Consider the following 72,089-nt stretch of genomic DNA (forward strand, 5'->3'; position numbering starts at 1 on the left):
CGCAGGGGGGCAATCAATTCATGACGCCACATAGGCGTGATGGGTCGTATTGGCTCGACTTTTCATGACGCCTATGTGGCGTCAAAGGTCGGAAGGGGTTCAAAGGGAAACTTTGAGGATAGTATAATGTAGGGTGAATCCTACTGATTCCAACTATGCCTCACTTGTTTAGTTGCAGTCTGATTCTCTGCTCAGCTTCAAAGTAGAAGTCCTGCCTTTAAGATACAGTGGTCTGCCATGTTCATAAGCAGAGTGGCAACCTTGTCCACCAACCATGATTTGCAGGTATCCAGCATTGTCAATCACAGCCAGAGGACAAGGTTGTCGCATCAGACCAGCACCAATAGATGTCAATTTTAGTGTAGAATTTTCTGGTATAAATTAGCTGCAGATCATCTGCTGCAACTACTTAGTGCATGTGAATGGACCTTAAGGATTCATTAACATGTCTCCTAACCTCTGTGGATTGTCCACGACTGTAGATCTACAGCTATTCTGGTGGAGATAATTCTACACCAAAATCTCTGTTTAGCTCTATGGATTTAGGTGCAGGTTTTAGTGCAGGATTTTAGCCCCTTGTCTGAATGGCTGAAATCTTCTTTGCATATTGGCAGCATACATTCACATGCAGGGACATAAGTAGCTTGGCCCTGGCCCCATAACAAAGTTTTGAAGGGGCCTGGGCCCCCCTTCCTCCACGATGCACTGCCCCTTTAGCCACACCCCCTGCCAACAGCCTGAAATTAAGTTCCAATGCTGAATTAGTGCTGGGAAGAAGGTACCCCGTGCTCCGGTAGGTGCCGGTCACCTACCGGAGCATGGCAGGTGGTTGATTAATATTCACCACCTGCTGCTACACGCTGCGTTCCTCTGCTTTGATACAGGACCTGGAATAATGTATGCAATCATGTGATCGCTCACATCTCAGGATCTGCATCTAACCCTAACCCTGCAGCAGCAGGCAGTAATAATTTATCCTTGCCATGCTCCAGTAGGTGACAGGCACCTACCAGAGCATGATAGATCCAGGGGGCCCGCTGTTCATGGGCATATTACACCCCTTCGCGGCAGGCCCCTGACGGCCCGAGGGCAGTGGCGTCCCCTGCCTACATGGTAGGTACGCCACTGCTGCACTGCATGTCATTTTTTTTTAACTGTGCATTTTTTCATCAGCATGTGGATGGGATTTAGACCTTTACGCTGCATATGACCCCGACCTAATGAACCGTTGAGTTAGTATGCTTATTTTTCACAAATACTTCTTACATGTTTGCTCGTTTTTCCTGATGCAAACCTTTTATTATCATGGAATTCTGCATTTTGTTAGTTTCTGCTGCCGTTATTCCTTTCACGACTTTGAAAATGTGACATTTTTGAAGCTTGGAAGCATTTTTGAACAGGAATATATCATTTTCCACTGGGACAATACATGTCGTAGAAAAAGCTATTGTTTAGCTCCTTCACACCAGATTTTACTTCAATTTAACGTTTGTTATAAAATCAGAAAATCTGAAGCAAAATGTGAGTTTTTACTGTGAGATATGAACGGATGCTTCTGATTAGGAAAATTTATTGTGAATTCATCCCGAAATTCTCTGCCTGCTACGTGTTACTTTTTGTTTTGTCTCTCATTATTTCCTGTACTAATACTTTCACTTTTAATTAGGAAGTGGACTCAGCCGTATCTTGATATTTGGAACAAGAGACAATCTCCATCTACTGGCCCAAAGTAAAGAGTGGTTTGCTGAGGGCATGTTTTCCACTACACCATCCCTGTTCAAGCAACTTTACACAATCCATGTGCCAAATAATAAAATTGCAATATTTTTTTGAATACATATGAAAGAATAACGCTATAAAACATGTACAAAATAGGGACAACAATGTGCAAAAAATGAGCGAACCGTATATTTGTGTGATTCACCGCGCTATGCTGAGCAGATGTATACAAAAAAAAAAAGGGGGGAATAAATACTTAACAGCAGTTATACGTACTTACTTAAAAATGAAGTTGATGTAGAATATTCTGTGTAAGTTGAGATGTCTACGTGGTAAGTAGTTTGCAGGTTATCTGATGGTACTACACACACTTTACAAATTTTAAATTCGCTAGAGTGGAATAGCAACTCCATTCTGGGAACATTAGATATTAAGTCTCTTTATACAGTCATAGACCCATTGAAAGGCTGCCAGGCAGCCCAATTTTTTCTTGACACTCTGGGAACATATCATAATTCCCAAATAGCGTTCATTGTTGAGTGTATTGAATTTATACTCAAGCACAACTATTTTTCATACGACAACCAATATTATTTACAGACACACGGCACTGCTATGGGCACGCGATTCGCGCCCAGTTTTGCAAATTTATACGTAGGCATGTGGGAAAATGATTTGATCTTTCAAAACAACAGCCTTCATAAAGGCCTGAGATTATGGAAGTGTTTTATCGATGACATACTTTTTGTCTGGGATGGCGCACTCTTAGGCTGGTTTCACATTAGCGCATTTTCAGCGCGCGCACGGCCGGGGGTAGCTCCGCCCCCGAGCCGGCTCTCTGCCCGGCGTGCCCGCCCCTTGCTTGTAGCGCCGCCTACTAGCGGACAGCGGCGCCTGCGATCGGCGCACCCTATCTTTAGCATAGGGTGCGCAGATCGTGCGCAGGCCGTGCGCTAGTTGCGCTTTGACCTGCGCTGCGCACTTTTGACGGTGCGCCGTGCGCGCCAAAATCCGAAAAGTTTGATTTTGGCGCGCACGGCGCACCGTCAAAAGTGCGCAGCGCAGGTCAAAGCGCAACTAGCGCACGGCCTGCGCACGATCTGCGCACCCTATGCTAAAGATAGGGTGCGCCGATCGCAGGCGCCGCTGTCCGCTAGTAGGCGGCGCTACAAGCAAGGGGCGGGCACGCCGGGCAGAGAGCCGGCTCGGGGGCGGAGCTACCCCCGGCCGTGCGCGCGCTGAAAATGCGCTAATGTGAAACCAGCCTTAGACTTACAAACATTCATTGCTAGTCTAAATACAAATTCATACGGCCTGGAATTTACACCTACATATAGCAAGACTAGTGTGAACTTCCTTGACTTAACGATCTGTGTAGAACACAATAAATTAATCACCAAGGGATACCACAAGGAAGTGGATTCAAACAGCTATATTCACATTAATAGCTGTCACCTACCGGTGTGGTTAACAAATATACCCAAAAGCCAATACGTGAGGGTAAAAATAAATTGTACAAATACCCAGGATTTCCATAAGGAAACAGAATGTCTGACAGACCAGTTCATGGAAAAAGGCTATGATCCTCAACAATTGAACCAAACCAAGAAAGAGGTGGAAAACATGTCTAGAACATCTCTAATATACAAATCTCGGAATAGTGACACTCCACTTAGTATTCAAGATCAAATTAAAAAATGACCTATTATTACACAATTTCATGTGGGCTATAAACGATTCAATAACATTATTCGGAAATATTGGCCAATATTACAGGGGGATAAACACATAGGGGAATTGCTACCGCAACGTCCTAGATTTGTTTACACTAGATCCCAGAATTTAGGGCTTCTAGTGGCACCCACCACAAAAATGATCAAACCCATAACAAGGCCATCCTTACGCCAAACTCTCCTTACTAATTCAAATACACAACCATCTGGGTTTTTGGCATGTGGGAGATGCTTTTGTTGCAATAGAACGCTGACACAAAGGAAGTTACAAACGACATTCACAGATATGACAAATAATAAATTTAGTATTAGAGATGAAATAACATGCCAAACTAAGGGGGTGATATATATACTCAGGTGCCCTTGCAATAAAATCTATGTAGGCAGAACCAAGAGACGTTTAATGGATAGGATTAAGGAGCACCTGGATAACATTAAAAAAGGATTCAAAGGTCACCCCTTATCGCGTCATTTTTTGGACAAACATAATCAGTCTTACAAGGGGGTATCCTATTGTGGAATCCAGGTGGTCCCCCAAAATCCAAGGAAGGGCAACTATCTGAAAGTTATGTCAAGAGTGGAGTCAAAGTGGATTTACACTCTTGACAGCCTGGCCCCAAAAGGCCTCAACCATGAGATTGAGCTATATGCTTTTTAGATAAAATTATTAAAACATTAATCTTATTTTTATAATTTTTTTATTTATTTATTTTTTATTCATTTTTAATACACTTATTGTTATTTCTATCTACATTTTATGAAACATGCAATTAAGGATGTACATACTACATCCGTGCGTCAGTTTTCATCTTTATCCATATTTTCTTTATATAGAGATTCACGATGAGTACCATATGGTCAAATTAGTCCTTCCCCCCCCCCTTCCGTTTCTATCCTTTTTTTCGGTATTATTTTTTTTTTTTTTTTTTGCTAAAGTGCTGGTAGCACACATATACTTTTTAGAAAATGTAGGTATCTATTTTATTACCGTGCGGAGGGTCAATCTGCTCGTGTAACCCTCCATACTCATGTTTTATTTATTTAGTTCCAGTAAAATTATTTGAAATTATCTTAAAATTGGTATAAATAAAAGTTATGTTTTAGTTTAGTATATTATGCACACAAGTTAGGTATACTTTTATTATTTAGGAGACAAAGCGGACTATCCATTTTCTTAAATCAACAATATAATATTGCAATTATAGCAGCAAGGCATATCTTGAGGCAACAATACACACAGAGAAAGGAAAAAAAAACCAAAAAAAAAAAAACCCATACATTTCTGCCCAAGACTAATGATTGGTATGGGTTGCAGCTGGGTGAGCTATTATATAAGGACGGGCTGACAGGCATTCAGCATAGCCCTGACGAAGAGGGAAGCCACCCTCGAAACGCGTAGGTTGGTTTGTGCCTCTCGTGCACCCGTCCTCCTCCCTGCCTGTGACGTCACAGTAGCTCCACCCCCCCACTCTCGCCGCGTCCTCGTCAATACTTCCGGCCGGAGTACACGAGGTGCTGGCGTCTACCCGCTCCCCTACTACACGCTGCATAGCTTATCGCTCCATCAGCAGCTGCTGCCTCAGCCAGAGCCGCTGCCTCAGCCGCTGCCTCAGCCAGATTGCGCCAGAGCAATCACCAGAAGTAAGTGCATAGAAGTCCTATTAGGACTAACTGATTACTGGAACGCTAGCATAATTAGGGTGTCTAGTGGATCCCTCCTTACACTGCATCGCTTATCACTCTATCAGCAGCCGCTGCCTCAGCCAGACTGTGACAGAGCAATCACCAGAAGTAAGTGCATAGAAGTCCTATTAGGACTAACTGGCTACTGGAACGCTAGCATAATTAGGGTGTCTAGTGGATCCCTCCTTACACTGCATCGCTTATCACTCTATCAGCAGCCGCTGCCTCAGCCAGACTGTGACAGAGCAATCACCAGAAGTAAGTGCATAGAAGTCCTACCAGGACTAACTGATTATTGGAACGCTAGCATAATTAGGGTGTCTAGTGGATCCCTCCTTACACTGCATCGCTTATCACTCTATCAGCAGCCGCTGCCTCAGCCAGACTGCGACAGAGCAATCACCAGAAGTAAGTGCATAGAAGTCCTATTAGGACTAACTGGCTACTGGAACGCTAGCATAATTAGGGTGTCTAGTGGATCCCTCCTTACACTGCATCGCTTATCACTCTATCAGCAGCCGCTGCCTCAGCCAGATTGCGCCAGAGCAATCACCAGAAGTAAGTGCATAGAAGTCCTATTAGGACTAACTGATTATTGGAACGCTAGCATAATTAGGGTGTCTAGTGGATCCCTCCTTACACTGCATCGCTTATCACTCTATCAGCAGCCGCTGCCTCAGCCAGACTGCGACAGAGCAATCACCAGAAGTAAGTGCATAGAAGTCCTATTAGGACTAACTGATTATTGGAACGCTAGCATAATTAGGGTGTCTAGTGGATCCCTCCTTACACTGCATCGCTTATCACTCTATCAGCAGCCGCTGCCTCAGCCAGATTGCGCCAAAGCAATCACCAGAAGTAAGTGCATAGAAGTCCTATTAGGACTAACTGATTATTGGAACGCTAGCATAATTAGGGTGTCTAGTGGATCCCTCCTTACACTGCATCGCTTATCACTCTATCAGCAGCCGCTGCCTCAGCCAGACTGTGACAGAGCAATCACCAGAAGTAAGTGCATAGAAGTCCTATTAGGACTAACTGGCTACTGGAACGCTAGCATAATTAGGGTGTCTAGTGGATCCCTCCTTACACTGCATCGCTTATCACTCTATCAGCAGCCGCTGCCTCAGCCAGACTGCGACAGAGCAATCACCAGAATTAAGTGCATAGAAGTCCTATTAGGACTAACTGGCTACTGGAACGCTAGCATAATTAGGGTGTCTAGTGGATCCCTCCTTACACTGCATCGCTTATCACTCTATCAGCAGCCGCTGCCTCAGCCAGACTGTGACAGAGCAATCACCAGAAGTAAGTGCATAGAAGTCCTATTAGGACTAACTGGCTACTGGAACGCTAGCATAATTAGGGTGTCTAGTGGATCCCTCCTTACACTGCATCGCTTATCACTCTAACAGCAGCCGCTGTCTCAGCCAGACTGCGACAGAGCAATCACCAGAAGTAAGTGCATAGAAGTCCTATTAGGACTAACTGGCTACTGGAACGCTAGCATAATTAGGGTGTCTAGTGGATCCCTCCTTACACTGCATCGCTTATCACTCTATCAGCAGCTGCTGCCTCAGCCAGACAGTGACAGAGCAATCACCAGAAGTAAGTGCATAGAAGTCCTATTAGGACTAACTGATTATTGGAACGCTAGCATAATTAGGGTGTCTAGTGGATCCCTCCTTACACTGCATCGCTTATCACTCTATCAGCAGCCGCTGCCTCAGCCAGACTGCGACAGAGCAATCACCAGAAGTAAGTGCATAGAAGTCCTATTAGGACTAACTGGCTACTGGAACGCTAGCATAATTAGGGTGTCTAGTGGATCCCTCCTTACACTGCATCGCTTATCACTCTATCAGCAGCAGCTGCCTCAGCCAGACTGTGACAGAGCAATCACCAGAAGTAAGTGCATAGAAGTCCTATTAGGACTAACTGATTATTGGAACGCTAGCATAATTAGGGTGTCTAGTGGATCCCTCCTTACACTGCATCGCTTATCACTCTATCAGCAGCCGCTGCCTCAGCCAGATTGCGCCAGAGCAATCACCAGAAGTAAGTGCATAGAAGTCCTATTAGGACTAACTGATTATTGGAACGCTAGCATAATTAGGGTGTCTAGTGGATCCCTCCTTACACTGCATCGCTTATCACTCTATCAGCAGCCGCTGCCTCAGCCAGACTGTGACAGAGCAATCACCAGAAGTAAGTGCATAGAAGTCCTATTAGGACTAACTGATTATTGGAACGCTAGCATAATTAGGGTGTCTAGTGGATCCCTCCTTACACTGCATCGCTTATCACTCTATCAGCAGCCGCTGCCTCAGCCAGATTGCGCCAGAGCAATCACCAGAAGTAAGTGCATAGAAGTCCTATTAGGACTAACTGATTATTGGAACGCTAGCATAATTAGGGTGTCTAGTGGATCCCTCCTTACACTGCATCGCTTATCACTCTATCAGCAGCCGCTGCCTCAGCCAGATTGCGCCAGAGCAATCACCAGAAGTAAGTGCATAGAAGTCCTATTAGGACTAACTGATTATTGGAACGCTAGCATAATTAGGGTGTCTAGTGGATCCCTCCTTACACTGCATCGCTTATCACTCTATCAGCAGCCGCTGCCTCAGCCAGACTGTGACAGAGCAATCACCAGAAGTAAGTGCATAGAAGTCCTATTAGGACTAACTGATTATTGGAACGCTAGCATAATTAGGGTGTCTAGTGGATCCCTCCTTACACTGCATCGCTTATCACTCTATCAGCAGCCGCTGCCTCAGCCAGACTGCGACAGAGCAATCACCAGAAGTAAGTGCATAGAAGTCCTATTAGGACTAACTGGCTACTGGAACGCTAGCATAATTAGGGTGTCTAGTGGATCCCTCCTTACACTGCATCGCTTATCACTCTATCAGCAGCAGCTGCCTCAGCCAGACTGTGACAGAGCAATCACCAGAAGTAAGTGCATAGAAGTCCTATTAGGACTAACTGATTATTGGAACGCTAGCATAATTAGGGTGTCTAGTGGATCCCTCCTTACACTGCATCGCTTATCACTCTATCAGCAGCCGCTGCCTCAGCCAGATTGCGCCAGAGCAATCACCAGAAGTAAGTGCATAGAAGTCCTATTAGGACTAACTGATTATTGGAACGCTAGCATAATTAGGGTGTCTAGTGGATCCCTCCTTACACTGCATCACTTATCACTCTATCAGCAGCCGCTGCCTCAGCCAGACTGTGACAGAGCAATCACCAGAAGTAAGTGCATAGAAGTCCTACCAGGACTAACTGGCTACTGGAACACTAGCACTATTTGTGGGTTTAGTGGATCCCTCCTTACCCAGCACTTTGTCATTTTTTAACAGTGGATATCGTCCCTGCACCGGCTGTAAATAAAGCCAACAAAGACCATTATAGAGAGTCTATCAGGATTTACACCTGGGTAGCATAACAAATCTAGCACAAGTAAGTGCATATGTAACCCAGGAACTGGGACTGAATATCAAGGTTGTGGTCACTGTTAGTAATTGAAATTCTCTTCATATTTAGTATTGTATCAATTGATCCACCATAAAGGGAACACCCCGAAGAGAATATAAACGTTAAGATACAACCAGTGAGTATGGTGGACATGCAGGGAGTGGTGTGACCTTTTGTATGTTTTATTGGTACCTTAATATATCATTGTTCCAATAGCATCAGCAGCTATAAAAACGAGATCTCTACCATCAGATAACCTGCAAACTACTTACCACGTAGACATCTCAACTTACACAGAATATTCTACATCAACCTCATTTTTAAGTAAGTATGTATAACTGCTGTTAAGTACTATTTCCCTTTTTTTTTTTTTAATACACATCTGCTCAGCATAGCGCGGTGAATCACACAAATATACGTTTCGCTCAGACTTTATAACAGGAGCCGACACAGTCCTGTCTCTTCACCAGCTGCATCTGACTTTTCTGGATAGGTAGCGTCCGTGTTACTTTACCGTAATTATTTTAGACTTAACAAGTGTCCCTCATTCAGTATTTACATAAAGGGTAAGAATGGAGATGAGATTATTATAGCATTACTTGATTATTTAAACTATTTGCATAGTTTTTCCCTCTCTGCTTTAGAAGTCAACAAACTGGCTCCATAACACAATGCATAATTAGCATATCAGCAATCATCACTAGTGATAAAGGATAAGCGCACAATAAAAGTCAATATTACCGGCTTACACAAACAAAAGTCTGTTTTCTTGACCAACCAGAAATCAACACTTACATTTAAAGCCAACATACAGATAACTTTCTATTATTCTTCGTTTGCTAAAAATAGTCATCTGGTTCATTAAGATACAATGCTGTATGTCTTCACAATGACAAAAGTAAAAACAAAAAGTTTTTAAAAATATAAAAAAATATAAAAGTTCAAATCACCCCCCTTTCGCCCCTTTCAAAATAAAACAATAAAAAATCAAACATACACATATTTGTTATAGCCGCGTTCAGAATCGCCCGATCTATCAATATAAAAAAGAATTAACCCGATCGCTAAATGGCGTAACGAGAAAAAAGGTCAAAACGCCAGAATTACTTTTTTTGGCCGCAACATTGCATTGAAATACAATAAAGGAAAGACCAAAAGATCGTATCTGCACCAAAATGGTCTCCATTAATAACGTCAGCTCGGCACACAAAAAATAAGCCTTCACCCAACCCGAGATCATGAAAAATGGAGACACAACGGGTATCGGAAAATGGCGCAATTCTTTTATACTTTACCTAATAAAGAGGAGTTATTTTTACTGATACAGTGAGTATGGAAAGTATTCAGACCCCTTTAAATTTTTCACTCTTTGTTTCATTGCAGCCATTTGGTAAATTCAAATTCATACTATCTATTCCTGACACTGGAGGGGCTTATAAACTTCCGAAGTATATAGATTGAGGTCTGGGATCTGACAATATGGGGCTAGTTTTCTGACTGTTCTGAATAACATGATACATGATTTTAGTTTTTTTTTTTTTGTTTAGTCTCGCTTGAATAAAGGTCAATATTAAATAGTCTCCTGATGAGTCGCCTTTGGTGAGGACGATGAAACCCGTAGAAATGAAAGGCTTGGAGAGTGTGTAAATGTCACCTCACCCTATATACTGAGATGTGGGGTACATGTTTTTTCTATTAGTCACCTACTGACTAACCTTCAGGGGGTGAATTATGGGTATAGTTTTATATTTGCAATTAATAAGGTTTAGTTTTTTCCTTTCGTCAGCAAACATGAGGAATGACAAGAGACAACCAATTTAAGAAAATTCCATTTTGGTTAAAACTATTCCAACATTATGAACATATAAAAGTCTTCTCCCCTATGTGACATCTCTGATGTTTATTAACAGTTGATTTCCAAGTAAAATATTTCCCACATTAAGAAAATGAAAAAGGCTTCTCCTCTATGTGACTGCTCTGATGTCTAACAAGAAGTGCTTTCTGGTTAAAATATTTCCCACATTCTGAACTGGAAGAAGACTTCTCCCCTGTGTGAGTTCTCTGGTGGGTAAGAAAACGTGATTTCTGTGCAAAATATTTCCCACATTTTAAACATGAAAAAGGCTTCTCTCCTGTGTGGATTCTGTGGTGCTTAACACAATCTGATTTCTGTATAAAACATTTCCCACATTCTGAACAGGGAAAAGGCTTCTCCCCTGTGTGAATTCTCTGGTGATTAACACAAGCTGATTTATTGTTAAAACATTTCCCACATTCTGAACAGGAAAAAGGCTTCTCCCCTGTGTGAATTCTCTGGTGGGCAACAAAATGTGCTTTCTGTGCAAAATATTTCCCACATTCTGTACAAGAAAAGGGTTTCTCCCCTGTGTGAGTTCTCTGGTGCTTAACACAATTTGATTTCATGTTAAAACATTTCCCACATTCTGAACATGAAAAAAGTTTCTCCCCTGTGTGAGTTCTCTGGTGCTTAACACAATTTGATTTATTGTTAAAACATTTTCCACATTCTGAACAGGAAAAAGGCTTCTCCCCTGTGTGAGTTCTATGGTGATTAACCAAATCTGATTTCTTGTTAAAACATTTCCCACATTCTGAACATGAAAAAGGCTTCTCCCCTTTGTGAGTTCTCTGGTGCTTAACACAATTTGATTTCTTGTTAAAACATTTCCCACATTCGGAACATGAAAAAGGCTTCTCCCCTGTGTGATCTCTCTGGTGCGTAACACAATCTGATTTTTTGTTAAAACATTTCCCACATTCTGAACAGGGAAAAGGCTTCTCCCCTGTGTGAGTTCTCTTGTGGGTAAGAAAATGTGATTTCTGTCCAAAACATTTCCCACATTCTGAACATGAAAAAGGTTTCTCCCCTGTGTGAGTTCTCTGGTGAATAACACATTGTGATTTCTGGTTAAAACATTTCCCACATTCTGAACATGAAAAAGGCTTCTCCCCTGTGTGAGTTCTCTGGTGGTTAACAAAATGTGATTTCCGTGCAAAATATTTCCCACATTCTGAACAGGAAAAAGGCTTCTCTCCTGTGTGAATTCTCTGATGTGTAACAAAATGTGATTTATGTGCAAAACATTTCCCACATTCTGAACAGGAAAAAGGCTTCTCTCCTGTGTGGATTCTCTGGTGGGCAACAAAATGAGATTTCTTGTTAAAACATTTCCCACATTCTGAACATGAAAATGACTTCTTTGCTTTAGGAGCAGTTTGTTTTTTATTGCCTCTTTTGTGACTTTGATTTTCCTTAGTAGTCAGTAATGAATCAGAAGATGGGACCTGTTTCATAGGATCAGATGGCAGATCTTTGCTGTGAATGGATGATGATATATCTGGAGTAATAGCAATCACTTCAGTTGTATCTTGTAGGATCTCAAGATCATCAGATTTCAAAATTAAAGATGTCAGCTGTCCCTCTGATCTCCTGGTATAGTCATCTGCTAAGATAAAAACAATTATTTTTTAATAAAATATCCTTGAGTTTTATATTTTTGAACATTTCTACTTAAACTGTCCATAAAAATGGCAAGCTATGTATAAAACTTTAATTATTTACCAAGACAATGACAGTTCACAGTCTAATAGAAAACCTTGTTGGATGAACCAGTAGTGTGCGGTGTTCAACTGTTTGTTCATTCTGCCTCCCAAATATCGAATAGAAAGAAACCAATCAATGTTATGTAGGCGAAAATAATACCAATTCTCATCTCACAAAAAACAAGTCCCCACTCAGGTCCATCATCTGTCAATGGAAAAACAGAGGTTCCCGCACTATTAGTGGCTCAAAGGCTGCTGAAAAGCAACAAGGTTTCTATAAACCAATCCAGCAAAATCCGCTCTCACTTCGGTGTCTTGCAGTGTGCGCAAACAACATTTAGGATCCCTGTATTGAGCAATATTATAGTGAGAAGAATCCACTTAATTTTTGGTGTGTGTCTCCTGGAGCACAATCTGGGCACTATGTGCTGGGTAATAAAATGGCAGATGTGTAATTTTCACTCTCCAACATCCACTGCGTGTTAATTTCTGGAACGTGACTGTGGAGTCAAAATATTCACTCCTCCTAAGGATTATAACCCTCAGTGAATTAATTTATAAAATGGAATCACTTTATGGGGATTTCGACTATTCTGGATTTCTGTCATTTAGTTATATTAGGGCTTCTGCATATGGTGTGTCCAATCTCATCTGGGATCTGTTCCTGCTGTCCAGCTGGAGTAATCTGCTCCCTACTTCAGCCAATTGGAAAGTACCACACCCTACTAAAGCGCAAAGCACATGGCCGGAATCTGCCAGATACAGCGCTGTTCTCCTCTGGTTCAGTCCTCTGTGCTCAGCTTGTGACTTGTGTATTTGTTTCCTGTTGTGACCGTGGCCCGTTTACTGACTACTCTTGTGTCTTCTGATTCTGTCCTTCTGGTTCTGACCCAGCTACCTGACTATTCTTCTTGCCATCTAACACCACAGAATAGCAGGTAACACCATGGTCCAAGCCTAGAGGTCCCAGTGTAAGTCCAGATCCATGTAAAGGTGTAAAAGGGCAATGAGCAAGGCAATCCTTGGGATATAGAAAGCAGAGAAGATAGAGCCAAGCATGTTCATGGAGGACATCTTTTGAGCTGCCAGGTGACCATGAACAGTGCTCCCAATACATTATGTCTGCAAACTATTCCAGCTAGATCTGCATTCAAATAGCTAAATGGCGCTCCTTCCCTTCTGAACACTGCCATGTGACCAGACAGTAGTGTACAACCGTATATAGGGTATAGTGCGAAGCTGGAAAATAATTTGTAAGATCCATTTGTTTTCTATTATCCTTTGTGAAGAATTCCAAACTTACCACCACATAAAGTGACACACGTCAGATATTAATAATGGAGCCTGATTAGGAACTACTGAAATGATCAAACTCCACAGTCTCCATCAGTAATAAATGAGTAACTAGTGGTGAAACCTTTCTGGGGTAATTAGAGTATGGGTCTCAGAGACTTCACAATCTATACTATCCTAAGCTCCAATATTTTCTGTCAGATGAGTTTCAAGAAGAAATATTAGGCATTTAAAGAGAACTGTGTATAAGGCCGGTTTCACACGTCCTGATATTTCCGGTACCGGAGACGTCCATGTGTGCAATACTTGTGGTACCCGTGTGACAACCATGTGCAGCATCAGTACCACATGGACGGCCGGCAGGGAAGAAGCGCTATAGTAAGCCCTGTTCCCCGGTGGCCGGTGCTGAAGACGCTCTCATCATTCCCCCCTGCTCTGCCGGCAGGGAGAATGATGAGAGTTATATTAAAGTGAGAATGATGATAGCAGGTGGGGGCTTTTGGGTCTATTACCCCCTTCAACCTACACCTGCTGCTACTAAGAACAGTGGCAGCAGGAGCGGATGATGGGAGTATTCCTCACCCGCCGCCTGCACTATAAGTAAATGAATGAAAAAAACGGCATGGGTTCCCCTGTATTTTCTATAACTAGTCTGGCAAAACTCACAACTGGGGGCTGCAACCCTCATCTGTCAGCTTCAGCAAGGCTGGTTATCAAGAAAAGAGGGGTCCCCACAGTTTTTTTTATTTAATAATTTAAGAAAACGGCCTGGGGTCCCCTCCATTTTTGACAACCAGCCTTGCTAAAGCTGACATCTGGGGGCTGGTATTCTCAAGCTTGTAAGGGGCCATGGATATTAACCCCCCCAGCCTAAAAATAGCAGCACGCAGCTGCCCAGAATAGCCACATCTATTAGATGCTCCAATTCTGGTGCTTTGCCCGGCTCTTCCCACTTGCCCTATAGTGGTGGCAAGTGGGGTTCATATTTGTGGGGTTGATGTCACCCTTGTATTGTCATGTGACATCAAGCCCACGGCTTAGTAATGGAGAGATGTCTATAAGACACCTATCCATTTCTAATACTATAGTTATATGGTAAATACACAGCCATAATAAACTCTTTTATTAGAAATAAAGCAAAACGCAGTTTTCGTTTTTTTATTTAAAAATAACCCACAGAATTCTCACGGTGATCTGCTGTGAAGTCACTAAGCTTAAACTGTGGTGACCTCATCACTGACTTTTTCCCACGGTCCTGAGGTCACTGCAGTTCAGCCTGGTTGGAAACCTCGATGATGTCACTGCTGGTCAATGATACTGCGCTTACAGCAGCTCATTCACCAGTGGTTCTCAACCTGGACGGTCGCATCTTGGCACCAAAAGGTTGAAAACTAATTATCCCCCAGATAAAGATTACGGCGTGGGACAGAGCGACAGACAGGTATGGTATATTGTTGTTTTTTATTTTTATTACAGGAGAACGAGCTCTTTGGTGGAAATAGGCGTTAGGTGAGTATAACTGTGTTTGTTATTTTTAAATAAAAAAGGAAAACTGTTTTGTTTTATTTCTAATAAAAGGCTTTATTCTGGCTGTGTCTTTATTTACCATGTAACTATGGGGTTAGTAATGGATAGACACCTTTCCATTACTAAGCCGTGGGCTTGATGTCACCTGACAATACAAAGGTGACATCAACCACACAAATATGAACCCCACTTGCCACCACTACAGGGCAAGTGGGAAGAGCCGGGCAAAGTGTCGGAATTGGCGCATCTAATAGATTTGTCTTTTTCGGGCAGCTGCGGGCTGGTTATTGTTTGATCTGTATTTGTAGTTTTCAGTTAATGAGATTCTCGTGCTTTGGGGTGGGTTTGTGGGAGTGGCTGTGGGCGGGTCTTATGTGGTGCTCTACGTACATATTCATCTATATTGGCTTATGACCCTGATCCTTCAGTGACCTGCCCCCTATTTTACATAAAAAACTACATCCAGAAAAATGTCACCGGCAATGGCATCTATAAGTAAGAGATATTACTGAACAGGCGCTGCAAGTGTCATTTGCACATTTTTTGTCTAAGCCTCACAATAGCCACAATATTATAGGCATTATCACCAATAATATCAATGCTATTATATGTATTATGTAATAATGGGGGGCAGGTCAGTGAGGGATCAGTGATCTGTCATAAGCCAATACAGATGAATATGTAATCAGCGCACCACATAAAGCCCCGCCCACAGCCCCACCCCAGTGCCCCACCCACAGCCCCGCCCCAGAGCACGAGAATTTCATGAACTGAAAACTACAAATACAGATTAAACAACAACCACAAGACGGATTTCATCACCAGGTATCATTGTAATCAGTATAACGGCGCTGACCTGACAGTGTCTGTAGGTTACTGAGCACAATCCTGCTGACAGGTTCCCTTTAAATTTAGATCTTAGACATTTGGAAGAGGCGATGGAGAGATTTTTTTCAAGACTATCACGGAGTTACAGACTCACATTAGGCAGGAAGGCCGATCCCACCACAATCAAACTATCATACAGAAGGAACAGGTTAAAAAAAAAAGACATAGAATAAAAAATGTTACATCCCCAACATCAACGTATGTACAAGGGGAGAACACTAAACTGGAGCTGCACTCATTTATGGTGGACCATTGGAGCCACTATGAGTCCTGACCAGAAGAGTAGAGAAAGACACTATTATTAACCCCTTCATGACCAAGCCTATTTTGACCTTAATGACCAGGACATTTTTTGCAATTCTGACCAATGTCCCTTTATGAGGTAATAACTCTGGAACGCTTCAATGGATCCTAGCGATTCTGAGAATATTTTTTCATGACATATTGGGCTTCATGTTAGTGGTAAATTTAGGTTGATAATTTTTGCGTTTATTTGTGAAAAAATCAGAAATTTGGGGGAAATTTTAAAAATTTCACAATTTTCAAAATTTGAATTTTTATTCTGTAAAACCAGAAAGTTATGTGACACAAAATAGTTACTAAATAACATTTACCACATGTCTGCTTTACATCAGCACTATTTTGGAAACAAAATTTTTTTTTGTTAGGAAGTTATAAGGGTTAAAAGTTGAGCAGTGATTTCTTATTTTTACAACAAAATTTACAAAACCATTTTTTTAGGGACCACCTCACATTTGAAGTCACTTTGAGGGGTCTATATGGCAGAAAATACCCAAAAGTGACACCATTCTAAAAACTGCACCCCTCAAGCTACTCAATACTACATTCAAGAAGATTATTAACCCTTCAGGTGTGTCACAGTGACTGAAGCAACATGGAAGGAAAAAATGGACATTTTAATTTTCCAACAAAAATTTTCTTTTAGCATCAATTTTTTCATTTTCACATGGGCAAAAGGATAAAATGGATCTTAAATTTTGTTGGGAAATTTCTCCTGAGTACACCGATACCTCATATGTGGTCATAAACCACAGTTTGGGTGCACAACAGGGCTCAGAAGGGAAGGAGCGCCATTTGACTTTTTGAATGGAAAATATGCTGGAATATTTAGCGGTTGCCATGTCGCGTTTGGAGAGCCCCTGTGTGCCTAAGCATTGGAGCTCCCCCACAAGTGACCCCATTTTGGAAACTAGACCCCCGAAGGAACTTATCTAGATGTGTGGTGAGCACCTTGAACCCCCAAGTGCTTCACAGAAGTTTATAATGCAGAGCCGTGAAAATAAAAAATATTTTTTTTTCCTCCAAAAATTATTTTTTAGTCAGCAATTTTTTATTTTCACAAGGGTAATAGGATAAATTGGACCCCAAAAGTTTTCCAGTTTGTCCTGAGTACGCTGGTACCCCTTATGTGGGGGGACCACTGTTTGGGTAAACGTCAAGGCTTGGAAGGGAAGTAGTGACGTTTTGAAATGCAGACTTGATGGAATGGTCTGTGGGCATCATGTTACATTTGCAGAGCCCCTGATGTACCTAAACTGTGGAAACCCCCCACAAGTGACACCATTTTGGAAACTAGACCCCCAAGGAACTTATCTAGTTGTGTGGTGAGCACCTTGATCCCCCAAGTGCTTCACAGAAGTTTATAACGCAGAGCCGTGAAAATAAAAAATAATTTTTTTCCTAAAACAAATGATTATTAGCCCGCAATTTTTTTTTCACAAGGGTAACAAGAGAAATTGGACCCCAAGAGTTGTTGTCCAGTTTGTCCTGAGTATGCTGGTATCCCATATGTGGGGGGGACCACTGTTTGGGCACACGTTGGGGCTTGGAAGGGAAGTAGTGACATTTTGAAATGCCGACTTGATGGATTGGTCTGCGGGCGTCATGTTACGTTTTCAGAACCCCTGATGTGAAGAAACTGTGGAAACCCCCCACATGTGACCGCATTTTGGAAACTAGACCCCCCAAGGAACTTATCTAGATGTGTGGTGAGTACCTTGAACCCCCAAGTGCTTCACAGAAGTTTATAACGCAAAGCTGTGAAAATAAAAAATCATTTTTTTCCCTCAAAAAATGATTTTTTAGCTTGCAATTTTTTATTTTCACAAGGGTAACAGGAGAAATTGGACCCCAAAATTTGTTGTCCAGTTTGTCCTGAGTACGCTGGTACCCCATATGTGGGGGGAACCATTGTTTGGGCACACATCAGGGCTCGGAATGGAAGTAGTGATGTTTTGAAATGCAGACTTTCAAGGAATGGTCTGCAGTCGTCGTTACATATGCCCCTGATGTGCTTAAACAGTAGAAACCCCCCACAAGTAACCCCATTTTGGAAACTAGACCTTCCAAGGAACTTATCTAGATGTCTGGTGAGCACTTTGAACCCCCAAGTGCTTCACAAAAGTTTATAACGCAGAGACGTGAAAATAAAAAAAACAATTTTTTCCACAAAAATAATTTTTTAGCCCCCAATTTTTTATTTTCCCAAGGGTAACAGGAGAAATTAGACCCCCAAAGTTGTTCTGCAATTTTTCCGGAGTACGCTGTTACCTCATATGTTGGGGTAAACCACTGTTTGGGCACACGTCAGGGCTTGGAAGGGAGGGAGCACCGTTTGACTTTTTGAACGCAAAATTGGCTGGAATCAATGTTAGCACCATGTCGCGTTTGGAGACCCCCTGATGTGCCAAAACAGTGGAAACCCCTCAATTCTAACTCCAACCCTAACCCCAACACACCCCTAACCCCAACACATCCCTAACCCTAATCCCAACCCTAACCATAACCCTAACCTCAACACACCCCTAACCCTAATCCCAAAACTGACGATAACCCTAACCACAAGTCTAACCCTAATCCCATCCCTAGCCCCAACAAACCCCTAACTCTAATCTTAACCCTAATTCCAACCCTAACCCTAATTCCAACCCAAACCTTAACCCTAATTCCACCCTAACCCTAATTCCATCCTAACCCTAACCCTAATTCCAACCCTAACCCTAACCCTAATTCCACAATAATCTTAATTCCATCCCTAACCAGAATTCTAACCCTAATTCCAACCTTAACTGTTGTGAGCTCATCTGTTCATTCACCTTTTGTGTCCGAGGATCTCCCTCTTCTGGTGAAGGAAGGTAGTGAGGCTGATTTGGATGAAAGAAACCAAACACCTGATCAGGTGGATTGTGACTGGGTAACAGGAACTTCAGACTGGATATAAGGCAGCCGACGCCCTTCTGAGTGGCTGGTGATTTTCTCTGCTGGATTCTTGGAGACCAGTCTGATTCCTGCTTCCCAAAGATAAGTTTTTGCTCTGCTATTGAACTTATTAGTTTTGGTTCTGTTTACCTTGTTTTTTGAGTTCAGCCATCCCTGGCCGGGGGTGTGCTGGATTCTTAATCCTTGATCAGTGTTCTCTTTTGCTCTGCTTTCAGAATATTCTGAGTGCTGATATAGGGTTTGAAGTCTAGTGACTTCAGGGTCCTTTTTGCTTATCAGTTGTGTTGGTAATATTTTTAGCAGGGTTTTGTCGGATTGCAGACAGCAGCTTTTCTGTCCTGTCCTTTTTAGTTAGCTTGGGCCCAATCGTTTGCTCAACCTATCTTTCTATCTGTGTTAGTGTTTTCATCTTGTTTCACCGTCATTATATGTTGGGGGCTGCCTATTGCTTTGGGGTCTGCTCTGGGGCAGTCAGTTTTTCCCTTTTCTCTCTTTAGGCTTATTTAGATCTCCGGCTGTGACGAGGTGTCTAGGATCACCGTAGGAACACTCCACGGCTACTGCTAGTTGTGTGATAGGATTAGGGGTCTGCAATCCGCTAGTTTCCAACCTCTCTGATTTTCTGGGCTGAGCTTGTGTTTTGTTTTTTCCTCCTCGGCGACTCAATCATAACACCTAACCCTAATTCCAACCCTAACCCTAATTCCACTCTAACCCTAACAATAATTCCAACCCTAGCCCTAACTCCACCCTAACCCTAATTCCACCCAAACCCTAATGGAAAAATGAAAATAAAAATGTTTTCTTTATTTTATTATTTGTTTCTACCTATGGGCGTATAGAGGGGGGGGTTTATTTACGTTTTATTTTATTTTGATCACTGTGAGAGTTTATCACAGTGATCAAAATGAATGAATCGAATCTGCAGCCGGCAGATTTGAGCGGGTGCACTGCGCATGCGCCCACCATTTTCCAAGATGGCGGCACCCATGATCCGGGACCGCGGGACATTGGGAGCAACAGCGGCACTCGGAAGGTACCGGGGGTTGGGAGGGGATGTGATCGGACTGCGGGGGGAACGGAGGGAAGGCGGGGGGAGCAGATGATGACAGCGGAGGCAGATCTGTCATTCAGTGGCGTGGGGGCAGATCGCCGGTGTGGGGGGGTCGGATCGGTGTCTCCAAGCATGCCCGATGCTACTGCAGCATCAGCCATGGCTGGATTTGTAATATTTCATCAAATTTCATTGATGAAATATTATTATCGCTCTGATTGGCTGTTTCACTTTTAACATCCAATCAGAGCGATCATAGCCACATGGGGGCGAAGCCACCCCCCCTGTGGTGAAGTACAAAGCTCCCTGTGTGTGCGGGTGTGACGACTCCTGGAGTGGACCCTCTGGGTCATGGCACCAACCCTCCCAGGGCGAGCTGGCCTAGTGAGAACCACCCCCTATACAGGGAGTGTCAGGAGCAAGCCCCAGGGGATAAGATACCACGACTGCTGGCACCAGGCGGCCGGTTCACAGGAGACACGAGTGAGTGTGTCTGAAGGAAGGTGCAGGATACTAGGGAATACCAGCTGGATACATGGGTGTGCGCTAAATACAGGATAGTGCAAGACGGGTACAAGTGGGCACAAATGACGTGCAGCGACCAGTACGTCCGGATGTGAGCAAAACAGGACGCGTGCCAGAAACACGACAGAGTACTGAATTGAGCAACAGACGTGCCAGGAGGCGTAACAGAGCACAGGGACAGAGTGAGTGCCCAGAGGCACGGCTGAGCATGAAACAGAGCACAGGATCAGAGTGTGTGCCAAGAGGCACGACTGAGCATGAGACAAAGCAAAGTGAAAGTTCAGAACGTGTGCCAGGAGGCACAATAGAGTACAAAGCAGAGCAGAGGACCTGAATACAGCGCACAGCCAGGCAGGGACACAACCGACTAGGCCAGGAAGCACAACAATAATCAGGGACCTCCCATAGGGAGAGGTAGCCTGATATAGCACATGACCAGTACAGCTTCCGGGTCAGGTCCTAATGCCTGATAGCACATGACCACTACAGCTTCAGGGTCAGATCCTCCTTTACCATAGAGAGGACCGACCTGGAGACAGACCTGACAGGAGCGCGCACGCACAAGCGCGACATGGAGGGAGTGGAAACCTGGGTATGAGAAGTGCGCGTGCTCAGCCGACGGGGCCCCCTGAGCGGCCGCAGTGAGCGCGGCATGACAGCGGATTGGGTGACCTTTAAGTGACCCCGGTCACTCGACCCGCAGGAGGGCAATTATTTCATGACGCCACATAGGCGTCACTGGTCATATTGGCACGGCTTTTCATGATGCCTATGTGGCATCATTGGTCGGGAAGGGATTAAAGAGAAATGAATATTCAAGGCCCTCCAAGCCCATGGGCGTGGAATGCAGTGAATATTCATTTCTCTTTAGCAGTGGGAACAGGAGTTAGCCGCAGCCACCGGCTCCAGCCTCCTGTGACCCGCTGCTCCGCCAGAGCCGGTACATCCGAACTATAAGATGCACCCCCCATTTCCCTCCAGATTTTTGAAGGAAAAAAGTGTGTCTTTAGTCCAAAAAATATGGTAGTTTTAATACAAATTGAAAAGTCAGGATAAAGGGAAACTCTGCTGTTATTGTACAGAAATTCACACTTGGCCTCACTGCACATTTACTATTGTCGATTTTAAAAGGGAAGTTTGGCCAGAAAGACTGGACCTGGTCTTGTAGGGACCATGAGACATTCAGCAGCACAGAAGGGAGAGAAGAGTCATCCGATAAGATCTCAGGGACCTAGGAAGCCAACAGCATCACTACCCTCCGCTTTCTCTTACAGGCCCAGCATAATATTTTTCTTCAAGTGATTTTCTAACCTGTCAGCACATTCTACGTACGCTGTCATTTGGCTTTATAGTTTACAGATCTGGGCAGGTAACGGTCAGCGTCTCCTCAACCCAGGGAGTAGGTGGCTCCTCCAGGTTGTAAGGTCTATAGAAAAGGACTTTCAATGCCCAAAGTCATTTGCAGTTTTGGTGGAGGAGAATGTTGTGGTCTAGAGGCAAAATGGTGATCATGGTAATACGGCCGGACTACACCACCGATAAAGCAGCCACAGCCGGTGACTGAGAGGAATCTGTGACGTCTCTGCATTCAGTGGTTACTACTCACCTGGGTAGTCATATGTGGCACTCTCCTCTTTACACCACTCATCATCTCTCACATATGTCTCTGTAGTATTAATATGGGTCAGATCTTCACCCTGAAACAAATATTGTAAAAGTCACCGACAGATGGAGAAGTCCCATCTATGATCAGCTCTAATCCTGCCATCTCCACTGTTCTCATCACACAAGTATAAAACATATAATACTGGTGGTTAAAACAAGACTGAGCACAAGACCTTCACAGCCGTCTACACATCAAAGGGGAGATCTCCTGACACCTTCTCTCCATCTACCTGATGATCCTGAGGAGCACTGGGATCTTCTTGTTTACAGTCCTGTGGAAGAAGAGGATGGGGACATCTCTCTGGTGTTGAACATAAGGATGAGTGACCTCATGGAGATCAACATCCAACACTGCGGAGACACCATCACATGTTTCTCAACGCAGTGATCTAGAGCAATGCCCCCATCCCTTATGGGAAATATGCAAAAGCATGTAAATCAACAGCCGCGGAGACACCATCACATGTTTCTCAACGCAAGCAATGACTAGCCAGGTCTTTCCCCGGGAAGGAACAACCACGGGAAGGGCAGTCTCCAATGAAGGAAACCACCTATGCCAAAACATGGTATCCATCCACAGACAGCTGTTTCGGGGTATTGCCCCTCATCAGTGTGGAGTAGGAAACTGGCTAGTAGGAGCAATGCCTAGTGAAAGGCTATGAACATAAGGATGAGTGACCTCATGGAGATCAACATCCAACACTGCGGAGACACCATCACATGTTTCTCAACGCAGTGATCTAGAGCAATGCCCCCATCCCTTATGGGAAATATGCAAAAGCATGTAAATCAACAGCCGCGGAGACACCATCACATGTTTCTCAACGCAAGCAATGACTAGCCAGGTCTTTCCCCGGGAAGGAACAACCACGGGAAGGGCAGTCTCCAATGAAGGAAACCACCTATGCCAAAACATGGTATCCATCCACAGACAGCTGTTTCGGGGTATTGCCCCTCATCAGTGTGGAGTAGGAAACTGGCTAGTAGGAGCAATGCCTAGTGAAAGGCTATGAACATAAGGATGAGTGACCTCATGGAGATCAACATCCAACACTGCGGAGACACCATCACATGTTTCTCAACGCAGTGATCTAGAGCAATGCCCCCATCCCTTATGGGAAATATGCAAAAGCATGTAAATCAACAGCCGCGGAGACACCATCACATGTTTCTCAACGCAAGCAATGACTAGCCAGGTCTTTCCCCGGGAAGGAACAACCACGGGAAGGGCAGTCTCCAATGAAGGAAACCACCTATGCCAAAACATGGTATCCATCCACAGACAGCTGTTTCGGGGTATTGCCCCTCATCAGTGTGGAGTAGGAAACTGGCTAGTAGGAGCAATGCCTAGTGAAAGGCTATGAACATAAGGATGAGTGACCTCATGGAGATCAACATCCAACACTGCGGAGACACCATCACATGTTTCTCAACGCAGTGATCTAGAGCAATGCCCCCATCCCTTATGGGAAATATGCAAAAGCATGTAAATCAACAGCCGCGGAGACACCATCACATGTTTCTCAACGCAAGCAATGACTAGCCAGGTCTTTCCCCGGGAAGGAACAACCACGGGAAGGGCAGTCTCCAATGAAGGAAACCACCTATGCCAAAACATGGTATCCATCCACAGACAGCTGTTTCGGGGTATTGCCCCTCATCAGTGTGGAGTAGGAAACTGGCTAGTAGGAGCAATGCCTAGTGAAAGGCTATGAACATAAGGATGAGTGACCTCATGGAGATCAACATCCAACACTGCGGAGACACCATCACATGTTTCTCAACGCAGTGATCTAGAGCAATGCCCCCATCCCTTATGGGAAATATGCAAAAGCATGTAAATCAACAGCCGCGGAGACACCATCACATGTTTCTCAACGCAAGCAATGACTAGCCAGGTCTTTCCCCGGGAAGGAACAACCACGGGAAGGGCAGTCTCCAATGAAGGAAACCACCTATGCCAAAACATGGTATCCATCCACAGACAGCTGTTTCGGGGTATTGCCCCTCATCAGTGTGGAGTAGGAAACTGGCTAGTAGGAGCAATGCCTAGTGAAAGGCTATGAACATAAGGATGAGTGACCTCATGGAGATCAACATCCAACACCAATCTCTCTGGTGTTGTCCTCTTACTGGATAGATCTGGAGGAAACACATACAGGGACTGAATTCATTCTCTACATACAGATAATTATAGGCCGTGTGTATTTAGTCCTGTCTATTACCTGGTGATGTGAGGGGCTGGGGAACCTCCATTATGACGTTCTTGTACAGATCTCTGTGTCCTTCTAAATACTCCCACTCCTCCATGGAGAAATAGACGGCGACATCCTGGCACCTTATAGGAACCTGACACATACAATGATACCGTCATCCCCCGATCCCTTCATAGCGTTACTGTATAATGTCCCAGCATTCCCAGCAGTGTCACCTCTCCAGTCAGCAGCTCAATCATCTTGTAGGTGAGGTCTAGGATCTTCTGGTCATTGATGTCCACATGGATCTGGGGGTGAGGTAGAGGCCCTGTGATTGGACTCAGGGGTCTTCTCCATCCCTCAGACATAGGGTCCTGACAGCGATCACTAGAGGTCTTCATCACCACTGTGTAATCCTGGTAATGGAGAGACACATTAATAAATCTCACTACAGACATTTCCAGAGTCTTCTCCAGTTCTGTCCATCTGTTATTCCCATAGATAAGAATGATGTAATGTGACATAATCAGAATCTCTCACCTCTCCAGTGAGACGGAAGAGGATCTCTAGGGTGATATGTAACATCCTCTCCACCATCTTGTCTCTGTCCATATCCATCCTTGATGGGTAAATCAGGAAAATTCTCTTTTGTAGAAGATCTTCACTGAGAGGATCCGATATTGTAGAGACCTGAATGAGAAGATGATGAGCCAATGTAACATCATAAGAATCCTGTGTAATAATACAATTACTGGCGATAATAAGGGAAACATATGAGATTTATTATTTTACAGTGTTTAGTTTTGTTCCCTGACATCCCCCCAGTTCCATCACTCTCATTCCCTTCTTTTGAGGTCCATACCATCAGACTCTTCCGTCCCTTCTCCCTCACAGTAGCGGTCATATACCGGCCTCCAGGCTCACCCACGTCTGTTGTGAGTACATTTGCCCCTTCACCTGTGATGTCTGATGAACTCCCTCTGCTGGTGAAGGGAAGTAGTGAAATTGATTTGGATGGGAAGAACCTGTCATCTGAACAGGTGCAGTGTGATTGGACATCCGGAATCTCTGAGTGGATATAAGGCAGCCGACGCCCTGCAGGGTTGCTGGTGATCCTTTCTGCTCTGAGCTCTGGCATCCAGTTTAGTTCCTGTCTACTAAAAGCTAAGTTTTTGCCCTGATATTATTCCATGAGATTTTGTCTGGTTTACTTAGTGTTTGCGTTCAGCCAGCCCTTGCTGGGACTGGCTGAATTCCATTTTTGTCTCTGATCAGTTGATCTCTTTGCTCTGGTTTTCAGAATATACCTGAGTGCTGATAAAGAGTTTTTGAAGTCTAGCGACTTCAGGGCCTTTTTTCCTATCAGACTGTTGGGACATTTTTGGTAGGGTTTTTGCGGATTGCAGCCAGCATCTTTTCTGTCCTTTCCCATCTAGTTAGTTGGGCCCCATCGTTTGCTCAGCCTGTCTTTCTGTCTGCGTTTGTATTTTCATCTGTTTTTCACCGACAATACATGTTGGGGGCTGTCTATTGTTTTGGGGTCTGCTCTGGGGCAGTTTAGATTTCCTCTTTCTTTCTTTAGGCTTATTTAGCTCTCCGGCTGTGACGAGGGGTCTAGGACCACCGTAGGAACCCCCCACGGCTACTGTTAGTTGTGGTGAATAGGATCAGGGGTCTGCAATCCGCTAGTTACCAACTTCTCAGGTTTTCTGGACTTAGCTTGTATTTTTGTTTTCTCCTCCTCCGGTGACTCATTCATAACAGAATCACCAGCCATACCGCAGATTCTAGGGTACTCAATAGCAGGAAAAAATTGTTTAAAAAAAAAAAAAAAGTGTCAGAATTTTTTTTTTGTGTAGATTTTTTCCTCTATTTCTCTGAGGCCGTAGAGGGATTTTTTTCTTAATGGTGATTAAGCAATTGTCTGATTGTGTGGAGCAGCTCGCTGCTGAAGTGCGGGGAATTTCCGCCTATCTTGCTCATTCACATGCTGATGAACCAAAGATCCCTACTCCTGATGTGTTTTTTGGGGATCGGTCTAAATTTTTGAATTTTAAGAATAATTGTAAATTATTTCTTGCCTTGAAGCCTAACTCATCGGGGAGCTCTGCGCAGCAGGTTAAAATTGTCATCTCTTTGCTGCGCGGCGATCCCCAGGATTGGGCGTTTTCTTTGACACCTGATGATCCTATTCTGGCTAATGTGGACGCATTTTTGTTGTATGATGAACCTAATGCTATTGATCAAGCTGAAAAGGCCCTGTTGGCATTGTGCCAGGGTCAGGATTCTGCAGAGTTGTACTGTCAAAAATTCCGAAAGTGGGCGGTCCTTACTACCTGGAATGATGGTGCCTTGGCGGCTCTCTTTCGGAAGGGTTTGTCAGAAACCGTAAAAGATACTATGGTGGGATTTCCTGTTCCCTCTGGTCTTGATGATTCTATGTCATTAGCCATATAGGTTGATCGGCGTTTACGTGAACGCAAAACTACACGAGAGGTGTTGCCACCTGCTGAACAAATGTCTGAACCTATGCAATGTGATGGAGTTTTGTCTCGGGCGCAACGTCAGGAGTTCAGAAGGCGTAATAAGCTGTGTTTTTTCTGTGGAGATGCCTCTCATATTATTTCTGTCTGCCCTAAACGAGAGAAACGTTTTGCACACACATTTGCTGTGGGTGGTGTTCAACCTAAGTTTCTTCTGGCAGTTACTTTGATCTGCTCCCTGTCCACATTTTCCGCTAAGGCTTTTGTGGATTCGGGAGCGGCTCTGAACCTGATGGACTAGGATTTTGCTAAACGTTGTGGGTTTCCTATGACACCTCTGCGGACGCCTATCCCTTTGAGGGGTATTGATGCTACTCCTTTGGCGAAGAATAAACCTCAGTATTGGACCCAGGGGGTAATGCGGGTCGCCCAAGACCATCAAGAAAATTGCAGCTTATTGGTGTTGCATAATTTGCATGATACCATTGTTCTGGGTTTTCCCTGGTTGCAAATCCATAATCCAGTTTTGGATTGGAAATCTGTGTCTGTGGTGAGTTGGGGTTGTCGGTGTGCCCTTAGTGACGCTCCTGTTTTCTCCACCTCTCCCCAGTCGCATGATGTTCCTGACTATTTGGCTGATTTTTATGATGTATTTAGTGAGAATGAGTCTGCGTCTTTGCCTCCTCATAGGAGTTATGACTGTGCAATTGAGCTGAGCCCTGGGTGTAAATTTCCCAAGGGTCGTCTTTTCAATTTATCTGTACCAGAGCACGAGTCTATGCGATCCTATATTAAGGAGTCATTGGAGAAGGGTCATATTAGGCCATCCTCTTCACCCTTAGGTGCTGGGTTTTTTTCGTGGCCAAGAAAGATGGTTCATTAAGGCCTTGTATTGACTATCGTTCCCTCAACAAGATTACTGTTAAATATCAGTATCCGTTACCCCTGATTTCTGATCTATTCTCCAGAGTTAAAGGTGCAGCTGGTTTACCAAGCTTGACCTCAAGGGGGCGTATAATCTTATTCGCATTAAGCATGGGGATGAATGGAAGATGGCGTTTAATACTCCGGAGGGACATTTTGAGTACCTGGTGATGCCTTTTGGGCTCACTAATGCCCCTTCTGTCTTCCAGTGCTTCATGAATGATATTTTCTCCCCATCCGAACGTAACTATGATGTGGGGAATCGGGAACTGTTGGCCATGAAATGGGCATTTGAGGAGTGGAGACATTGGTTGGAGGGAGCTAGACATCAAGTCGTGGTCCTTACTGACCACAAGAATTTGATTTACCTTGAATCGGCCAAACACTTGAATCCTAGACAGGCTAGGTGGGCCTTGTTTTTCACACGTTTTGATTTTGTGGTCTCTTTTCTTCCGGGCACTAAGAATGTCAAGGCAGACGCCCTCTCTAGGAGTTTCCTTGCTGATTCTCCTGTTGTGACTAAGCCTGCTACCATCTTAGGTGAGGGGGTAGTTCTTTCTGCCATCTCGCCCGATTTGAGACGTGCTCTGGAAGAGTTTCAGGAGGACAAACCTGAGCGTTGTCCCATTGGAAAATTGTATGTTCCAGACCAGTGGAGGAAGAGAGTAATGTCTGAAATTCATTGCTCTGCATTGGCTGGTCATCCAGGTATTTTTGGTACTAGAGATTTGGTGAGTCAGTCTTTTTGGTGGCCCGCCTTGTCTCGTGATGTCAGGAATTTTGTGCAGTCCTGTGGGACTTGCTCCCGGTCTAAACTTTGTTCTCACTCTAGTGGGTTGTTGATGCCTTTGCCGGTGCCCAGGAGGCCATGGACCCATATTTAAGTGGATTTTTCCTCTGATATGCCTGTCTCTCAGAGAATGACTTATTTGGGTGATTTTTGATAGATTCTCTAAGATGGTCCATCTTGTACCACTCCCTAAGTTGCCATCTTCCTCAGAGTTGGTGCCCTTGTTTTTGCAACAGGTGGTTCGCTTGCATGGGATTCCTGAGAACATTGTGTCTGACAGAGGAGTTCAGTTTGTTTCTAGATTTTGGAGGACTTTCTGTTCCAAGCTGGGTATTCAGTTGTCCTTCTCCTCTGCGTTTCATCCTCATACCAATGGGCAGACGGAGAGAACAAACCAGACTTTGGAGCCTTATTTGAGATGTTTTATTTCTGCTGATCAGGATGATTGGGTTTCATTTTTGCCCTTGGCCAAATTTGCTTTAAATAATAGAGCTAGTTCTGCCACTTTGATGTCACCTTTTTTTTGTAACTTTGGGTTTCATCCTCGATTCTCTTCAGGGCAGGTGGAGTCTTCTGCCTGCCCAGGTGTTGACACTGTGGTGGAGAGAATGCACCAGATCTGGGACCAAGTGGTGGATAAGTTGTCTCTCTCCCAGGAAAAGGCCCAGCGGTTTTCCAACCGGCATAGGACCATTGGTCCCCGGTTTAAGGTGGGTGATATGGTTTGGTTGTCATCATAGAATATCTCTATGAAGGTGGCTTCTCCAAAGTTTAAACCTAGATTTATTGGACCTTACAAGATCTTGGAGATTCTTAATCCGGTCTCTTTTCGTTTGGCTCTTCCTGTTACATTCAAGATCCATAACGTGTTTCATAAGTCTCTGTTGAAGAGGTTTGTTGAGCCATTAGTTCCTGTGGTGGCACCTCCTGACCCTGTATTGGTTGAAGGTAATGTGGAATATGAGGTTGAGAAGATACTGGATTCTCGTCTGGCTAGACGGAGACTCCAGTATTTGGTTAAGTGGAAGGGTTATGGCCAGGAGGATAATTCTTGGGTCCCTGCATCCGATATTCATGCCGAAAGATTGGTTCGTGCTTTTCATCGGGCCCATCCTGATCGCCCTGGTGGCGTGGATGAGGGTTCGGTGATCCCTCCTCAAGGGGGAGGTACTGTTGTGAGTTCATTTTCCCCTTCACCTGTGATGTCTGATGAACTCCCTCTGCTGGTGAAGGGAAGTAGTGAAATTGAGTTGGATGGGAAGAACCTGTCATCTGAACAGGTGGAGTGTGATTGGACATCCAGAATCTCTGAGTGAATATAAGGCAGCCAACGCCCTGCAGGGTTGCTGGTGATCCTTTCTGCTCTGAGTTCTGGCATCCAGTTTAGTTCCTGTCTACTAAAAGCTAAGTTTTTGCCCTGCTATTATTCCATGAAATTTTGTCTGGTTTACTTAGTGTTTGCGTTCAGCCAGCCCTTGCTGGGACTGGCTGAATTCCATTTTTGTCTCTGATCAGTTGATCTATTTGCTCTGTTTTCAGAATATACCTGAGTGCTGATATAGAGTTTTTGAAGTCTAGTGACTTCAGGGCCTTTTTTCCTATCAGACTGTTGGGACATTTTTGGTAGGTTTTTTGCAGATTGCAGCCAGCATCTTTTCTGTCCTTTCCTATCTAGTTAGTTGGGCCCCATCATTTGCTCAGCCTGTCTTTCTGTCTGCGTTTGTATTTTCATCTGTTTTTCACTGACAATACATGTTGGGGGCTGTCTATTGCTTTGGGGTCTGCTCTGGGGCAGTTTAGATTTCCCCTTTCTTTCTTTAGGCTTATTTTGCTCTCCGGCTGTGACGAGGGGTCTAGGACCACCGTAGGAACCCCCCACGGCTACTGTTAGTTGTGGTGAATAGGATCAGGGGTCTGCAATCCGCTAGTTACCAAATTCTCCGGTTTTCTGGACTTAGCTTGTATTTTTGTTTTCTCCTCCTCCGGTGACTCATTCATAACACACGTCCTTGACCACTTTTCAGCCTGTCTGCCGCACTTCATGTCCTCAGAACTACCAACTCTTATCCTGGGAGACTTCAACATCCCCATTAACAGCCCTACTTCCACATCTGCATCCCAGCTTCTATCACTAACCACCTCTCTCGGCCTCTCACAGCGCTCAACCTCTGAGACACACAAAGACGGTAACACCCTTGACCTGGTCTTTGTCCGGCTTTGCTCAATCTCCTACCTAAATAACTCACCACTTCCCCTCTCTGACCACAATATTCTCTCCTTCACGCTCACAAATCCTCGCCCACCCCAGCACACTCCTACCTATCAAACATTCAGAAATCTACAAGCCATTAACCCTCAGACACTTTCAGACTCCCTACAATCTTCCCTATCCCAATCTCCTCTTTTTCCTGTCCTAATCTGGCTGTTCATCACTACAACACACTCTTACAACCACCCTTGACCAGGTAGCGCCCCTCACCCTCAAAACCTCCAAACACAGAGTAAAACAGCCCTGGCTCACATCGCAAACTCAATTTCTCCAGCGATGCTCTAGGAGTGCTGAACGCTGACGGAGAAAAACCCGCACACCAGAAGACTTCATCCACTTCAAATTTATGTTAAGAACCTATAACGCTGCCCTTCACCTCGCCAAACAGACCTACTTCACCACCCTGATCTCCTCACTAGCCAACAACCCCAAGAAACTTTTTGACACTTTTCACTCCCTCCTCTGGCCAAAAGCACAAGCCCCTATCACAGACATTTGTGCTGATGACCTGGCCTCCCATTTTATAGAGAAAATAGATAATATCCGTCAGGACATCCGCTCCCAACCACCAAGTGCTGTGACTCCCATCCCTAATTGCATTTCCCCTGGCTCACTTTCCACATTTGATCCCATCACAGAAGAAGAAGTCTCCAGACTCCTCTCTTCTTCTAGCCCAACTACATGCACTACCGACCCCATTCCCTCACAACTCCTCCAGTCTCTCTCTCCAGTCATCACAACTCACCTAACTACAATCTTTAATCTCTCCCTCTCCTCAGGCATTTTCCCATCCTCCTTCAAACACTCTATCATTCTTCCATTATTAAAGAAACCTGCTCTCGACCCATGATGCACAAACAACTACAGACCAGTCTCCAATCTCCCCTTCATCTCTAAACTCTTGGAGCGCCTAGTCTACTGCTGCCTTACCCGTTACCTCTCCCCTCACTCCCTCCTAGACCCTTCACAGTCTGGCTTCCGACCCCTACATTCGACTGAAACTGCACTCATCAAAGTGACCAATGACTTTCTGACAGCAAAATGTAACGGTGAACACTCTCTGCTCATTCTTCTTGACCTTTCTGCAGCTTTCGACACTGTTGACCACCGTTTCCTACTCCATAGGCTCCAGTCACTAGGCATTAAGGAAATCTCTCTCTCCTGGTTCTCTTCCTATCTCTCTGACCGCTCCTTCAGTGTTTTGTTTGCTGGCTCCACGTTATCTCCTCTTCCTCTCGCTGTCGGGGTACCTCAGGGCTCAGTCCTTGGCCCCCTTCTCTTCTCTCTCTACACGGCCCCAATTGGACAGACCATCAGCAGATTTGGCTTTCAGTACCATCTTTATGCTGATGATACACAACTATATACGTCATCCCCTGACCTTACCCCCGCTGTACAACAGAATGCCAGTGACAGACTGTCCGCAGTCTCCAACATCATGTCCGCTCTCTATCTGAAACTTAACCTCTCAAAACCTGAACTTCTTCTGCTCCCGCCATCTACTAACCTCCCTAAATCTGTCATTTCCCTCTCCGTGGGTGGCACCATAATAACACCCCGGCAGCAGGCGCACTGTCTGGGTGTTATGTTTGACACCAACCTCTCCTTCACATCCCATATACAATCTCTTGCCCGCTCTTGCCACTTACACCTAAAGAACATCTCTAGAATCCGCCCTTTTCTCACCAGGGAAACAAAAAAAACCCTCATTGTCACTCTGATCCATTCCCGCCTGGACTACTGCAATGCCCTATTAATTGGCCTCCCCGCTACTCGACTTTCCCCTCTCCAGTCCATACTTAATGCAGCAGCCAGGGTCATCTATCTGGCTAATCGGTACTCGGATGCGTCCGCTCTTCGCCAGTCCTTACATTGGCTGCCCATTCATTATAGGGTCCAATTCAAAGTACTTGTTCTCACCCACAAAGCTCTCCACAGTGCGGCACCCCCCTACATCTCCTCCCTCATTTCCGTCTATCGGGCTAGCCGACCGCTGCGCTCTGCAAAAGACTTTCGACTAACCTCTGCACTAATCCGCGCCTCCCACTCCCGACTCCAAGAATTCTCCAGCGCTGCGCCAATACTCTGGAATGCTCTACCCCAAGAAATTAGGACTATCCACAATTTGCACAGTTTTAGGCCCTCTCTCAAAACACATCTATTCAGAGCAGCCTATCACGTTCACTAATCAAAGTCATTTTATGTGCAAGTGTGAATATGTAGCCCATTCACTATCTCTGTCCCCCACCTTCTCAAGATGGCTGGACCATCATTGTAAATACATCATTGTAAATACACACCTGTACTTTGTATCTCCCCCACCTCATTGTAGATTGTAAGCTCTCACCAGCAGGGGCGGCTGATTTTACTTTAATTATTGTATTGTTAACGTTGTTACTTATGACTTGTGTTTTGAAACTGTTAAACTGTAAAGCGCTGCAGAATATTTTGGCGCTATATAAAGATTATTATTATTATTTTATCTACTAATAAAACCTATATATTTAGGCCACAGACAACAAGCAGTTTCCTCCTCGGAGTCGGCAGCTGAACACGTTCCTCATAGACTCATCTTCCATAACGCTAATTCTCGTCTCATTACCGACACTGGAATCGGCATTAGCAATACTGCAGGAGATATTCATTACACGCGACATGAGAAATAACTCCTTCATGATGAGGACGACATCTTCATCTTCTACTACGGCTCTAGAGACAGATTTGGCCAGAGTCGGTCACTGCCTCCATCCCCACCGGCCGTCTATATGAAGGTTTCCCGTCTTCCCCGCACTGGAATCTTCCATCACGTTAGATCTCAGCTCTGAGTCACACACAGAAGTTTGAGGCTTTTAGAAAAGATTTTTTGTTTCCACAAACACAACGGACAGAAATGATCTGATCCCAAAGTCTCCATGTACAGTGATTTATGGGGTTTATTTCTGGCCTTAGGCTTTCCTATATTACAAGAAAAACTACAGAAAAAGCCGATATTAAAATGTTTCTAAAGAAAATTGGCTCCAACAATTCTTGTAAGAAGAAAAAAATAACAAAAAAGCAGGAGACACATTTTATAATTTTTGACATGTTAAACATTTATTAAAAAGAAATTAACTCTTTTTTGCCCCAGAACATAGATGTACACCGCAGGGACGGCACAGGAGGGGCTGCAACAAAAACCCTGAAAAGCAAACAGGACATCTAAGAAGGTTTGACAGAGTTTGGCTGAATGCCCCCCGCCTCCAAGTACTCGATAGTATGGGGCGGCCTAGTTACTGCGATACTTACATGCCTAATAATGGGGTCTGGGCTGCAATGTATGAAGGTCTATTAGGCCGGGCCAGAGGCAGCGTCCAATAAGTTACCTTATAACACCCCCATACACATTAGGCTAAAGTTCCATGAAAGCACTGATTTCGGGGGGATTGGTCGACCATATAATGTATCTGGGGGCCTCCCGACAGATGATGTCAGGGCAGAGAAGGATCTGACATCCTGAATTTCAGAGGATAATCCGTCTGTTCTTCCTGTAGATAATCCTCCTCTAGAGGAGTCTGGAGGCGACTCTCTCATACAGACCACAGGAAAGCTGGAATATTTGTGTGTATGGGGGAGTCGGGGAGATCGCTGTCTGCCAAATGACTGTTCAGCCAACTCTGATCTCATGTGTATGGGGCCGTTAGTATTATGTGGCGACCCTGAGGGTTCAGTCGCCACAGAGGTACTGCACCTTCTCCTGAGGTGTGGTACCCCACTATCCAGGTAAGGTGGAGACACCTGACCACACTCCAACACCGGCACCCCCACACCACAAAGTAGTGTAGCAAAGCACCCTTTGGTGGCTCCCTGCTTGGAACACGAAACGTGCTGGGAGGCGGGTGGAGTTTAGTTTGCACTCAAAAGAGCGGGAAGAGTTTAGGATTTGGTCAGTCTGACAGAGTCAGAGGAGGAGAGAAGATCCCCGGAGTGGGATGGATGGAAGGAAGTGCTGCAGCCGACCTCAGTGACCTGGGTCCGCTGGCACAGGAAGGAGACATTATAGAAAGCCTGACTCTCCATGAGAAGGAAAGGATTGTACGGAACGTAAGGAGAGGAGGACTAAGGATTAGGGTTAGAGGAGAAGCCTTCCCAAGTTCACAGCGCAAGGCCGGGGTCCGGTCCCCGAGGTTGTATGGATACTAATGGTCCTGCAGCAGACACCGGCGGAATAGTAGTTGTCACCACTTTATTCCTACCCAAGACTTGCATCGTGAGTGAGCCGGGACTAGGTAGTAAGGAGTCCCCGAAGCAGGCTACAGCTGTCTGCCGTACAAGTAGAGTTCATAGGAACATCTGACAGGAGGAACTCCAGTGTAACTCAGTACTGTGAGTACTTCACTATAGGCGCAACAAGGGAGACGTTCAGAAAAGGCATATGTTGGCGGAGTGTTGGAAAGGAGTACTTCATCTTGTCTGGAAGTTGGCTGAGCTCCTGACCCAGAGGACAGCACGGATGCAGGCCCTTGTACCACAACAGACTGTGAGTAAAGCTTTGGAACTACATTCCCTGGTGTCCTCCACTTATTCCTGCGTCCACCTGCTCAGCATTGCTACATCCCTCGCGCCTGACACTGCACCATCTACGTGTCACTTCACCTACACTGCCCTTGGACTACAGCCCTGCCTGTGGAGGGCTATTACATCATTGCTGCACCACACCATCTGTCCCAGAGGATCTGTCTGCAGCGTCGGCTTAACATCTTCATTGCCGAACACCACAGGTGGCGTCACGAATAGTGTTGAGCGATACCATCCGATATACAGAAATATTGGATCGGATTGGATCGGCCCGATACCCAAAAAAGTATCGGTATCGCCGATTCCGATACCGGAAGTCCCATTCAAGTCAATGGGACAGAAATATCGGAATTAAAAAAGCCCCTTTCTTTCCTTGTTCCTTGTACATCCAGTTCGGGAGGGGGGAAGAGTGTGGGCGGTGCGTGGGCGGACACTGTGCGTGTCTGTGTGTGCGGGCGGGGTCTGTATGGGCCTCTTAGGGGTCTGTACGGGCCTGATGGGGGTCTGTGCGGGCCTCTCGGGGGTCTGTACGGGTCTGATGGGGGTCTGTGTGGGCCTTCCGGCGGTCTGTGCGGGCCTCTCGGGGGTCTGTACGGGTCTGATGGGGGTCTGTGCGGGCCTTCCGGCGGTCTGTGCGGGCCTCTCGGGGGTCTGTACGGGCCTGCCGGGGGTCTGTACGAGCCTGCAGGGGGTCTGTACGAGCCTGCCGGGGGTCTGTACGGGCCTGCCGGGGGTCTGTGCGGGCCTGCCGGGGGTTGTGAGTATGTGCAGGCATCGTCCGATGGGACTACAAGTCCCATCGGGCTATGACTGCTACAATGACAGTGATTGACACATTAGCCAATGATGGGACAGTAGTAGTCCCATCATCCGGCTAATGTGTTGAAGGTAAAAAATAAAAAACATACATACTACAGACATACTACAGACATACTACAGACATACTACAGACATACAACATACATACATACTTCATATATACTACATTAATACAACATACATACATACTACATACTACATGCATACTTCACATATACTACATTAATACAACATACAGACATACTACATGCATACTACATATATACAACATTCATACAACATACATACTACATACATACAACATACATACATACATACTTCATATATACTACATTAATACAACATACATACATACTACATGCATACTTCATATATACTACATTAATACACCATACAGACATACTACATGCATACTACATATATACAACATTCATACAACATACATACTACATACATACTTCATATATACTACATTCATACAACATACATACTACATATATACAACATTTATACATACTACATACATACTACATGCATACTTCATATACCGTATACTGCATTCATACAACATACATACATACTACATACATACTTCATATATACTACATTCACACAACATATACAGTATACTACATACATACTTCATATATACTACATTCATACAACATACATACATATATACAACATTCATACAACATACATACATACTACATACTTCATATATACTACATTCATACAACATAGATACATACTACATACATACTTCATATATACAACATTCATACAACATACATACATACTACATACATACATACTACATACATACAACATACATACTACATATATACTACATTCATACAACATACATACATAGTACATACTACATACATACAACATACATACTACATACAATACATTCATACATTCATACAATACATACATACTACATTCATACAACATACATACAACATGCTACAGACATACATACAACATACATACATACATACTACATTCATACAACATACATACATACATACTACATTCATACAACATACATACATACAACATGCTACAGACATACATACTACATACAATACATTCATACAATACATACATATAGACATACAGTACATATAACATAGAGTACATACTCACCATCACTTGTCACTTTGTTCCCCGAAGCCAGTGTCATCTATGGAAAAAATTAGAAAATAACAAACAAGCGATATACTCCCTGATCCGCAGAAATCCACGAGGGTCCCACGCCGATTTCCTGTGGAGAACAGCAGCATCAGCTGATGCGACCGCTCTCCAGGGGGCTCCAGGAATCCAATGACGGGAGGTAGGTACCGTCCGCACTGTATTCCTCCGCCACTGCAAAAAAAAATAGTCCCTAGTCTCACTTTATGGCAAAAGCTGCGTGGGAACTTTCTCACACAGCAATGCCAAAAGTGAGACTAGGGACTATTTTTTTTACAGTGGCGGAGGAATACAGTGCGGAAGGATACCTACCTCCCGTCATTGGATTATTGAAGCCCCTAGAGAGCGGTCACATCAGCTGATGCTGCTGTTCTCCACGGGAAATCGGCGTGGGACACTCACTCGTGGATTTCTGCGGATCAGGGAGTATATCGCTTGTTTGTTCTTTTCTAATTTTTTCCATAGATGACACTGGCTTTGGGGAACAATGTGACAAGTAATGGTAAGTAAGTACTCTATGTTATATGTACTGTATGTCTATATGTATGTATTGTATGAATGTATTGTATGAAGTATGTATGTTGTATGTCTGTAGCATGTTGTATGTATGTAGTATGTATGTATGTTGTATGAATGTAGTATATATGTAGTATGTATGAATGTATTGTATGTAGTATGTATGTAGTATGTTGTATGTCTGTATCATGTTGTATGTATGTAGTATGTATGTATGTTGTATGAATGTAGTATACATGTAGTATGCATGTATTGTATGAATGTATTGTATGTAGTATGTATGCAGTATTTATGTTGTATGTCTGTAGCATGTATGTAGTATGTATGTATGTTGTATGAATGTAGTATATATGTAGTATGTATGTATTGTATGAATGTATTGTATGTATGTAGTAAGTATGTAGTATGTATGTATGTTGTACGAATGTAGTATATATGTATGCAGTATGTATGTTGTATGAATGTAGTATATATGTAGTATGTATGTTGTATATATGTAGTATGTATGTATTGTATGAATGTATGACTGTATTGTATGTATGTATGTTGTATGTAGTATGTATGCTGTAAGTATGTAGTATGTATGTATGTTGTATGAATGTAGTATATATGTATGTAGTATGTATGTTGTATGAATGTAGTATATATGTAGTATGTATGTTGTATAAATGTAGCATGTATGTATTGTATGAATGTATTGTATGTAGTAAGTATGTAGTATGTATGTATGTATGTTGTATGAATGTAGTATATATGTAGTATGTATGTATGTTGTATGAATGAATGTTGTATGAATGTAGTATATATGTATGTAGTATATATGTATGTTGTATGAATGTAGTATATATGTATGTTGTATGAATGTAGTATGTATGTTGTATGAATGTAGTATATATGTATGTAGTATATATGTATGTTGTATGAATGCAGTATATATGTAGTATGTATGTTGTATGAATGTAGTATATATGTATGTATGTAGTATGTATGTTGTATGAATGTAGTATGTATGTAGCATGTATGTAGTATATATGTATGTTGTATGAATGTAGCATGTATGTAGCATGTATGTAGTATATATGTATGTTGTATGAATGTAGTATATATGTAGCATGTATGTAGTATGTATGTATGTCGTATGAATGTAGTATATATGTAGTATATATGTATATTGTATGAATGTAGTATATATGTAGTATGTTTTTTTTTTTTTTTTACATTCAACACATTAGCCGGATGATGGGACTACTACTGTCCCATCATTGGCTAATGTGTCAATCACTGTCATTGTTGACTTGTAGTCCCATCGGACAATGCCTGCACACACACACACACACAACCCCTGGGAGGCCCGCACAGACCACCGGCAGTCTACACAGACCCCCGGCAGCCGGTACAGATCCCCGGCAGCCGGTACAGACCCCCGGCAGCCCCGTACAGTCCCCAGGCAGGCCCGTACAGTCCCCAGGCAGGCCCGTACAGTCCCCAGGCAGGCCCGTACAGTCCCCAGGCAGGCCCGTACAGTCCCCAGGCAGGCCCGTACAGTCCCCAGGCAGGCCCGTACAGTCCCCCGAGAGGCACGTACAGACCCCCGGCAGGCGCGCACGGACCCCATCAGGCCCGTACAGACCCCCGAGAGGCCCGTACAGACCCCCGAGAGGCCCGCACAGACCGCGCATCATGATGCGCACAGACCGCGCATCATGATGACATCATTTCAGCAGCCAATCACAGCCACAACAGTGGCTCATTGCATTATGGGGACTTCCAATTCCGGTATCCGATATTGAAAAAATATCGGTACTCGGTATCGGAATTCCGATACAGCAAATATCGGCCGATACCCGATATTTGCAGTATCGGAATGCTCAATACTAGTCACGAATCATTCATTCATAAACTGTAACTATCAGAAGCACACTGAACACATTCCCTCTTTACAATGCGCGCCCAGGGCTACGGGCCAGGTCCCAGCTGCCGTGACATCTCCCATTGAAGCTCATCGGGCCCGGTACTGAGTACCCCGCCAGCCCTGGGAGGGCGACCCAACTACACTGACAGGCAGTGATGATACACGGCACTACAGTAGTACAGGGCATCACCGGAGCCATCAGAGGCTTGTATGTTGTATGATCGCACTGATCAGAGGGGTTTAAAAAAGGTTTAAAGTGGAAAAAATATCACAGTTTCAGCAACAAGAAATATCTGTCATCTACCTGATGATGCTGAGGAACACTGGGATCTTCTTGGTTACAGTCCTGTGGAAGAAGAGGACGGGGACATCTCTCTGGTGTTGTCCTCTTACTGGATAGATCTGGAGGAAACACATACAGGGACTGAATTCATTCTCTACATACAGATAATTATAGGCCGTGTGTATTTAGTCCTGTCTATTACCTGGTGATGTGAGGGGCTGGGGAACCTCCATTATGACGTTCTTGTACAGATCTCTGTGTCCTTCTAAATACTCCCACTCCTCCATGGAGAAATAGACAGCGACATCCTGACACCTTATAGGAACCTGACACATACAATGATACCGTCATCCCCCCGATCCCTTCATAGTGTTACTGTATAATGTCCCAGCATTCCCAGCAGTGTCACCTCTCCAGTCAGCAGCTCAGTCATCTTGTAGATGAGTTCTAGGATCTTCTGGTCATTGATGTCCTCATGGATCAGGGGGTGAGGTGGAGGCCCCGTGATCGGGCTCAGGGGTCTTCCCCATCCCTCAGACACAGGGTCCTGACAGCGATCACTAGAGGTCTTCTTCACCACTGTGTAATCCTGGTTATGGAGAGACACATTAATAAATCTCACTACAGACATTTCCAGAGTCCTCACCTCTCCAGTTCTGTCCATCTGTTATTCCCATAGATAAGAATGATGTAATGTGACGTCATCAGAATCTCTCACCTCTCCAGTGAGACGGAAGAGGATCTCTAGGGTGAGGTGTAACATCCTCTCCGCCATCTTGTCTCTGTCCATATCCATCCTTGATGGGGAAATCAGGAAAATTCTCTTCTGTAGAAGATCTTCACTGAGAGGATCCGATATTGTAGAGACCTGAATGAGAAGAAGATGATCCGATGTAACATCATAAGAATCCTGTGTAATAATACAATTACTGGAGATAATAAGGGAAACATAGGAGGAGATTTATTATCTTACAGGGTTTAGTTTTCTCCCCTGACATCTACTAATAAAACCTATATATTTAGGCCACAGACAACAAGCAGTTTCCTCCTCGGAGTCGGCAGCTGAACACGTTCCTCATAGACTCATCTTCCATAACGCTAATTCTCGTCTCATTACCGACACTGGAATCGGCATTAGCAATACTGCAGGAGATATTCATTACACGCGACATGAGAAATAACTCCTTCATGATGAGGACGACATCTTCATCTTCTACTGCGGCTCTAGAGACAGATTTGGCCAGAGTCGGTCACTGCCTCCATCCCCACCGGCCGTCTATATGAAGGTTTCCCGTCTTCCCCGCACTGGAATCTTCTCTCACGTTAGATCTCAGCTCTGAGTCACACACAGAAGTCTGAGACTTTTAGAAAAGATTTTTTGCTTCCACAAACACAACGGACAGAAATGATCTGACCCCAAAGTCTCCATGTACAGTGATTTATGGGGTTTATTTCTGGCCTTAGTCTTTCCTATATTACAAGAAAAACTCCAGAAAAAGCCGATATTAAAATGTTTAAAATTAATTTGCAAAGGATCATTCAGTTGAGTGCCAAGTTATTTTATTATTCACTCTGGTCTGGGTAACCTACTTGTGCACCTTGTGGTTGTGCCACGCTATATTTGACACAGGGCCAGAGGCAGCATCCAATAAGTTACCTTATAATGCCCCCATACACATTAGACTAAAGTTCCATGAAAGCACTGATTTCGGGGGGTTTGGCCGACCATATAATGTATTTGGGGGCCTCCCGACAGATGTCAGGGCAGAGAAGGATCTGACATCCTGAATTTCAGAGGATAATCCGTCTGTTCTTCCTGTAGATAATCCTCCTCTAGAGGAGTCTGGAGGCGACTCTCTCATACAGACCACAGGAAAGCTGGAATATTTGTGTGTATGGGGGAGTCGGGAGAGATCGCCGTCTGCCAAATGACCGCTCAGCCAACTCTGATCTCATGTGTATGGGGCCGTTAGTATTACACTGACAGGCAGTGATGATACACGGCACTACAGTAGTACAGGGCATCACCGGAGCCATCAGAGGCTTGTATGTTGTGTGATCGCACTGATCAGAGGGGTTTAAAAAAGGGTTAAAGTGAAAAAAAATTACAGTTTCAGCAACAAGAAATATCCATCACTATATGGAAAGCGGAGTCACTGCACAATGTTAGTTACGTCACGTCCATAACTACTTTATTATACTCTATTATCCTGTACACAGTGGAGTAGATAGAAATCACAGATCACACAGCAATAGCTGGAATTGGACCCTCCAACGTAAAGAAAAAAAAATCTATCTATATACACGGTTCAAAAAAATAAAGGGAACACTTAAACAACAGAATATAACTCCAAGTAAATCAAACTTCTGTGAAATCAAACTGTCCACTTAGGAAGCAACACTGATCGACAATCAATTTCACATGCTGTTGTGCAAATGGAATAGACAACAGATGGAAATTATTGGCAATTATCAAGACACCCTCAATAAAGGAGTGGTTCTGCAGGTGGGGAACACAGACCACATCTCTGTACCAATGCTTTCTGGCTGATGTTTTGGTCACTTTTGAATGTTGGTTGTGCTTTCATACTCGTGGTAGCATGAGACGGACTCTATAACCCACACAAGTGGCTCAGGTAGTGCAGCTCATCCAGTATGGCACATCAATGCGAGCTGTGACAAGAAAGTTTGCTGTGTCTGTCAGCATAGTTTTCAGAGGCTGGAGGCACTACCAGGAGACAGGCCAGTACACCAGGAGATGTGGAGGGGGCCGTATGAGGGCAACAACCCAGCAGCAGGACCTCTACCTCTGCCTTTGTGCAAGGAGGAACAGGAGGAGCACTGCCAGAGCCCTGCAAAATGATCTTCAGCAGGCCACAAATGTGCATGTGTCTGCACAAACGGTTAGAAACCGACTCCATGAGGATGGTCTGAGGGACCGACGTCCACAGATGGGGGTTGTACTCACAGCCCAACACCGTACAGGACGCTTGGCATTTGGCACAGAACACCAAGATTGGGAAATTCACCACTGGCGCCCTGTGCTCTTCACAGATGGAAGCAGGTTCATACTGAGCACATGTGACAGCCGTGACAGAGTCTGGAGACGTCGTGGAGAGCGATCTGCTGCCTGCAACATCCTTCAGCATGACCGGTTTGGCAGTGGTCAGTAATGGTGCGGGGTGGCATTTCTTTGGAGGCCACACGATGTTGGGCTGTGAGCACAACCCCCATGGAGACACAATTGTGCCTTTACCTGGAGATAAATTCCCAGTGGGGGCAATTTCCAAAATGCAATAACTTAAGTGGGGAATTCAGCTCTTTTCGCACTTAAGGGATCTGTATATGGAGTCTACAAACTACAGTGGGGAAAATAAGGATTTGTTACGCTGCCAATTTTGGGGCTAAAGTCACATTTTTGTTAGGAAAAAAGTAGAATTGTCATTTTTTCCTTCCACATTGCTTATATTCCTGTCACACTGTCCGAATTCAGATATTGTCCTGTCAGAAAGGAGAATACAGGGAGCGAAAGGGTTAATAAGACTCACAGGAGGAACCGGCCCAGAAAGCAGAAGATCCAGGAGTGTCCGCCACATATATGACTGCTCTGTGCACAGGACCTGTGATGAGGTCCCAGGAGGGGAGGAGTCAGGGGTCACATGATCAGGGGCCTCAGTGTGTGCAGGACTCAGTGTGCTGGAGCGCTCCCGATAATCAGCTGCGTGTGTCGCGCTGTGTGATAGTCACAGCACCTGCATGGAGGGCGACACATGCAGCTGATTATCGGGAACGCTCCAGGGATCCGGGGTCCCGATGCAGCTATTCGGTAACTGATATTAGCCAATAACAACTTCTCCGACGATATTCGCTCATCTCTAGTAATAACAGCTCAAAGAAATTCACCGAACTTTTCATTAAGTTTAATAGTAAGACCCTATTAAATATTGAGCACCAGCGGGATGAAGCATTGACAGTGGCATGTAAAAGTGTGGGCGCCCCGGGTCAAAATGACTGTTATTGTGAGCAGTAGTAAGATGAAGATGAAATGATCTGTAAAAGGCCGAACCTCTAAGATGACACATGGCCTTTGTATTTTAGGCAAAAATAATAATTATAAAATATATATATATAGAGAGACATATTTTACAATTTCATAATTGCAAAAAAGAAAAAGGGGCGATGCAAAAGTATGCGCACCCTTGGAGATTTGTGCACTGAGATAATTTTGACCAAGATTTCACAACTCAATTAGCTTGTTAGGGTTATGGTGAGATCACATGGTGACCAGGAGATACAGTCTGAGGAAAGGACTATAAAGCCTTCACTAGATCCCTGTACAGCTGTATAATGAGGCCCAGGCTTTATAGTGAAGGGACAGGAGTGAGGGCCTGATCCCAGGAGCTACAGTCTGAGGAAAGGGCTAAAAAGCCTTCACTAGACCCCTGTACAGCTGTATAATGAGGCCCAGGCTTTATAGTGAAGGGACAGGAGTGAGGGCCTGTGCCCAGGAGCTACAGTCTGAGGAAAGGGCTAAAAAGCCTTCACTAGACCCCTGTGCAGCTGTATAATGAGGCCCAGGCTTTATAGTGAAGGGACAGGAGTGAGGGCCTGATCCCAGGAGCTACAGTCTGAGGAAAGGGATAAAAAGCCTTCACTAGACCCCTGTGCAGCTGTATAATGAGGCCCAGGCTTTATAGTGTAGGGACAAGAGTGAGGGCCTGATCCCAGGAGCTACAGTCTGAGGAAAGGGCTAAAAAGCCTTCACTAGACCCCTGTGCAGCTGTATAATGAGGCCCAGGCTTTATAGTGAAGGGACAGGAGTGAGGGCCTGATCCCAGGAGCTACAGTCTGAGGAAAGGGCTAAAAAGCCTTCACTAGACCCCTGTGCAGCTGTATAATGAGGCCCAGGCTTTATAGTGAAGGGACAGGAGTGAGGGCCTGTGCCCAGGAGCTACAGTCTGAGGAAAGGGCTAAAAAGCCTTCACTAGACCCCTGTGCAGCTGTATAATGAGGCCCAGGCTTTATAGTGTAGGGACAGGAGTGAGGGCCTGATCCCAGGAGCTACAGTCTGAGGAAAGGGCTAAAAAGCCTTCACTAGACCCCTGTGCAGCTGTATAATGAGGCCCAGGCTTTATAGTGAAGGGACAGGAGTGAGGGCCTGTGCCCAGGAGCTACAGTCTGAGGAAAGGGCTAAAAAGCCTTCACTAGACCCCTGTACAGCTGTATAATGAGACTCAGGCTTTATAGTGAAGGGACAGGAGTGAGGGCCTGTTCCCAGGAGCTACAGTCTGAGGAAAGGGCTAAAAAGCCTTCACTAGACCCCTGTACAGCTGTATAATGAGGCCCAGGCTTTATAGTGAAGGGACAGGAGTGAGGGCCTGTTCCCAGGAGCTACAGTCTGAGGAAAGGGCTAAAAAGCCTTCACTAGACCCCGGTACAGCTGTAAAATGAGACCCAGGCTTTATAGTGAAGGGACAGGAGTCAGGGCCTGATCCCAGGAGCTACAGACTGAGGAAAGGGCTAAAAAGCCTTCATTAGACCCCTGTACAGCTGTATAATGAGTCCCAGGCTTTATAGTGAAGGGACAGGAGTGAGGGCCTGTTCCCAGGAGCTACAGTCTAAGGAAAGGGCTAAAAAGCCTTCACTAGACCCCTGTACAGCTGTATAATGAGACCCAGGCTTTATAGTGAAGGGACAGGAGTGAGGGTCTGTGCCGAGGAGCTACAGTCTGAGGAAAGGGCTAAAAAGCCTTCACTAGACCCCTGTACAGCTGTATAATGAGGCCCAGGCTTTATAGTGAATGGACAGGAGTGAGGGTCTGTTCCCAGGAGCTACAGTCTGAGGAAAGGGCTAAAAAGCCTTCACTAGACCCCTGCACAGCTGCATAATGAGACCCAGGCTTTATAGTGAAGGGACAGGATTGAGGGCCTGTTCTCAGGAGCTACAGTCTGAGGAAAGGGCTAAAAAGCCTTCACTAGACCCCTGTACAGCTGTATAATGAGGCCCAGGCTTTATAGTGAATGGACAGGAGTGAGGGTCTGTTCCCAGGAGCTACAGTCTGAGGAAAGGGCTAAAAAGCCTTCACTAGACCCCTGCACAGCTGCATAATGAGGCCCAGGCTTTATAGTGAAGGGACAGGATTGAGGGCCTGTTCTCAGGAGCTACAGTCTGAGGAAAGGGCTAAAAAGCCTTCACTAGACCCCTGTACAGCTGTATAATGAGGCCCAGGCTTTATAGTGAAGGGACTGGAGTGAGGGCCTGTTCTCAGGAGGTACAGTCTGAGGAAAGAGCTAAAAAGCCTTCACTAGACCCCTGTACAGCTGTATAATGAGGCCCAGGCTTTATAGTGAAGGGACAGGTGTGAGGGCCTGTTCCCAGGAGCTACAGTCTGAGGAAAGGGCTAAAAAGCCTTGACTAGACCCCTGTACAGCTGTATAATGAGGCCCAGGCTTTATAGTGAAGGGACAGGAGTGAGGGCCTGTGCCCAGGAGCTACAGTCTGAGGAAAGGGCTAAAAAGCCTTCACTAGACCCCTGTACAGCTGTATAATGAGGCCCAGGCTTTATAGTGAAAGGACAGGAGTGAGGGCCTGTTACCAGGAGCTACTGTCTGAGGAAAGGGCTAAAAAGCCTTCATTAGACCCCTGTACAGCTGTATAATGAGGCCCAGGCTTTATAGTGAAGGGACAGGAGTGAGGGCCTGATCCCAGGAGCTACAGTCTGAGGAAAGGGCTAAAAAGCCTTCATTAGACCCCTGTACAGCTGTATAATGAGACTCAGGCTTTATAGTGAAGGGACAGGAGTGAGGGCCTGTTCCCAGGAGCTACAGTCAGAGGAAAGGGCTAAAAAGCCTTCACTAGACCCCTGTACAGCTGAATAATGAGACTCAGGCTTTATAGTGAAGGGACAGGAGTGAGGGCCTGTTCCCAGGAGCTACAGACTGAGGAAAGGGCTAAAAAGCCTTCACTAGACCACTGTACAGCTGTATAATGAGGCCCAGACTTTATAATGAAGGGACAGGAGTGAGGGCCTGATCCCAGGAGCTACAGTCTGAGGAAAGGGCAAACAAGCCTTCACTAGACCCCTGTGCCGTTGTATAATGAGGCCCAGGCTTTATAGTGAAGGGACAGGAGTGAGGGCCTGTGCCCAGGAGCTACAGTCTGAGGAAAGGGCAAAAAAGCCTTCACTAGACCCCTGTACAGCTGTATAATGAGACTCAGGCTTTATAGTGAAGGGACAGGAGTGAGGGCCTGTTCCCAGGAGCTACAGTCTGAGGAATGGGCTAAAAAGCCTTCACTAGACCCCTGTACAGCTGTATAATGAGACTCAGGCTTTATAGTGAAGGGACAGGAGTGAGGGCCTGTTCCCAGGAGCTACAGGCTGAGGAAAGGGCTAAAAAGCCTTCACTAGACCCCTGTACAGCTGTATTAAGAGGCCCAGGCTTTATAGTGAAGGGACAGGAGTGAGGGCCTGTGCCCAGGAGCTACAGTCTGAGGAAAGGGCTAAAAAGCCTTCACTAGACCCCTGTACAGCTGTATAATGAGGCCAGGCTTTATAGTGAAGGGACAGGAGTGAGGCCCTGTGCCCAGGAGCTACAGTCTGACGAAAGAGCTAAAAAGCCTTCACTAGACCCCTGTACAGCTGTATAATGAGGCCCAGGCTTTATAGTGAAGGGACAGGAGTGAGGGCCTGTTCCCAGGAGCTAAAGTATGAGGAAAGAGCTAAAAAGCCTTCACCAGACCCCTGTACAGCTGTATAATAAGGCCCAGGCTTTATAGTGAAGGGACAGGAGTGAGGGCCTGTGCCGAGGAGCTACAGTCTGAGGAAAGGGCTAAAAAGCCTTCACTAGACCATGTACAGCTGTATAATGAGGCCCAGGCTTTATAGTGAAGGGACAGGAGTGAGGGCCTGTTCCCAGGAGCTACAGTCTGAGGAAAGGGCTAAAAAGCCTTCACTAGACCCCTGTACAGCTGTATAATGAGACTCAGGCTTTATAGTGAAGGGACAGGAGTGAGGGCCTGTTCCCAGGAGCTACAGTCTGAGGAAAGGGCTAAAAAGCCTTCACTAGACCCCTGTACAGCTGTATAATGAGGCCCAGGCTTTATAGTGAAAGGACAGGAGTGAGGGCCTGTGCCCAGGAGCTACAGTCTGAGGAAAGGGCAAAAAAGCCTTCACTAGACCCCTGTACAGCTGTATAATGAGACTCAGGCTTTATAGTGAAGGGACAGGAGTGAGGGCCTGTTGCCAGGAGCTACAGTATGAGGAATGGGCTAAAAAGCCTTCACTAGACCCCTGTACAGCTGTATAATGAGACTCAGGCTTTATAGTGAAGGGACAGGAGTGAGGGCCTGTTCCCAGGAGCTACAGTCTGAGGAAAGGGCTAAAAAGCCTTCACTAGACCCCTGTACAGCTGTATTAAGAGGCCCAGGCTTTATAGTGAAGGGACAGGAGTGACGGCCTGTGCCCAGGAGCTACAGTCTGAGGAAAGGGCTAAAAAGCCTTCACTAGACCCCTGTACAGCTGTATAATGAGGCCAGGCTTTATAGTGAAGGGACAGGAGTGAGGGCCTGTGCCCAGGAGCTACAGTCTGAGGAAAGGGCTAAAAAGCCTTCACTAGACCCCTGTACAGCTGTATAATGAGGCCCAGGCTTTATAGTGAAGGGACAGGAGTGAGGGCCTGTTCCCAGGAGCTAAAGTATGAGGAAAGAGCTAAAAAGCCTTCACCAGACCCCTGTACAGCTGCATAATAAGGCCCAGGCTTTATAGTGAAGGGACAGGAGTGAGGGCCTGTGCCGAGGAGCTACAGTCTGAGGAAAGGGCTAAAAAGCCTTCACTAGACCATGTACAGCTGTATAATGAGGCCCAGGCTTTATAGTGAAGGGACAGGAGTGAGGGCCTGTTCCCAGGAGCTACAGTCTGAGGAAAGGGCTAAAAAGCCTTCACTAGACCCCTGTACAGCTGTATAATGAGACTCAGGCTTTATAGTGAAGGGACAGGAGTGAGGGCCTGTTCCCAGGAGCTACAGTCTGAGGAAAGGGCTAAAAAGCCTTCACTAGACCCCTGTACAGCTGTATAAAGAGGCCCAGGCTTTATAGTGAAGGGACAGGAGTGAGGGACTGTGCCCAGGAGCTACAGTCTGAGGAAAGGGCTAAAAAGCCATCACTAGACCCCTGTACAGCTGTATAATGGGGCCCAGGCTTTATAGTGAAGGGCCAGGAGTGAGGGCCTGTGCCCAGGAGCTACAGTCTGAGGAAAGGGCTAAAAAGCCTTCACTAGATTCCGGTACAGCTGTATAATGAGGCCCAGGCTTTATAGTGAAGGGACAGGAGTGAGGGCCTGATCCCAGGAGCTACAGTCTGAGGAAAAAGCTAAAAAGCCTTCATTAGACCCCTGTACAGCTGTATAATGAGGCAGAGGCTTTATAGTGAAAGGACAGGAGTGAGGGCCTGTTCCCAGGAGCTACAGACTGAGGAAAGGGCTAAAAAGCCTTCATTAGACCCCTGTACAGCTGTATAATGAGACTCAGGCTTTATAGTGAAGGGACAGGAGTGAGGGCCTGTTCCCAGGAGCTACAGTCAGAGGAAAGGGCTAAATAGCCTTTACTAGACCCCTGTACAGCTGAATAATGAGACTCAGGCTTTATAGTGAAGGGACAGGAGTGAGGGCCTGTGCCCAGGAGCTACAGACTGAGGAAAGGGCTAAAAAGCCTTCACTAGACCACTGTACAGCTGTATAATGAGGCCCAGGCTTTATAATGAAGGGACAGGAGTGAGGACCTGATCCCAGGAGCTACAGTCTGAGGAAAGGGCTAAAAAGCCTTCACTAGACCCCTGTGCAGCTGTATAATGAGGCCTAGGCTTTATAGTGAAGGGACAGGAGTGAGGGTCTGTGCCCAGGAGCTACAGTCTGAGGAAAGGGCTAAAAAGCCTTCTCTAGACCCCTGTACAGCCGCATAGTGAGGCCCAGGCTTTATAGTGAAAGGACAGGAGTGAGGGCCTGTTCCCAGGAGCTACAGTCTGAGGAAAGGGCTAAAAAGCCTTCAATAGACCCCTGTACAGCTGTATAATGAGGCCCAGGCTTTATAGTGAAAGGACAGGAGTGAGGGCCTGTGCCCAGGAGCTACAGTCTGAGGAAAGGGCTAAAAAGCCTTCACTAGACCCCTGTACAGCTGTATAATGAGACTCAGGCTTTATAGTGAAGAGACAGAAGTGAGAGCCTGTGCCCAGGAGCTACAGTCTGAGGAAAGGGCTAAAAAGCCTTGACTAGACCCCTGTACAGCTGTATAATGAGGCCCAGGCTTTATAGTGAAAGGATAGGAGTGAGGGCCTGTGCCCAGGAGCTACAGTCTGAGGAAAGGGCAAAAAAGCCTTCACTAGACCCCTGTACAGCTGTATAATGAGACTCAGGCTTTATAGTGAAGGGACAGGAGTGAGGGCCTGTTCCCAGGAGCTACAGTCTGAGGAATGGGCTAAAAAGCCTTCACTAGACCCCTGTACAGCTGTATAATGAGACTCAGGCTTTATAGTGAAGGGACAGGAGTGAGGGCCTGTTCCCAGGAGCTACAGTCTGAGGAAAGGGCTAAAAAGCCTTCACTAGACCCCTGTACAGCTGTATTAAGAGGCCCAGGCTTTATAGTGAAGGGACAGGAGTGAGGGCCTGTGCCCAGGAGCTACAGTCTGAGGAAAGGGCTAAAAAGCCTTCACTAGACCCCTGTACAGCTGTATAATGAGGCCAGGCTTTATAATGAAGGGACAGGAGTGAGGGCCTGTGCCCAGGAGCTACAGTCTGAGGAAAGGGCTAAAAAGCCTTCACTAGACCCCTGTACAGCTGTATAATGAGGCCCAGGCTTTATAGTGAAGGGACAGGAGTGAGGGCCTGTTCCCAGGAGCTAAAGTATGAGGAAAGAGCTAAAAAGACTTCACCAGACCCCTGTACAGCTGTATAATAAGGCCCAGGCTTTATAGTGAAGGGACAGGAGTGAGGGCCTGTGCCGAGGCGCTACAGTCTGAGGAAAGGGCTAAAAAGCCTTCACTAGACCCCTGTACAGCTGTATAATGAGGCCCAGGCTTTATAGTGAAGGGACAGGAGTGAGGGCCTGTTCCCAGGAGATACAGTCTGAGGAAAGGGCTAAAAAGCCTTCACTAGACCACTGTACAGCTGTATAATGAGGCCCAGGCTTTATAGTGAAAGGACAGGAGTGAGGGCCTGTGCCCAGGAGCTACAGTCTGAGGAAAGGGCAAAAAGCCTTCACTAGACCCCTGTACAGCTGTATAATGAGACTCAGGCTTTATAGTGAAGGGACAGGAGTGAGGGCCTGTTCCCAGGAGCTACAGTCTGAGGAATGGGATAAAAAGCATTCACTAGACCCCTGTACAGCTGTATAATGAGACTCAGGCTTTATAGTGAAGGGACAGGACTGAGGGCCTGTTCCCAGGAGCTACAGACTGAGGAAAGGGCTAAAAAGCCTTCACTAGACCACTGTACAGCTGTATAATGAGGCCCAGACTTTATAATGAAGGGACAGGAGTGAGGGCCTGATCCCAGGAGCTACAGTCTGAGGAAAGGGCAAACAAGCCTTCACTAGACCCCTGTGCTGTTGTATAATGAGGCCCAGGCTTTATAGTGAAGGGACAGGAGTGAGGGCCTGTGCCCAGGAGCTACAGTCTGAGGAAAGGGCTAAAAAGCCTTCACTAGACCCCTGTACAGCTGTATAATGAGACTCAGGCTTTATAGTGAAGGGACAGGAGTGAGGGCCTGATCCCAGGAGCTACAGTCTGAGGAAAGGGCTAAAAAGCCTTCACTAGACCCCTGTGCAGCTGTATAATGAGGCCCAGGCTTTATAGTGAAGGGACAGGAGTGAGGGTCTGTGCCCAGGAGCTACAGTCTGAGGAAAGGGCTAAAAAGCCTTCTCTAGACCCCTGTACAGCTGCATAATGAGGCCCAGGCTTTATAGTGAAAGGACAGGAGTGAGGGCCTGTTCCCAGGAGCTACAGTCTGAGGAAAGGGCTAAAAAGCCTTCAATAGACCCCTGTACAGCTGTATAATGAGGCCCAGGCTTTATAGTGAAAGGACAGGAGTGAGGGCCTGTGCCCAGGAGCTACAGTCTGAGGAAAGGGCTAAAAAGCCTTCACTAGACCCCTGTACAGCTGTATAATGAGACTCAGGCTTTATAGTGAAGAGACAGAAGTGAGAGCCTGTGCCCAGGAGCTACAGTCTGAGGAAAGGGCTAAAAAGCCTTGACTAGACCCTGTACAGCTGTATAATGAGGCCCAGGCTTTATAGTGAAAGGACAGGAGTGAGGGCCTGTGCCCAGGAGCTACAGTCTGAGGAAAGGGCAAAAAAGCCTTCACTAGACCCCTGTACAGCTGTATAATGAGACTCAGGCTTTATAGTGAAGGGACAGGAGTGAGGGCCTGTTCCCAGGAGCTACAGTCTGAGGAATGGGCTAAAAAGCCTTCACTAGACCCCTGTACAGCTGTATAATGAGACTCAGGCTTTATAGTGAAGGGACAGGAGTGAGGGCCTGTTCCCAGGAGCTACAGTCTGAGGAAAGGGCTAAAAAGCCTTCACTAGACCCCTGTACAGCTGTATTAAGAGGCCCAGGCTTTATAGTGAAGGGACAGGAGTGAGGGCCTGTGCCCAGGAGCTACAGTCTGAGGAAAGGGCTAAAAAGCCTTCACTAGACCCCTGTACAGCTGTATAATGAGGCCAGGCTTTATAGTGAAGGGACAGGAGTGAGGGCCTGTGCCCAGGAGCTACAGTCTGAGGAAAGGGCTAAAAAGCCTTCACTAGACCCCTGTACAGCTGTATAATGAGGCCCAGGCTTTATAGTGAAGGGACAGGAGTGAGGGCCTGTTCCCAGGAGCTAAAGTATGAGGAAAGAGCTAAAAAGCCTTCACCAGACCCCTGTACAGCTGCATAATAAGGCCCAGGCTTTATAGTGAAGGGACAGGAGTGAGGGCCTGTGCCGAGGAGCTACAGTCTGAGGAAAGGGCTAAAAAGCCTTCACTAGACCATGTACAGCTGTATAATGAGGCCCAGGCTTTATAGTGAAGGGACAGGAGTGAGGGCCTGTTCCCAGGAGCTACAGTCTGAGGAAAGGGCTAAAAAGCCTTCACTAGACCCCTGTACAGCTGTATAATGAGACTCAGGCTTTATAGTGAAGGGACAGGAGTGAGGGCCTGTTCCCAGGAGCTACAGTCTGAGGAAAGGGCTAAAAAGCCTTCACTAGACCCCTGTACAGCTGTATAAAGAGGCCCAGGCTTTATAGTGAAGGGACAGGAGTGAGGGACTGTGCCCAGGAGCTACAGTCTGAGGAAAGGGCTAAAAAGCCATCACTAGACCCCTGTACAGCTGTATAATGGGGCCCAGGCTTTATAGTGAAGGGCCATGAGTGAGGGCCTGTGCCCAGGAGCTACAGTCTGAGGAAAGGGCTAAAAAGCCTTCACTAGATTCCGGTACAGCTGTATAATGAGGCCCAGGCTTTATAGTGAAGGGACAGGAGTGAGGGCCTGATCCCAGGAGCTACAGTCTGAGGAAAAAGCTAAAAAGCCTTCATTAGACCCCTGTACAGCTGTATAATGAGGCAGAGGCTTTATAGTGAAAGGACAGGAGTGAGGGCCTGTTCCCAGGAGCTACAGACTGAGGAAAGGGCTAAAAAGCCTTCATTAGACCCCTGTACAGCTGTATAATGAGACTCAGGCTTTATAGTGAAGGGACAGGAGTGAGGGCCTGTTCCCAGGAGCTACAGTCAGAGGAAAGGGCTAAAAAGCCTTTACTAGACCCCTGTACAGCTGAATAATGAGACTCAGGCTTTATAGTGAAGGGACAGGAGTGAGGGCCTGTTCCCAGGAGCTACAGACTGAGGAAAGGGCTAAAAAGCCTTCACTAGACCACTGTACAGCTGTATAATGAGGCCCAGGCTTTATAATGAAGGGACAGGAGTGAGGACCTGATCCCAGGAGCTACAGTCTGAGGAAAGGGCAAACAAGCCTTCACTAGACCCCTGTGCAGTTGTATAATGAGGCCCAGGCTTTATAGTGAAGGGACAGGAGTGAGGGCCTGTGCCCAGGAGCTACAGTCTGAGGAAAGGGCTAAAAAGCCTTCACTAGACCCCTGTACAGCTGTATAATGAGACTCAGGCTTTATAGTGAAGGGACAGGAGTGAGGGCCTGATCCCAGGAGCTACAGTCTGAGGAAAGGGCTAAAAAGCCTTCACTAGACCCCTGTGCAGCTGTATAATGAGGCCCAGGCTTTATAGTGAAGGGAAAGGAGTGAGGGTCTGTGCCCAGGAGCTACAGTCTGAGGAAAGGGCTAAAAAGCCTTCTCTAGACCCCTGTACAGCCGCATAGTGAGGCCCAGGCTTTATAGTGAAAGGACAGGAGTGAGGGCCTGTTCCCAGGAGCTACAGTCTGAGGAAAGGGCTAAAAAGCCTTCAATAGACCCCTGTACAGCTGTATAATGAGGCCCAGGCTTTATAGTGAAAGGACAGGAGTGAGGGCCTGTGCCCAGGAGCTACAGTCTGAGGAAAGGGCTAAAAAGCCTTCACTAGACCCCTGTACAGCTGTATAATGAGACTCAGGCTTTATAGTGAAGAGACAGAAGTGAGAGCCTGTGCCCAGGAGCTACAGTCTGAGGAAAGGGCTAAAAAGCCTTGACTAGACCCCTGTACAGCTGTATAATGAGGCCCAGGCTTTATAGTGAAAGGACAGGAGTGAGGGCCTGTGCCCAGGAGCTACAGTCTGAGGAAAGGGCAAAAAAGCCTTCACTAGACCCCTGTACAGCTGTATAATGAGACTCAGGCTTTATAGTGAAGGGACAGGAGTGAGGGCCTGTTCCCAGGAGCTACAGTCTGAGGAATGGGCTAAAAAGCCTTCACTAGACCCCTGTACAGCTGTATAATGAGACTCAGGCTTTATAGTGAAGGGACAGGAGTGAGGGCCTGTTCCCAGGAGCTACAGTCTGAGGAAAGGGCTAAAAAGCCTTCACTAGACCCCTGTACAGCTGTATTAAGAGGCCCAGGCTTTATAGTGAAGGGACAGGAGTGAGGGCCTGTGCCCAGGAGCTACAGTCTGAGGAAAGGGCTAAAAAGCCTTCACTAGACCCCTGTACAGCTGTATAATGAGGCCAGGCTTTATAATGAAGGGACAGGAGTGAGGGCCTGTGCCCAGGAGCTACAGTCTGAGGAAAGGGCTAAAAAGCCTTCACTAGACCCCTGTACAGCTGTATAATGAGGCCCAGGCTTTATAGTGAAGGGACAGGAGTGAGGGCCTGTTCCCAGGAGCTAAAGTATGAGGAAAGAGCTAAAAAGACTTCACCAGACCCCTGTACAGCTGTATAATAAGGCCCAGGCTTTATAGTGAAGGGACAGGAGTGAGGGCCTGTGCCGAGGAGCTACAGTCTGAGGAAAGGGCTAAAAAGCCTTCACTAGACCCCTGTACAGCTGTATAATGAGGCCCAGGCTTTATAGTGAAGGGACAGGAGTGAGGGCCTGTTCCCAGGAGCTACAGTCTGAGGAAAGGGCTAAAAAGCCTTCACTAGACCCCTGTACAGCTGTATAATGAGACTCAGGCTTTATAGTGAAGGGACAGGAGTGAGGGCCTGTTCCCAGGAGATACAGTCTGAGGAAAGGGCTAAAAAGCCTTCACTAGACCACTGTACAGCTGTATAATGAGGCCCAGGCTTTATAGTGAAAGGACAGGAGTGAGGGCCTGTGCCCAGGAGCTACAGTCTGAGGAAAGGGCAAAAAAGCCTTCACTAGACCCCTGTACAGCTGTATAATGAGACTCAGGCTTTATAGTGAAGGGACAGGAGTGAGGGCCTGTTCCCAGGAGCTACAGTCTGAGGAATGGGATAAAAAGCATTCACTAGACCCCTGTACAGCTGTATAATGAGACTCAGGCTTTATAGTGAAGGGACAGGACTGAGGGCCTGTTCCCAGGAGCTACAGTCTGAGGAAAGGGCTAAAAAGCCTTCACTAGACCCCTGTACAGCTGTATTAAGAGGCCCAGGCTTTATAGTGAAGGGACAGGAGTGAGGGCCTGTGCCCAGGAGCTACAGTCTGAGGAAAGGGCTAAAAAGCCTTCACTAGACCCCTGTACAGCTGTATAATGAGGCCAGGCTTTATAGTGAAGGGACAGGAGTGAGGGCCTGTGCCCAGGAGCTACAGTCTGAGGAAAGGGCTAAAAAGCCTTCACTAGACCCCTGTACAGCTGTATAATGAGACTCAGGCTTTATAGTGAAGGGACAGGAGTGAGGGCCTGATCCCAGGAGCTACAGTCTGAGGAAAGGGCTAAAAAGCCTTCACTAGACCCCTGTGCAGCTGTATAATGAGGCCCAGGCTTTATAGTGAAGGGACAGGAGTGAGGGTCTGTGCCCAGGAGCTACAGTCTGAGGAAAGGGCTAAAAAGCCTTCTCTAGACCCCTGTACAGCCGCATAGTGAGGCCCAGGCTTTATAGTGAAAGGACAGGAGTGAGGGCCTGTTCCCAGGAGCTACAGTCTGAGGAAAGGGCTAAAAAGCCTTCAATAGACCCCTGTACAGCTGTATAATGAGGCCCAGGCTTTATAGTGAAAGGACAGGAGTGAGGGCCTGTGCCCAGGAGCTACAGTCTGAGGAAAGGGCTAAAAAGCCTTCACTAGACCCCTGTACAGCTGTATAATGAGACTCAGGCTTTATAGTGAAGAGACAGAAGTGAGAGCCTGTGCCCAGGAGCTACAGTCTGAGGAAAGGGCTAAAAAGCCTTGACTAGACCCCTGTACAGCTGTATAATGAGGCCCAGGCTTTATAGTGAAAGGACAGGAGTGAGGGCCTGTGCCCAGGAGCTACAGTCTGAGGAAAGGGAAAAAAAAGCCTTCACTAGACCCCTGTACAGCTGTATAATGAGACTCAGGCTTTATAGTGAAGGGACAGGAGTGAGGGCCTGTTGCCAGGAGCTACAGTCTGAGGAATGGGCTAAAAAGCCTTCACTAGACCCCTGTACAGCTGTATAATGAGACTCAGGCTTTATAGTGAAGGGACAGGAGTGAGCGCCTGTTCCCAGGAGCTACAGTCTGAGGAAAGGGCTAAAAAGCCTTCACTAGACCCCTGTACAGCTGTATTAAGAGGCCCAGGCTTTATAGTGAAGGGACAGGAGTGAGGGCCTGTGCCCAGGAGCTACAGTCTGAGGAAAGGGCTAAAAAGCCTTCACTAGACCCCTGTACAGCTGTATAATGAGGCCAGGCTTTATAATGAAGGGACAGGAGTGAGGGCCTGTGCCCAGGAGCTACAGTCTGAGGAAAGGGCTAAAAAGCCTTCACTAGACCCCTGTACAGCTGTATAATGAGGCCCAGGCTTTATAGTGAAGGGACAGGAGTGAGGGCCTGTTCCCAGGAGCTAAAGTATGAGGAAAGAGCTAAAAAGACTTCACCAGACCCCTGTACAGCTGTATAATAAGGCCCAGGCTTTATAGTGAAGGGACAGGAGTGAGGGCCTGTGCCGAGGAGCTACAGTCTGAGGAAAGGGCTAAAAAGCCTTCACTAGACCCCTGTACAGCTGTATAATGAGGCCCAGGCTTTATAGTGAAGGGACAGGAGTGAGGGCCTGTTCCCAGGAGCTACAGTCTGAGGAAAGGGCTAAAAAGCCTTCACTAGACCCCTGTACAGCTGTATAATGAGACTCAGGCTTTATAGTGAAGGGACAGGAGTGAGGGCCTGTTCCCAGGAGATACAGTCTGAGGAAAGGGCTAAAAAGCCTTCACTAGACCACTGTACAGCTGTATAATGAGGCCCAGGCTTTATAGTGAAAGGACAGGAGTGAGGGCCTGTGCCCAGGAGCTACAGTCTGAGGAAAGGGCAAAAAAGCCTTCACTAGACCCCTGTACAGCTGTATAATGAGACTCAGGCTTTATAGTGAAGGGACAGGAGTGAGGGCCTGTTCCCAGGAGCTACAGTCTGAGGAATGGGATAAAAAGCATTCACTAGACCCCTGTACAGCTGTATAATGAGACTCAGGCTTTATAGTGAAGGGACAGGACTGAGGGCCTGTTCCCAGGAGCTACAGTCTGAGGAAAGGGCTAAAAAGCCTTCACTAGACCCCTGTACAGCTGTATTAAGAGGCCCAGGCTTTATAGTGAAGGGACAGGAGTGAGGGCCTGTGCCCAGGAGCTACAGTCTGAGGAAAGGGCTAAAAAGCCTTCACTAGACCCCTGTACAGCTGTATAATGAGGCCAGGCTTTATAGTGAAGGGACAGGAGTGAGGGCCTGTGCCCAGGAGCTACAGTCTGAGGAAAGGGCTGAAAAGCCTTCACTAGACCCCTGTACAGCTGTATAATGAGGCCCAGGCTTTATAGTGAAGGGACAGGAGTGAGGGCCTGTTCCCAGGAGCTAAAGTATGAGGAAAGAGCTAAAAAGCCTTCACCAGACCCCTGTACAGCTGTATAATAAGGCCCAGGCTTTATAGTGAAGGGACAGGAGTGAGGGTCTGTGCCGAGGAGCTACAGTCTGAGGAAAGGGCTAAAAAGCCTTCACTAGACCATGTACAGCTGTATAATGAGGCCCAGGCTTTATAGTGAAGGGACAGGAGTGAGGGCCTGTTCCCAGGAGCTACAGTCTGAGGAAAGGGCTAAAAAGCCTTCATTAGATCCCTGTACAGCTGTATAATGAGGCCCAGGCTTTATAGTGAAGGGACAGGAGTGAGGGCCTGTTCCCAGGAGCTACAGACTGAGGAAAGGGCTAAAAAGCCTTCACTAGACCACTGTACAGCTGTATAATGAGGCCCAGGCTTTATAGTGAAGGGACAGGAGTGAGGGCCTGATCCCAGGAGCTACAGTCTGAGGAAAGGGCAAACAAGCCTTCACTAGACCTCTGTGCAGTTGTATAATGAGGCCCAGGCTTTATAGTGAAGGGACATGAGTGAGGGCCTGTGCCCAGGAGCTACAGTCTGAGGAAAGGGCTAAAAAGCCTTCACTAGACCCCTGTACAGCTGTATAATGAGACTCAGGCTTTATAGTGAAGGGACAGGAGTGAGGGCCTGATCCCAGGAGCTACAGTCTGAGGAAAGGGCTAAAAAGCCTTCACTAGACCCCTGTGCAGCTGTATAATGAGGCCCAGGCTTTATAGTGAAGGGACAGGAGTGAGGGTCTGTGCCCAGGAGCTACAGTCTGAGGAAAGGGCTAAAAAGCCTTCTCTAGACCCCTGTACAGCTGCATAATGAGGCCCAGGCTTTATAGTGAAAGGACAGGAGTGAGGGCCTGTTCCCAGGAGCTACAGTCTGAGGAAAGGGCTAAAAAGCCTTCAATAGACCCCTGTACAGCTGTATAATGAGGCCCAGGCTTTATAGTGAAAGGACAGGAGTGAGGGCCTGTGCCCAGGAGCTACAGTCTGAGGAAAGGGCTAAAAAGCCTTCACTAGAACCCTGTACAGCTGTATAATGAGACTCAGGCTTTATAGTGAAGAGACAGAAGTGAGAGCCTGTGCCCAGGAGCTACAGTCTGAGGAAAGGGCTAAAAAGCCTTGACTAGACCCCTGTACAGATGTAAAATGAGGCCCAGGCTTTAGAGTGAAAGGACAGGAGTGAGGGCCTGTGCCCAGGAGCTACAGTCTGAGGAAAGGGCAAAAAAGCCTTCACTAGACCCCTGTACAGCTGTATAATGAGACTCAGGCTTTATAGTGAAGGGACAGGAGTGAGGGCCTGTTCCCAGGAGCTACAGTCTGAGGAATGGGCTAAAAAGCCTTCACTAGACCCCTGTACAGCTGTATAATGAGACTCAGGCTTTATAGTGAAGGGACAGGAGTGGGGGCCTGTTCCCAGGAGCTACAGTCTGAGGAAAGGGTTAAAAAGCCTTCACTAGACCCCTGTACAGCTGTATTAAGAGGCCCAGGCTTTATAGTGAAGGGACAGGAGTGAGGGCCTGTGCCCAGGAGCTACAGTCTGAGGAAAGGGCTAAAAAGCCTTCACTAGACCCCTGTACAGCTGTATAATGAGGCCAGGCTTTATAGTGAAGGGACAGGAGTGAGGGCCTGTGCCCAGGAGCTACAGTCTGGGGAAAGGGCTAAAAAGCCTTCACTAGACCCCTGTACAGCTGTATAATGAGGCCCAGGCTTTATAGTGAAGGGACAGGAGTGAGGGCCTGTTCCCAGGAGCTAAAGTATGAGGAAAGAGCGAAAAAGCCTTCACCAGACCCCTGTACAGCTGTATAATGAGGCCAGGCTTTATAGTGAAGGGACAGGAGTGAGGGCCTGTGCCCAGGAGCTACAGTCTGAGGAAAGGGCTAAAAAGCCTTCACTAGACCCCTGTACAGCTGTATAATGAGGCCCAGGCTTTATAGTGAAGGGCCAGGAGTGAGGGCCTGTTCCCAGGAGCTAAAGTATGAGGAAAGAGCTAAAAAGCCTTCACCAGACCCCTGTACAGCTGTATAATAAGGCCCAGGCTTTATAGTGAAGGGACAGGAGTGAGGGCCTGTGCCGAGGAGCTACAGTCTGAGGAAAGGGCTAAAAAGCCTTCACTAGACCATGTACAGCTGTATAATGAGGCCCAGGCTTTATAGTGAAAGGACAGGAGTGAGGGCCTGTTCCCAGGAGCTACAGTCTGAGGAAAGGGCTAAAAAGCCTTCACTAGACCCCTGTACAGCTGTATAATGAGACTCAGGCTTTATAGTGAAGGGACAGGAGTGAGGGCCTGTTACCAGGAGCTACAGTCTGAGGAAAGGGGTAAAAAGCCTTCACTAGACCCCTGTACAGCTGTATAATGAGACTCAGGCTTTATAGTGAAGGGACAGGAGTGAGGGCCTGTTTCCAGGAGCTACAGTCTGAGGAAAGGGCTAAAAAGCCTTCACTAGACCCCTGTACAGCTGTATAAAGAGGCCCAGGCTTTATAGTGAAGGGACAGGAGTGAGGGCCTGTGCCCAGGAGCTACAGTCTGAGGAAAGGGCTAAAAAGCCATCACTAGACCCCTGTACAGCTGTATAATGAGGCCCAGGCTTTATAGTGAAGGGCCAGGAGTGAGGGCCTGATCCCAGGAGCTACAGTCTGAGGAAAGGGCTAAAAAGCCTTCACTAGATTCCGGTACAGCTGTATAATGAGGCCCAGGCTTTATAGTGAAGGGACAGGAGTGAGGGCCTGATCCCAGGAGCTACAGTCTGAGGAAAGGGCTAAAAAGCCTTCATTAGACCCCTGTACAGCTGTATAATGAGGCAGAGGCTTTATAGTGAAAGGACAGGAGTGAGGGCCTGATCACAGGAGCTACAGTCTGAGGAAAGGGCTAAAAAGCCTTCATTAGACCCCTGTACAGCTGTATAATGAGGCCCAGGCTTTATAGTGAAGGGACAGGAGTGAGGGCCTGTTCCCAGGAGCTACAGACTGAGGAAAGGGCTAAAAAACCTTCATTAGACCCCTGTACAGCTGTATAATGAGACTCAGGCTTTATAGTGAAGGGACAGGAGTGAGGGCCTGTTCCCAGGAGCTACAGTCAGAGGAAAGGGCTAAAAAGCCTTCACTAGACCCCTGTACAGCTGAATAATGAGACTCAGGCTTTATAGTGAAGGGACAGGAGTGAGGGCCTGTTCCCAGGAGCTACAGACTGAGGAAAGGGCTAAAAAGCCTTCACTAGACCACTGTACAGCTGTATAATGAGGCCCAAGCTTTATAATGAAGTGACAGGAGTGAGGGCCTGATCCCAAGAGCTACAGTCTGAGGAAAGGGCAAACAAGCCTTCACTAGACCCCTTTGCAGTTGTATAATGAGGCCCAGGCTTTATAGTGAAGGGAAAGGAGTGAGGGCCTGTGCCCAGGAGCTACAGTCTGAGGAAAGGGCTAAAAAGCCTTCACTAGACCCCTGTACAGCTGTATAATGAGACTCAGGCTTTATAGTGAAGGGACAGGAGTGAGGGCCTGATCCCAGGAGCTACAGTCTGAAGAAAGGGCTAAAAAGCCTTCACTAGACCCCTGTGCAGCTGTATAATGAGGCCCAGGCTTTATAGTGAAGGGACAGGAGTGAGGGTCTGTGCCCAGGAGCTACAGTCTGAGGAAAGGGCTAAAAAGCCTTCTCTAGACCCCTGTACAGCTGCATAATGAGGCCCAGGCTTTATAGTGAAAGGACAGGAGTGAGGGCCTGTTCCCAGGAGCTACAGTCTGAGGAAAGGGCTAAAAAGCCTTCAATAGACCCCTGTACAGCTGTATAATGAGGCCCAGGCTTTATAGTGAAAGGACAGGAGTGAGGGCCTGTGCCCAGGAGCTACAGTCTGAGGAAAGGGCTAAAAAGCCTTCACTAGACCCCTGTACAGCTGTATAATGAGACTCAGGCTTTATAGTGAAGAGACAGAAGTGAGAGCCTGTGCCCAGGAGCTACAGTCTGAGGAAAGGGCTAAAAAGCCTTGACTAGACCCCTGTACAGCTGTATAATGAGGCCCAGGCTTTATAGTGAAAGGACAGGAGTGAGGGCTTGTGCCCAGGAGCTACAGTCTGAGGAAAGGGCAAAAAAGCCTTCACTAGACCCCTGTACAGCTGTATAATGAGACTCAGGCTTTATAGTGAAGGGACAGGAGTGAGGGCCTGTTCCCAGGAGCTACAGTCTGAGGAATGGGCTAAAAAGCCTTCACTAGACCCCTGTACAGCTGTATAATGAGACTCAGGCTTTATAGTGAAGGGACAGGAGTGAGGGCCTGTTCCCAGGAGCTACAGTCTGAGGAAAGGGCTAAAAAGCCTTCACTAGACCCCTGTACAGCTGTATAATGAGGCCAGGCTTTATAGTGAAGGGACAGGAGTGAGGGCCTGTGCCCAGGAGCTACAGTCTGAGGAAAGGGCTAAAAAGCCTTCACTAGACCCCTGTACAGCTGTATAATGAGGCCCAGGCTTTATAGTGAACGGACAGGAGTGAGGGCCTGTTCCCAGGAGCTAAAGTATGAGGAAAGAGCTAAAAAGCCTTCAGCAGACCCCTGTACAGCTGTATAATAAGGCCCAGGCTTTATAGTGAAGGGACAGGAGTGAGGGCCTGTGCCGAGGAGCTACAGTCTGAGGAAAGGGCTAAAAAGCCTTCACTAGACCATGTACAGCTGTATAATGAGGCCCAGGCTTTACAGTGAAGGGACAGGAGTGAGGGCCTGTTCCCAGGAGCTACAGTCTGAGGAAAGGGCTAAAAAGCCTTCACTAGACCCCTGTACAGCTGTATAATGAGACTCAGGCTTTATAGTGAAGGGACAGGAGTGAGGGCCTGTTCCCAGGAGCTACAGTCTGAGGAATGGGCTAAAAAGCCTTCACTAGACCCCTGTACAGCTGTATAATGAGACTCAGGCTTTATAGTGAAGGGACAGGAGTGAGGGCCTGTTCCCAGGAGCTACAGTCTGAGGAAAGGGCTAAAAAGCCTTCACTAGACCCCTGTACAGCTGTATTAAGAGGCCCAGGCTTTATAGTGAAGGGACAGGAGTGAGGGCCTGTGCCCAGGAGCTACAGTCTGAGGAAAGGGCTAAAAAGCCTTCACTAGACCCCTGTACAGCTGTATAATGAGGCCAGGCTTTATAGTGAAGGGACAGGAGTGAGGGCCTGTGCCCAGGAGCTACAGTCTGAGGAAAGGGCTAAAAAGCCTTCACTAGACCCCTGTACAGCTGTATAATGAGGCCCAGGCTTTATAGTGAAGGGACAGGAGTGAGGGCCTGTTCCCAGGAGCTAAAGTATGAGGAAAGAGCTAAAAAGCCTTCACCAGACCCCTGTACAGCTGTATAATAAGGCCCAGGCTTTATAGTGAAGGGACAGGAGTGAGGGCCTGTGCCGAGGAGCTACAGTCTGAGGAAAGGGCTAAAAAGCCTTCACTAGACCATGTACAGCTGTATAATGAGGCCCAGGCTTTATAGTGAAGGGACAGGAGTGAGGGCCTGTTCCCAGGAGCTACAGTCTGAGGAAAGGGCTAAAAAGTCTTCACTAGACCCCTGTACAGCTGTATAATGAGACTCAGGCTTTATAGTGAAGGGACAGGAGTGAGGGCCTGTTCCCAGGAGCTACAGTCTGAGGAAAGGGCTAAAAAGCCTTCACTAGACCCCTGTACAGCTGTATAATGAGACTCAGGCTTTATAGTGAAGGGACAGGAGTGAGGGCCTGTTCCCAGGAGCTACAGTCTGAGGAAAGGGCTAAAAAGCCTTCACTAGACCCCTGTACAGCTGTATAAAGAGGCCCAGGCTTTATAGTGAAGGGACAGGAGTGAGGGCCTGTGCCCAGGAGCTACAGTCTGAGGAAAGGGCTAAAAAGCCATTACTAGACCCCTGTACAGCTGTATAAAGAGGCCCAGGCTTTATAGTGAAGGGCCAGGAGTGAGGGCCTGTGCCCAGGAGCTACAGTCTGAGGAAAGGGCTATAAAGCCTTCACTAGATTCCGGTACAGCTGTATAATGAGGCCCAGGCTTTATAGTGAAGGGACAGGAGTGAGGGCCTGATCCCAGGAGCTACAGTCTGAGGAAAGGGCTAAAAAGCCTTCATTAGACCCCTGTACAGCTGTATAATGAGGCAGAGGCTTTATAGTGAAAGGACAGGAGTGAGGGCCTGATCCCAGGAGCTACAGTCTGAGGAAAGGGCTAAAAAGCCTTTATTAGACCCCTGTACAGCTGTATAATGAGGCCCAGGCTTTATAGTGAAGGGACAGGAGTGAGGGCCTGATCCCAGGAGCTACAGTCTGAGGAAAGGGCAAACAAGCCTTCACTAGACCCCTGTGCAGTTGTATAATGAGGCCCAGGCTTTATAGTGAAGGGACAGGAGTGAGGGCCTGTGCCCAGGAGCTACAGTCTGAGGAAAGGGCTAAAAAGCCTTCACTAGACCCCTGTACAGCTGTATAATGAGACTCAGGCTTTATAGTGAAGGGACAGGAGTGAGGGCCTGATCCCAGGAGCTACAGTCTGAGGAAAGGGATAAAAAGCCTTTACAAGACCCCTGTGCAGCTATATAATGAGGCCCAGGCTTTATAGTGAAGGGACAGGAGTGAGGGTCTGTGCCCAGGAGCTACAGTCTGAAGAAAGGGCTAAAAAGCCTTCTCTAGACCCCTGTACAGCTGCATAATGAGGCCCAGGCTTTATAGTGTAAGGACAGGAGTGAGGGCCTGTTCCCAGGAGCTACAGTCTGAGGAAAGGGCTAAAAAGCCTTCACTAGACCCCTGTACAGCTGTATAATGAGACTCAGGCTTTATAGTGAAGGGACAGGAGTGAGGGCCTGATCCCAGGAGCTACAGTCTGAGGAAAGGGCTAAAAAGCCTTCACTAGACCCCTGTGCAGCTGTATAATGAGGCCCAAGCTTTATAGTGAAGGGACAGGAGTGAGGGTCTGTGCCCAGGAGCTACAGTCTGAGGAAAGGGCTAAAAAGCCTTCTCTAGACCCCTGTACAGCTGCATAATGAGGCCCAGGCTTTATAGTGAAAGGACAGGAGTGAGGGCCTGTTCCCAGGAGCTACAGTCTGAGGAAAGGGCTAAAAAGCCTTCAATAGACCCCTGTACAGCTGTATAATGAGGCCCAGGCTTTATAGTGAAAGGACAGGAGTGAGGGCCTGTGCCCAGGAGCTACAGTCTGAGGAAAGGGCTAAAAAGCCTTCACTAGACCCCTGTACAGCTGTATAATGAGACTCAGGCTTTATAGTGAAGAGACAGAAGTGAGAGCCTGTGCCTAGGAGCTACAGTCTGAGGAAAGGGCTAAAAAGCCTTGACTAGACCCCTGTACAGATGTAAAATGAGGCCCAGGCTTTATAGTGAAAGGACAGGAGTGAGGGCCTGTGCCCAGGAGCTACAGTCTGAGGAAAGGGCAAAAAAGCCTTCACTAGACCCCTGTACAGCTGTATAATGAGACTCAGGCTTTATAGTGAAGGGACAGGAGTGAGGGCCTGTTCCCAGGAGCTACAGTCTGAGGAATGGGCTAAAAAGCCTTCACTAGACCCCTGTACAGCTGTATAATGAGACTCAGGCTTTATAGTGAAGGGACAGGAGTGGGGGCCTGTTCCCAGGAGCTACAGTCTGAGGAAAGGGCTAAAAAGCCTTCACTAGACCCCTGTACAGCTGTATTAAGAGGCCCAGGCTTTATAGTGAAGGGACAGGAGTGAGGGCCTGTGCCCAGGAGCTACAGTCTGAGGAAAGGGCTAAAAAGCCTTCACTAGACCCCTGTACAGCTGTATAATGAGGCCAGGCTTTATAGTGAAGGGACAGGAGTGAGGGCCTGTGCCCAGGAGCTACAGTCTGGGGAAAGGGCTAAAAAGCCTTCACTAGACCCCTGTACAGCTGTATAATGAGGCCCAGGCTTTATAGTGAAGGGACAGGAGTGAGGGCCTGTTCCCAGGAGCTAAAGTATGAGGAAAGAGCGAAAAAGCCTTCACCAGACCCCTGTACAGCTGTATAATGAGGACAGGCTTTATAGTTAAGGGACAGGAGTGAGGGCCTGTGCCCAGGAGCTACAGTCTGAGGAAAGGGCTAAAAAGCCTTCACTAGACCCCTGTACAGCTGTATAATGAGGCCCAGGCTTTATAGTGAAGGGACAGGAGTGAGGGCCTGTTCCCAGGAGCTAAAGTATGAGGAAAGAGCTAAAAAGCCTTCACCAGACCCCTGTACAGCTGTATAATAAGGCCCAGGCTTTATAGTGAAGGGACAGGAGTGAGGGCCTGTGCCGAGGAGCTACAGTCTGAGGAAAGGGCTAAAAAGCCTTCACTAGACCATGTACAGCTGTATAATGAGGCCCAGGCTTTATAGTGAAGGGACAGTAGTGAGGGCCTGTTCCCAGGAGCTACAGTCTGAGGAAAGGGCTAAAAAGCCTTCACTAGACCCCTGTACAGCTGTATAATGAGACTCAGGCTTTATAGTGAAGGGACAGGAGTGAGGGCCTGATCACAGGAGCTACAGTCTGAGGAAAGGGCTAAAAAGCCTTCATTAGACCCCTGTACAGCTGTATAATGAGGCCAAGGCTTTATAGTGAAGGGACAGGAGTGAGGGCCTGATCCCAAGAGCTACAGTCTGAGGAAAGGGCAAACAAGCCTTCACTAGACCCCTGTGCAGTTGTATAATGAGGCCCAGGCTTTATAGTGAAGGGACAGGAGTGAGGGCCTGTGCCCAGGAGCTACAGTCTGAGGAAAGGGCTAAAAAGCCTTCACTAGACCCCTGTACAGCTGTATAATGAGACTCAGGCTTTATAGTGAAGGGACAGGAGTGAGGGCCTGATCCCAGGAGCTACAGTCTGAGGAAAGGGCTAAAAAGCCTTCACTAGACCCCTGTGCAGCTGTATAATGAGGCCCAGGCTTTATAGTGAAGGGACAGGAGTGAGGGTCTGTGCCCAGGAGCTACAGTCTGAGGAAAGGGCTAAAAAGCCTTCTCTAGACCCCTGTACAGCTGCATAATGAGGCCCAGGCTTTATAGTGAAAGGACAGGAGTGAGGGCCTGTTCCCAGGAGCTACAGTCTGAGGAAAGGGCTAAAAAGCCTTCAATAGACCCCTGTACAGCTGTATAATGAGGCCCAGGCTTTATAGTGAAAGGACAGGAGTGAGGGCCTGTGCCCAGGAGCTACAGTCTGAGGAAAGGGCTAAAAAGCCTTCACTAGACCCCTGTACAGCTGTATAATGAGACTCAGGCTTTATAGTGAAGAGACAGAAGTGAGAGCCTGTGCCTAGGAGCTACAGTCTGAGGAAAGGGCTAAAAAGCCTTGACTAGACCCCTGTACAGATGTAAAATGAGGCCCAGGCTTTATAGTGAAAGGACAGGAGTGAGGGCCTGTGCCCAGGAGCTACAGTCTGAGGAAAGGGCAAAAAAGCCTTCACTAGACCCCTGTACAGCTGTATAATGAGACTCAGGCTTTATAGTGAAGGGACAGGAGTGAGGGCCTGTTCCCAGGAGCTACAGTCTGAGGAATGGGCTAAAAAGCCTTCACTAGACCCCTGTACAGCTGTATAATGAGACTCAGGCTTTATAGTGAAGGGACAGGAGTGGGGGCCTGTTCCCAGGAGCTACAGTCTGAGGAAAGGGCTAAAAAGCCTTCACTAGACCCCTGTACAGCTGTATTAAGAGGCCCAGGCTTTATAGTGAAGGGACAGGAGTGAGGGCCTGTGCCCAGGAGCTACAGTCTGAGGAAAGGGCTAAAAAGCCTTCACTAGACCCCTGTACAGCTGTATAATGAGGCCAGGCTTTATAGTGAAGGGACAGGAGTGAGGGCCTGTGCCCAGGAGCTACAGTCTGGGGAAAGGGCTAAAAAGCCTTCACTAGACCCCTGTACAGCTGTATAATGAGGCCCAGGCTTTATAGTGAAGGGACAGGAGTGAGGGCCTGTTCCCAGGAGCTAAAGTATGAGGAAAGAGCGAAAAAGCCTTCACCAGACCCCTGTACAGCTGTATAATGAGGACAGGCTTTATAGTTAAGGGACAGGAGTGAGGGCCTGTGCCCAGGAGCTACAGTCTGAGGAAAGGGCTAAAAAGCCTTCACTAGACCCCTGTACAGCTGTATAATGAGGCCCAGGCTTTATAGTGAAGGGACAGGAGTGAGGGCCTGTTCCCAGGAGCTAAAGTATGAGGAAAGAGCTAAAAAGCCTTCACCAGACCCCTGTACAGCTGTATAATAAGGCCCAGGCTTTATAGTGAAGGGACAGGAGTGAGGGCCTGTGCCGAGGAGCTACAGTCTGAGGAAAGGGCTAAAAAGCCTTCACTAGACCATGTACAGCTGTATAATGAGGCCCAGGCTTTATAGTGAAGGGACAGTAGTGAGGGCCTGTTCCCAGGAGCTACAGTCTGAGGAAAGGGCTAAAAAGCCTTCACTAGACCCCTGTACAGCTGTATAATGAGACTCAGGCTTTATAGTGAAGGGACAGGAGTGAGGGCCTGATCACAGGAGCTACAGTCTGAGGAAAGGGCTAAAAAGCCTTCATTAGACCCCTGTACAGCTGTATAATGAGGCCAAGGCTTTATAGTGAAGGGACAGGAGTGAGGGCCTGATCCCAAGAGCTACAGTCTGAGGAAAGGGCAAACAAGCCTTCACTAGACCCCTGTGCAGTTGTATAATGAGGCCCAGGCTTTATAGTGAAGGGACAGGAGTGAGGGCCTGTGCCCAGGAGCTACAGTCTGAGGAAAGGGCTAAAAAGCCTTCACTAGACCCCTGTACAGCTGTATAATGAGACTCAGGCTTTATAGTGAAGGGACAGGAGTGAGGGCCTGATCCCAGGAGCTACAGTCTGAGGAAAGGGCTAAAAAGCCTTCACTAGACCCCTGTGCAGCTGTATAATGAGGCCCAGGCTTTATAGTGAAGGGACAGGAGTGAGGGTCTGTGCCCAGGAGCTACAGTCTGAGGAAAGGGCTAAAAAGCCTTCTCTAGACCCCTGTACAGCTGCATAATGAGGCCCAGGCTTTATAGTGAAAGGACAGGAGTGAGGGCCTGTTCCCAGGAGCTACAGTCTGAGGAAAGGGCTAAAAAGCCTTCAATAGACCCCTGTACAGCTGTATAATGAGGCCCAGGCTTTATAGTGAAAGGACAGGAGTGAGGGCCTGTGCCCAGGAGCTACAGTCTGAGGAAAGGGCTAAAAAGCCTTCACTAGACCCCTGTACAGCTGTATAATGAGACTCAGGCTTTATAGTGAAGAGACAGAAGTGAGAGCCTGTGCCCAGGAGCTACAGTCTGAGGAAAGGGCTAAAAAGCCTTGACTAGACCCCTGTACAGCTGTATAATGAGGCCCAGGCTTTATAGTGAAAGGACAGGAGTGAGGGCCTGTTCCCAGGAGCTAAAGTATGAGGAAAGAGCTAAAAAGCCTTCACCAGACCCCTGTACAGCTGTATAATAAGGCCCAGGCTTTATAGTGAAGGGACAGGAGTGAGGGCCTGTGCCGAGGAGCTACAGTCTGAGGAAAGGGCTAAAAAGCCTTCACTAGACCATGTACAGCTGTATAATGAGGCCCAGGCTTTATAGTGAAGGGACAGGAGTGAGGGCCTGTTCCCAGGAGCTACAGTCTGAGGAAAGGGCTAAAAAGCCTTCACTAGACCCCTGTACAGCTGTATAATGAGACTCAGGCTTTATAGTGAAGGGACAGGAGCGAGGGCCTGTTCCCAGGAGCTACAGTCTGAGGAAAGGGCTAAAAAGCCTTCACTAGACCCCTGTACAGCTGTATAATGAGGCCCAGGCTTTATAGTGAAAGGACAGGAGTGAGGGCCTGTGCCCAGGAGCTACAGTCTGAGGAAAGGGCAAAAAAGCCTTCACTAGACCCCTGTACAGCTGTATAATGAGACTCAGGCTTTATAGTGAAGGGACAGGAGTGAGGGCCTGTTCCCAGGAGCTACAGTCTGAGGAATGGGCTAAAAAGCCTTCACTAGACCTCTGTACAGCTGTATAATGAGACTCAGGCTTTATAGTGAAGGGACAGGAGTGAGGGCCTGTTCCCAGGAGCTACAGTCTGAGGAAAGGGCTAAAAAGCCTTCACTAGACCCCTGTACAGCTGTATTAAGAGGCCCAGGCTTTATAGTGAAGGGACAGGAGTGAGGGCCTGTGCCCAGGAGCTACAGTCTGAGGAAAGGGCTAAAAAGCCTTCACTAGACCCCTGTACAGCTGTATAATGAGGCCAGGCTTTATAGTGAAGGGACAGGAGTGAGGGCCTGTGCCCAGGAGCTACAGTCTGAGGAAAGGGCTAAAAAGCCTTCACTAGACCCCTGTATAGCTGTATAATGAGGCCCAGGCTTTATAGTGAAGGGACAGGAGTGAGGGCCTGTTCCCAGGAGCTAAAGTATGAGGAAAGAGCTAAAAAGCCTTCACTAGACCCCTGTACAGCTGTATAATAAGGCCCAGGCTTTATAGTGAAGGGACAGGAGTGAGGGCCTGTGCCGAGGAGCTACAGTCTGAGGAAAGGGCTAAAAAGCCTTCACTAGACCATGTACAGCTGTATAATGAGGCCCAGGCTTTATAGTGAAGGGACAGGAGTGAGGGCCTGTTCCCAGGAGCTACAGTCTGAGGAAAGGGCAAAAAAGTCTTCACTAGACCCCTGTACAGCTGTATAATGAGACTCAGGCTTTATAGTGAAGGGACAGGAGTGAGGGCCTGTTCCCAGGAGCTACAGTCTGAGGAAAGGGCTAAAAAGCCTTCACTAGACCCCTGTACAGCTGTATAATGAGACTCAGGCTTTATAGTGAAGGGACAGGAGTGAGGGCCTGTTCCCAGGAGCTACAGTCTGAGGAAAGGGCTAAAAAGCCTTCACTAGACCCCTGTACAGCTGTATAAAGAGGCCCAGGCTTTATAGTGAAGGGACAGGAGTGAGGGCCTGTGCCCAGGAGCTACAGTCTGAGGAAAGGGCTAAAAAGCCATCACTAGACCCCTGTACAGCTGTATAATGAGGCCCAGGCTTTATAGTGAAGGGCCAGGAGTGAGGGCCTGTGCCCAGGAGCTACAGTCTGAGGAAAGGGCTATAAAGCCTTCACTAGATTCCGGTACAGCTGTATAATGAGGCCCAGGCTTTATAGTGAAGGGACAGGAGTGAGGGCCTGATCCCAGGAGCTACAGTCTGAGGAAAGGGCTAAAAAGCCTTCATTAGACCCCTGTACAGCTGTATAATGAGGCAGAGGCTTTATAGTGAAAGGACAGGAGTGAGGGCCTGATCCCAGGAGCTACAGTCTGAGGAAAGGGCTAAAAAGCCTTTATTAGACCCCTGTACAGCTGTATAATGAGGCCCAGGCTTTATAGTGAAGGGACAGGAGTGAGGGCCTGTTCCCAGGAGCTACAGACTGAGGAAAGGGCTAAAAAGCCTTCACTAGACCACTGTACAGCTGTATAATGAGGCCCAGGCTTTATAGTGAAGGGACAGGAGTGAGGGCCTGATCCCAGGAGCTACAGTCTGA

At 46.8% G+C, this 72,089-nt stretch overlaps 1 protein-coding gene across 1 annotated transcript; it reads right to left on the reverse strand.

Moving 5' to 3' along the window:
* Positions 1 to 10,431: 10,431 nt before the first annotated feature.
* Positions 10,432 to 40,435, reverse strand: LOC141082434 (uncharacterized). Its single transcript, XM_073566377.1, has 7 exons — positions 40,338 to 40,435; positions 25,107 to 25,256; positions 24,803 to 24,982; positions 24,597 to 24,720; positions 22,602 to 22,699; positions 22,313 to 22,403; positions 10,432 to 12,079 (listed from the first exon to the last, which is right to left on the reverse strand). Exons 2-7 carry the CDS (start codon positions 25,182 to 25,184, stop codon positions 10,554 to 10,556), a joined length of 2,097 nt encoding a protein of 698 aa, XP_073422478.1. The 5' UTR covers positions 25,185 to 25,256; positions 40,338 to 40,435; the 3' UTR covers positions 10,432 to 10,553.
* Positions 40,436 to 72,089: the final 31,654 nt, after the last annotated feature.

The sequence above is a fragment of the Dendrobates tinctorius genome, unplaced genomic scaffold (genome assembly GCF_039654945.1).
Source record: "Dendrobates tinctorius isolate UK_male_01 unplaced genomic scaffold, ASM3965494v1 ptg000017l, whole genome shotgun sequence".
NCBI lineage: Eukaryota > Metazoa > Chordata > Amphibia > Anura > Dendrobatidae > Dendrobates > Dendrobates tinctorius.

Bases quoted from the DNA above. Each gene is read 5' to 3' on its own strand.
- LOC141082434 (XM_073566377.1), bottom strand. From the start codon at position 25,184: ATGGATATGGACAGAGACAAGATGGTGGAGAGGATGTTACATATCACC. The intron at 24,983-25,106 runs GTGAGAGATTCT...CTCCATTACCAG, and splicing joins TCTTCCGTCTCACTGGAGAG to GATTACACAGTGGTGATGAA. The intron at 12,080-22,312 runs GTGAGTAGTAAC...TTATCTTAGCAG, and splicing joins TGCCACATATGACTACCCAG to ATGACTATACCAGGAGATCA.